General features: G+C 29.7%; 6 protein-coding genes across 6 annotated transcripts in view; 5 read left to right on the forward strand and 1 right to left on the reverse strand.

The window, feature by feature from the left end:
• The first annotated feature begins 3,838 nt into the window (after nt 1-3,838).
• Nucleotides 3,839-5,286, forward strand: EMB3135 (harpin-induced protein). The gene has a single exon (XM_020357000.3). It carries the CDS (start codon nt 4,123-4,125, stop codon nt 4,888-4,890), a length of 768 nt encoding a protein of 255 aa, XP_020212589.1. The 5' UTR covers nt 3,839-4,122; the 3' UTR covers nt 4,891-5,286.
• A 6,168-nt stretch (nt 5,287-11,454) lies between these two features.
• LOC145958737 (putative F-box protein At1g67623) lies at nt 11,455-13,379 on the forward strand. The gene is made up of 2 exons (XM_083076259.1): nt 11,455-12,138; nt 13,374-13,379. Exons 1-2 carry the CDS (start codon nt 11,455-11,457, stop codon nt 13,377-13,379), a joined length of 690 nt encoding a protein of 229 aa, XP_082932385.1.
• Nucleotides 13,380-13,731: 352 nt separating this feature from the next.
• On the forward strand, nt 13,732-18,733 carry PM-ANT (Mitochondrial substrate carrier family protein). The gene is made up of 2 exons (XM_020357662.3): nt 13,732-14,272; nt 17,908-18,733. The coding sequence occupies exons 1-2, from the start codon at nt 13,946-13,948 to the stop codon at nt 18,541-18,543; spliced, it is 963 nt and encodes a 320-aa protein (XP_020213251.1). The 5' UTR covers nt 13,732-13,945; the 3' UTR covers nt 18,544-18,733.
• Nucleotides 18,734-25,870: 7,137 nt separating this feature from the next.
• On the reverse strand, nt 25,871-26,558 carry LOC109797878 (glutaredoxin-C6). Its single transcript, XM_020358032.3, has one exon. The coding sequence runs from the start codon at nt 26,451-26,453 to the stop codon at nt 26,067-26,069; it is 387 nt and encodes a 128-aa protein (XP_020213621.1). The 5' UTR covers nt 26,454-26,558; the 3' UTR covers nt 25,871-26,066.
• A 17,594-nt stretch (nt 26,559-44,152) lies between these two features.
• Nucleotides 44,153-46,264, forward strand: HSFA2 (heat shock transcription factor A2). Its single transcript, XM_020357970.3, has 3 exons — nt 44,153-44,557; nt 44,741-45,606; nt 45,698-46,264. The coding sequence occupies exons 1-2, from the start codon at nt 44,255-44,257 to the stop codon at nt 45,536-45,538; spliced, it is 1,101 nt and encodes a 366-aa protein (XP_020213559.1). The 5' UTR covers nt 44,153-44,254; the 3' UTR covers nt 45,539-45,606; nt 45,698-46,264.
• Nucleotides 46,265-68,762: 22,498 nt separating this feature from the next.
• The window catches only part of LOC109795834 (cytochrome P450 711A1), a 9,669-nt gene continuing 6,342 nt past the window's right edge, over nt 68,763-72,089 (forward strand). Inside the window, exon 1 of the mRNA XM_083077465.1 lies at nt 68,763-69,155. Coding sequence (XP_082933591.1) covers nt 68,938-69,155 — 218 coding nt within the window. The 5' untranslated portion in view covers nt 68,763-68,937. The remainder of the gene's footprint in view (nt 69,156-72,089) is intronic.

A 72,089-nucleotide genomic window follows, 5' to 3' on the forward strand; every position in this document is an offset into this window, starting at 1 on the left:
CACTAAGGTTTGGGTCTTCTAAATTCTAACCTTAAGGTGCTATTCACACCAAGGTTTGGATCGTCTAAATGCCGATCATAAAGTGCTCTTCACACCAAGGTCTTGATCGTCTAAATTCCGACCTTAAAGTGCTCTTCACACTAATGTTTGGGCCTTCTAAATTCTAACCTTAAGGTGCTATTCACACCAAGGTTTGGATCGTCTAAATGCCGATCTTAAAGTGCTCGTTGCACCAAGGTCTTGATCGTCTAAATCCCGACCTTAAAGTGCTCTTCACACCAAAGTTTTGATCGTCTAAATTCCGACCTTAAAGTGATAATCACACCAAGGTGTGGATCGTCAAAATTCCAACCTTAAAGTGCTATTCACACTAAGGTTTGGGCCTTCTAAATTCTAACCTTAAGGTGCTCTTTGCACCAAGGTCTTGATCGTCAAAATGCCAACCTTAAAGTCCTCTTCGCACCAAGGTTTTGATCGTCAAAATTCTAACCTTAAGGCGCTCTTCACACCAAGGTCTTGATCGTCTAAATTCCGACCTTAAAGTGTTCTTTTGCACCAAGGTCTTGATCGTTAAAATGCCGACCTTAAGGTGCTATTCACACCAAGGTGTAGATCGTCTAAATTCCGACCTTAAAGTGCTCTTCACACCATGGTTTGGGTAGTCAAAATGCCGATCTTAAAGTGCTATTCACACCAAGGTTTTGATCGTCAAAATTCTAACCTTAAGGCGCTCTTCACACCAAGGTGTAGATCGTCAAAATTCCGACCTTAAAATGCTATTCACACTAATGCTATTCTGAGCGCAGCAGATAGCTACCGCTGCCGGCCACCGACACGTGGCGAACAGCCTTTAGGCCCAAGCCGGCTCCGGTGATTTCGATGAGTTGCGGCGAGAGACAAGTTCACGCGCTCCGCTCCTCGCGGATCGGTGCCGGAGTTTGGAGGAGAAGCAGGCCAAGTCAGGGAGCAGATCTCCACCCTTGCGTTTGATCTCGTGGACGGGGCTGTGGACGTCTTCGACGTCGGGGGCGTAGGTGGAGGGGACTCGACCCGGATCTGTGAGAATGGAGGCGCGGTAGGTGAGGGCGCAGGCAGCGGCGAGGGCGATGAAGGTGGCGGCGTTCATGATGCTAGGGGAGGAGAGGAGGCCGAACCAACGGTCGATGAAGACGAAGACGGTGGAGACGTGAATGAAGGCGATGCCCAAAACGACGACGCCTACGAGGGGCGAGAGCGCGAAGGAGGGCTTCGTTTTGTCGGCGGAGGCCATGTTGGAGTGAGGAGGAGGAGGCGCCGGCCCTGGCGAAACGACGACGTCTCCGGGAATGCGGAAAAAGAGAGGACGCTGGGTCAGTGCGTGCGTTCGTTGGAAGATCCTCGTTCCTTCTTGTTGCCTTTATACTTATGCTATCCTCATGGCATCTCCTTTACGCCTTTTGGTTGACCTCGATCATACCTATGCCTCTTTTTTCTCGATAGTTTTTATTGCTCCTTAGTAACCTATGCATCGTGACGTCCCGATCACACAAGGCAACCAAGGTGTGGGATGCAGTTTTACCTGCCCCACGGTGGGCGTCAAAATATTCCGGTATTGGAGACCGCCGCCGAAGAACCCTTAGCGATATCAAGCTAAAAGAACTTGACAACAGTCTTGACCTAGAACATTTGATGAAAGTAACATACTTTCTTAGACCTAATCATTGCTATATATAATGGTGTAGCGTTACAAACATGAATCGCACACTCCTCTTTATGATCTCATAAATCACGTCCCATTGTGGACTCGTAACTCCCAGTATTTATTACCGTTCCCACGGATTGTGGGATCTTATTGATTGTCTGAGTGAGCTAGTGAATCTTCCCATATTTGGGTCCCTATTATGGGCTCGGCATTTTATCGATGTGCCTCAGGTCGGCCAATGGGAGACCACCACGGTACATAGCCCTCTATGCTCAAGCACTAAAGTGCGAAGAGCATGTTGGGTCGGTATTGCGTAAGTTCGGTTTGATTGATTTTTGGGGGACCTCCATGGTGCATTTTGTCAATGTGCCTCGGGTCGGCCAATGGGAGACCACCACGGTATAGTATTAATTAATGTTTTAGATCCTTCCATAACTCACAAATGTTTTTTTTCTTTCTAAAATCGTGACACGGCCTATGAAATTTTAGTAATAACCTTTCTCTCTCATATTAAACATATCTATTCAATTCATGTTAAATTCATTATTTGTTTTTACTATTTTATTAAATATACCCTGTGAGGAAAGAAAATAACAAGAAAAACGAAAAAAGTACATATAATAAATAGTATGAATTATATGATAAAAGTATTTTGTTAAAAAAATATAGTAGTATAAAATACTAGGTGTGAAAAAAGGGAAGAGAAAGTGTTTGTATAAGCCTCTGGATTCTTAAAATTTGAAATAGATAAAAATCAAAGTGTCGGCGCTCTACCCTGACAGAGCAGAGATTTGGTTAGGAGTGAGGAGTTAGGACTTAGGACAAAGCACACTGGCACTCACTCATCTGGGTACAAAACCTTTCAAACTTTAAATATTAATTACGATAATCATATAGTAGTAGTAATAGTATTGAGAAATAAAATATCCAAGTTTAGAAATGAAATGGGCCATGGAGTGGGTTGAGACTGGAGAGAGGTAAGGTAATTATTGACTTTGGAGTCAAGCAAATGCAACAACGAAAATGATTATGAAACTAATACTTATAGTTACGCTGTCAGGTGTCATTCAGCCATGAAAATCAAGAAAGCTCAAAATAATTACTTAATTATTGCATGTCAATCGTCTTGCAATACTATAGTCTGCCAATACCATCTGATTTTGACCAAATGCAAACTCCACATTTCTTTTGGTCACATACGTTCCCTTTTCATTCGTTTAGTTGAGTAGAGTCGGTACATACTCCATTTGTCTTACACTCTTACCATCACTTTTATAATTGGAAAATACTGAAATGCTATTACAAAAGAACATGCAAATGCGCTTGGCTGCCTAAACTTACAAAAAAAAAAAGATGGACCTTCCTCTTCCTGATATAGAGTTTGAGCCAGTTGAATTTTTGAATAAGAACGATCTTATTGCAAATGATAGTCACTTACAAGCATTTACATACATGTAGTCTTAGCTAAGAGCTAAAAACATGCAATACTTAATATTTACACTTTTGATTAAATAAAAATATTTTAAAAAATACATTCATATTTCTTTATTTATGTTTTTAACTCATAAGATAAAAAAAAAAAAAAACATTGAAAATAAAACACGGAGAAAAACGTATGGCCATAAGATCCCGGGGCTCCGTAGATCAAGTAGTCAATTCAATGCAAGTCTTTATCTTCATTCTTCAACCATATATTTGCGTTTCAAATTTTTTGTCTCTAGCGTATTATATTACACATTTGGCCAATTTAATCCAAGTCGAGTAAAATTATCACACATGACAATTTTCTTTTATTAATATAACTGTAGATATAATAATTCCAACTTAAAATTAGTATCGAAGTTAGAACAATTCTGTGTTAGTCAATTTACCCGCAGTAGTTTTGAATTTTTCTGTTTACTATAACTGACAGAAGAAGAAGAAGAAAAAAAAAAAAGGAGTGTGAATGGTTGTTATAAATAGAAAAAGATGGAAAAGGAGTGGACCCAAGATTACCGAGAGTTCACTCAACTGAATCACATGTTACGAAGGAAAGAGCGTGTGACGTGTGTAAGTAAGATAAGCAAAATTACTGGACACAACACAATACAAGACAGCACACAAATCTTGACCTGGCTTGGGTTTCAAGTCTTATAAAATTAACAAGAGGTTGTTAGATTAGGATTAGTGATAGACACTGGAGAGAGGAGAGTGGAGAGAGAGAATAAGAGTAGAAATCGAAATTAAGGAAATAAAAAGGAAAATAAAAAAAGAGAAGAGATTGGAATATTGGTGAGGTGGAAGCATCGAGTTTTGGTTCTGGGTACCTATCTCTTCTACTCACTCTTCTCTTTTCTCTCTACAAAGCTGCTTCTTCTCTCAACCCCTTCCTCTCATCTCATATTTTCAATCCCGCAATTCCCACTCACATTTTACATATTTTTTTAATTATCAAAATTAAAATGTCCGACCCAACCTCCAAACCCAACGGAAACGGCGCGCCCGCCACCAACGGCAACGCCGGCCCCGTCAAGTCCCAACTCTACAACCCCAACCGTCAAGTTTACCGCCCGCAGTCGCGCTACCACGGGCGCCGCCGCTCCCACCGCAACCTCTGCTGCTGCTGCTGCTTCTGGACCATCCTGGTGGTGCTCGGCGTGGCGCTCCTCGCCGCCATTGTCAGCGCCGCACTCTACGTACTGTACCGTCCCCACCGCCCTGAATTCTCCGTGACGAACCTCCGCATTGCGAGGATGAACCTGACGACGCCGTCGGACTCGCCCTCGCACCTCACCACGCTCTTCAACCTCACGCTCATCGCCAAGAACCCCAACAACCACCTCGTCTTCTTCTACGACGCATTCTCCGTGACGGTGTTCTCGAACTCCGTCCCCGTGGGAAACGGCTCCGTGGCGGCCTTCTCCTCCGACAAGAACAACCAGACGAGCCTCCGCGCGGTGCTCTCGGGGTCGCAGGATCTGGACACGGACTCCCTGAGCAGCGTGAGATCGGGTCTGAAGATGAAGAAGGGTTTCCCCGTTCAGATTCAGATGGACACCAAGGTGAAGATGAAGATGGACTCGCTCAAGAGCAAGAAGGTCGGAATCAGAGTCACCTGCGACGGAATCAGAGGCACCGTTCCCGCCGGCAAGACTCCCGCGGTTGCATCCGTCGTCGACTCCGAGTGTAAGGTCGATCTTCGAATCAAGATCTGGAAGTTCTCCTTTTAAAAATGCAACTCTTTTTCATTCATTATTATTGCTAAATTCGTTATTATTATCATCGATCCACATCAATCTCAATAATCAATCCCTTCTCTCTCTCTCCCTCTCTTTTTCATAATTTCCCTGGGGGATGGATTGATTATGATTATGGTTACTTTACTTATCATGCAATGTGCTCGAGTTTCTTAGAATGTGGTCAGAAGGTGAAATTTGTATTGGCGAAAAAAATGAATTTTGAGCTTGTATTCTTGTAATATGAGGAGATATAGGGCAGAAGGCCCTAAGTTTAGTTTTTTTTTTCTTTTTTTTTTAATTTGTCATTGTAGTTTGTTGCTGCAATTTGTTTCAAAGTTCTTACAGTAATGCAACTGAAAATTAATACATGTGGGTTTTGAAATCTTACTCCTCCTCTGTGTTTGTGTTAGATCTCTGTTTAGTGGATCCCTGATCTACCGAACATGATTGAATGAGATTCTGTACATTGGTTTGAGTGAATCAGAATAATACACGGTGTAAAACAATTAAGTAACCCAAAAAAAATGGAAACGAGGGAATTATATATTATTTTGCTTCTTCACTTAGCAATAAATAAGTTATATATGTTTCTTTATTCTAAGTTTAAAATATAATAAAATTAGAAAAATTAATGAATGTATAAAAACTTTTTATATCATCCATAAATCGTAAATAATCTTTAATATAAAATTTAAAATAATTATTATGAAAACCAATAACAACATTGAATATATGATTCATAATTAGATGAAAATTATATTATCAATATATTTTGATTAAATTTAAAATTTAAAATAATAAGAAATAACATCGTACATATATAATTTCACCTTTTATCATACGCTTATAACTCGTGTAACTTTACATATTTAATTTTATGACTCTAGGTGAAATGAGAATGTGAGATGTAATTTAATATTAGATATGAGGTTAGGCGTGTAAAAATAAATTTTGAAAATAATAAAATTTACAACGTGTGATCTAGTCTTTTGTCCCCAACAAACTTCGATGTCTAACAATCGAAGTCCTAAACCAGAGAGAGAGAGAGTAAAGGGTTGTTTTGGCTAGTACGGGCATGGGAATATATGTAAGAATATAACGAGGAAAATGACTTTACGAAGATGAGTGATTTGAAGGTGCGCTGTGTAAGATTTTCTCACAGACTGAGAAGTTTCGAGCAATACAATACATGGTACTGGAATTGATGCAAATGAAATGCGTTAGATCAGGTTCAGTTCAGGTGCTGTGCTATCTTTCTAAATTCTGAAACGTGTCCCACCCAATTGCCACTCCCACTTCTCTTCTGTCTCCACTGTTAAACGTGGTTACTCTGTTTAATCGTTATTACTGTGCACTTAACTGATAAACCAACAACTAAAAAGAGCTCATACTTTTTTGACCTTCAATTAACAACAAAGATATAGACAAGTACACAACACGAACAGTGTATTGCTAGGTTTATAAGTTAGTTAATGATTGCATCATCGCTCGCAACTTTAATTTACTCGCGTGTAGTTTGAGTGAGACTTTGAACTTTGAAGGTGATCCAAGTAAGAGAAAAGATGTAGCACAACCAAAATCTAGAATAAGTGGGGTGCTCGGTTTTTTAAAAGTTTTTTATTATTCTTATCTTTTTCTATCACAATTTTTACTTTTTTCATCTCGGGGTGTGAGAAAAATCATAACTCCAATTTTATTTGGGGCCAAAGCAGAGATCCCAAAAAAATTGTGCTAATGGATCTGAAGGCAATGGGTGGTGGGTGATGGGTTCTTTAAAAGCTTTCTATTTTCTACCCTTCCTATGGGTACCTATCTCTGCCGGGGAAATCCCAATTTCCCTCCCAAAGCACATGTGAAGATTGGGATTAGATCCTATGGACCTACCTCCAACATTGTGATCGTAAACAATTTAAGAAAACATCATAAAAATGAGCGAGACACAAGAAACATAGAAGGAGAAAACAAGTTCTCTAAATACTAAAAAAAATAAGTGATTTTCATTTATCACCATCAAGTGAAGTGCATGATAGTGATACTGGTGTCTTAATTTAGGTGCACGTGGTTATCATGGTTCTTACTCGGTCTAGTCGGCAAGACAGTTAGATCTATACATCTTCCCATTCTTTTTCTCAGTTTCTGCCCCCTTTCCCCGTACTTTTGCTTTCCTGCTACTTGCATACAATTAGTATTATATCAATTAGTATTAGTATTAAGTTTCAAAGTTCATATTTTTAAGATAATATCAAAATTTATTTTAAAAATTATTGTTAAAATTATCGGATCATCTTATTAAATTATTTATAAATACCTAATTTTACAAATTTGATATTAAAAATAAAAAGTGTCGTACACATTAACCGGTGATAAGTTCCTAACACACTTTAGAATAGATAGTGGTATAATACGATTATGATGTGTGATATGACCTAATTTCCTACCTAGAATATAATTGCGTGTCCCCGATACAATTTGTCAATGACACTAATTAATTCAACCACGTGAACCCATTCGAAGAGGAAGCGAATCCGTTTTCTCAAAGTCACAAGTAAAGGGCATATCATATGTATCCAATTTCAGAACCGAAAGTGATCTTGAGAGAGTGACATGATGTTGTAGTTCTGATTCTCGGGAAGGCTGCGTGCTCCAAAGTATCAAATTTATGTTGATGCGATGCTTGTTGTTTAGTTTGTATTTTTGTGACACGCATTTAATTTGAGCATCGTAAGAAATGATAAATGGGAAGGAGAGTGGTCGTTTTGACGATTATGACCTTAGAGCTAGAGCAAAGAATGACAAGGCTTGTGGATGAATGGTCAAGGCAAATGATTTGGTGCTACATGGTCAAATAAATGATTGAAAGCATTGTTTCTGCTGCATTATTGAACAGCTAGCTTACGAATTACGATCAAAGAAACAAATTTCTGATGTCTTTCGCTTGAATATAGGGATATTTGGCTACCCAGTGTTAGAATTGCATTTTTGGACTTCAGATAGAACTAGATGGGGGCTGTATTATAATTTCCTCAAGAATGTAACCTTAATCAGCAACATGACACTGAGGCATAAAGAAAAGTATATCAACTATAATTCACGTACCTATATATCCTCAGTAGCTGCTTTTATAATCAGTAGTGTTATTCAATTATCTGTTTTGGTCTTCTCACTCGGTTAAAAGTTTGACTGCATCATTGAATTCCATATATAAAATTGAGTTTCTTAAAATTAATTAATTAATTACGAAAATGAATAATGTTGAACAACTGAATTATTGGTGTTTTGTTTCTTCTTTCCTAATTACCAGGCTTTGCTGGCTCCAGCATAGGAAGGTGGAATTCCTAATTACGATTTAGTTTAATATACTGTTTAAACTTAATCATATAATCAATAATAAACATATATTAATTTTTGGTGAGGAAAAATAAATATATTATAATGGTATAAATTATTATTTGTTTGATTCTGATCATTTATTTAAAAAATATATTTTTCTTAATTGCATATATTTTAACTTTAGATATGTTAAAATAGGTATTTTGTTTTTTTTCAAAAACATATAATTATTAGCTTTTTTAAACATATTTTCTTAAGTTTGATTTTACTTGAGGGAATCAAATTCGGTATAAAAAGAATTTACAATAATTCACATATTAAACTTAAGTGATTCATAATGCTTTTTTTTTTCTTTTAAAGAACATAGGTGTACGTGTTGCCCAGTATATATTTGCTTTGAAATCAAAGCATGCCACACTTCTTGCAAATATTAAATGAATCAAATTGACGAGAGAAAAATAATAATGGTATACTCCATTTTGGGTGGAGTGGAGTGAAAGGAAGAGAGATCCATAAGAATAAAAAAGAGAAAAGTAAAGAGAGAAAAAAAGAGTAATATATATATATGATATGATTAAAAAATGAAAGTTTTTTTAAGAGAAAAAGATGAAGTTTTTTTAATATTACAAAATACCTTTTTAAAAACTCATGTTCTTGAAAATATAGTCTTTATTTCTTGGGGGAGAAAATCAAAATAAAGTAAGTCTACTTAAATTTTTTAAAAAATTAAATTCTTATAACCCTTGGACCGTCGCTAATAATGACTCTTATACGGATTCTTATAAATTAATGAGAACATGTTCTTATGAGTTCATACTATTGGAGTTTGCTCGTATGGTTTCCAAAGTGTATAAGCGATTTTATATAAAGGCTCTTATATAAGAATTGAGTTATTAACATAAAATTATTTTGCTTGTCTAAACAAACAAAAATATATTTAGATGTGTGGTCCATTATAATTTATAAGACCCATTTTAATTCTAATTTTTTTAACCATAATTCAAGTTCCATATATGTGGAACCACATGAGCCTCAAAAACATCGAATAAATTCCTATCTACACACTTCAATTGGACAATATATATGTATCACCAGTCAGTACTAGCTAGCACCTTGATTTGACCGCGAACTGCCCTGAGATTCATCTGTTTTCTGCTGCTTCTGTGACCTTACTTTTTGAAGCAATTCCTTAATCTGACTTCCACTAAGTGTCTCATGTTCCAGAAGAGCATTTGCAAGCGCATGAAGCTCCTTATCGTGGATTGTCAGAATGGTTTTTGCATTGTTGTAAGCCCACTCTAGCACTTTCTTCACTTCTTTCAATAAGCAACCTAGTTTCCGGGTTCATGTTTCTCCTATCATCATGGTAATTGTGCATAACATGTCCAACTTCATCACTCATACCATATAATCTTGTAACCATTGCCGTAGCCATTTTAGTTGCCTTTGAAATATCAGAGTATGCACTAGAAGTAACTTCACTTTCTCCAAAAGCTCTTTTACCAAATGACCAGATAACTTTTGTAAACTGTCATCAGTGTGTATGCAATGTTGACAGAAATATCTGCCGTTACCAAGCATCAAAGAAACAAAAATCAAAACCTTTCTTTCCACTTTAAACACACCTTATTTTCCAACTACTCAAACAAGCTTGGCCTATTTGATGAACTCTGAACGACCAAGTATCTGTTTCCAATGAAAGAAAACTCTTGTACACATTCTAATCCCTTTTCTGAATATTATCTTGAATTTCCCCCCCATGAGCCACGACAATTTCAAAAAACTCAATCAATACAATTGAATAACAGAATGTAGTTTGATTAATGAAATGACTGACCTGCATCATTAAACACCTCCAAGCCATGTTACGGTTACCAATAGAACCGACTGTCCTGTTGAATCTCCGCACAGAGGTAACGTGTGTAATTAATGGTGTAATGAAAATGAAAGATCGAAAACACAACGCAAAGCAGAGGACAAGAATTGACTATCTAAATTCACAGCCCTCAAATCAAACAACATTGTTATTTGTTAATTCTTACCCTTAACCGTATATTTCTTTCACTCTTATTTTGAGGAAATACTTCTTTCACTTCTCTGCTGCAACTTTCTTTATTTTATTTCATATATTTTATGTTGGTACTTTTTCTGGTGATATCAAACATGTTAGTATAAAAATAAAACACTTTTTTTTAAGTAATTATTGATATTGTTAGTATAAAAGAGTTTTTTTTTTCAATAATAACAAATGCATTAACATAGAAAATAATTTTTTCTAACAATTATTAGTGTTGCTCGTAGGACTATCAAAATGTGTCAAAAAATTTGTTTGATCCAATTTATCTCAATTATTTTTTAAGTGAATTGACTCACTCATTAAAATGTTTAAAATTTTACAACTTAGTCTAACTATTGGTTCATTGATCAAACTTAATTTTTTTACAAAAAAAAAATCTAATTTAAAATAACTTTCAATCAAAAAAATTATTAAACAAAATATTATGCATATAATATTAAACTTAATTAAAAAATATACAACTTTAAATAATAAAAAAAGTACAAAAAATAACTAAAAAAATTAAAAAAAAGTATGGAGCTTCAAATCACCTTAGTGCCACTAGAATTGAAAAAAAAACGCATGCAAAATAAGAAATAGCCTTTTCAGAATAAACAATTTAAAGATAAAAAATTAAATAGAGGCACACAAGTATTAACGAGGTTCGACAATATATGTATTCTTTTATCGTTAGACCTGCAACTCATATTTCTATTCTTAAAAACGTTTAACATTTGGAGGGAAGAAAAGGAGTCAATCTTCGAGATCCATCTTTTTGAATTAATTAATGACATAAAAAATATGTGGAGCCAATAAGATAAAATTGGTAAAAGATTAACGGGTAAATATATAAGATATGATATAAATCAATCATATTTATCATAAAGATTAATTGATAAAATAAGATTAAACATATATCTAATTATAATAATCTTTTGATATACTAAATAAATAAGATAAGAATATTATAGGATTTAACACCGTCTTGTAAAAGAGGAAATTGTGCCTCCTTTATATATACACACTAAATCTTTGTTTTATACTAGATACCAATACAAATAGTCTCCTATATATAAACACACCAAATCCTTCATTCTGTAACGAACAATTCTCCATTCCGAGTTTTCATATTTCAACCTCAATTTTATCCAAACACTATTTCAAGATCGATGAAGAACAAAAGTAAGAAGAGACCACGCACTCATAATAATGGGTCGTCTTCTTCTCTAAAATCACTTCCAAAAGACATGTTGGTGGAAGTGGTTGCGAGGGTAGCCTCCGATTCTGTCGATGACCTTCGCAGCATCAAAAAATGTTGCAAGGATTTTCTTGACGCTTCCGAAGATAAACATGTGTGGCAACAAGTTTCTTTGGACAAGTTTTCGTTAGTACAATGGCTTCCCAATCACAAAGCTTTGTCCTTCTTACAACGTTGCAAGGAAAGTGGAAATACTGAGATTTTGTACAGAGAAGCATTGCGAGAATTTTTTAGTTATCCAAATGGAAATATTAGTGCGTTGAAGATGGTTGCTAAAGAGGATCACATGGAAGCAAAATACGTATACGGTATGATCTTATTGTGCTCCCATGACGATAATTTGAGAAAAGAAGGACTCGAGTATATGCGATTTTTAAGGAAGTCAAAGTGTATTATAAAATGCAGGAATAATGTGAAAAAATTTGCGAATGATCTTGTTTGGAAAGGTAAAGAAATGTTGGTGCACAATGAAATCCCTCTATGCGGTTGCAAGAACACATGTAAAGGGTGGAGGTTGAAGAAAGGTGTTTGGCTGTTTTTAGATGATGATGAAGATGATATTAGTTTATGTGAAAATTGTAGATGGGATCACGAGGTAAATTTTTTTTATAGGTTATTCAATGTTTGCTAGTTCTATTCTCTTCAAATTATTGTATCAATTTCAATGCAAAATTCTGATGTTTGTACATACTTTATTTGGGAGAGTTTTTTTTTTTTAAGCAGCTTTATATTTTATTATTAGATTATCTGAAAAAATTACTTATTTATGTTTTAACTGTAATTCTTTTTTACCAACGATAATATCAACTAATACAAAATTATTCTAATTTACTCATAATACTATTCTTGATATATTTTTTTTATTTTCTACAAGATTTTTAAAAATATAAAATATAAATTTTTCTTCTTCCAAACTTCGATTGTGAAATCAATAAAAAGAAATCAAATGTTAAAAAAAGGTAAGGCGGTATACAAATAGGAAAATATAACAATTTTATTTTATTAATATAAAAATATAAAACTAAAAGAAATAAAAATAAATTAATCATAAATGATTATTTTTTGTAGAAATAATTTTTTTTGGATATTATTCGATTAAAACGTGTTTAGAGATTATTTTAACTCCTTAAATAATTTAATTTCTTTTTATTTTTCATATTCATTTATGAATTAAAATTTTAATATTTTTAAAATAAATTATCAATAACTAAAAATAATTTTGTGCCATAATATAAATTATTTATCTTAAATAAAAAATATAATTAATATGTTTAAAAAATTCTATCTAAAAATTTTAAGCATAATTTATGTTTAAATATATTATTTATTTATATATATAATTTATTGTAAAATTTAGTTATATATAATAAATATTTATACTTTGAAATGCATATGAAAAAATATTAGCATATATTAAATATAAGTGATTATTTTCTGTAAGAACTTTTTAGATATTATTTTTTATGTGAATATTTTTAGGATTTTTTGAACCTTTTATATTTAACTTGACATCATGTTATATATTTATTATATTTAACTAAAATTTATAATAAATTATATATAAAAAGAAATTTTATATTTAAATATATAAATCATATTAAAAATTTATATAAATAAATATTTTTAGACATATACCTTATACTTTATATTCATGATAAACAATTTATGCCGTAACACATTATTCTAGACATTTTTTTTATTTATTATATTTTTTATGAATTAAATTTAATATTTTTTAAATATTATCAATAATTAAAACAGTATTATATTGTAATATAAATTATTTATCAATGTTTAACTTTCCGTTTCCTCTGTTTAAATACTTAACAGATCTGATATGTATTATGAAACGTGACATGATGATGTTATGTTACGTGATATGATAACATAACACGTATCACTTTTATTAAGTATTTAAACAGAAGAAATAGGAAGTCAAATATTAACATACATTTTAAAAATATGAGATTAAATTAATTTAATTAATTAAAGTGAAACTAAATTAATACTAATAAATAATATAAAGAAAAAAAATTATATTTTTACCTTTATATTATTGATGTATTATGAATAAACCTAAAATATTTAACATGTGAATCGTGAAATATAATGTTTGTGGAATTCACGCGACTTGGGATGTAGATTACACGTGGATAAATAGTATAGAACAAAAGTATCTGTTGTCGATGAAAGGCCCGACCAGAGAGTCAAAATGGAATAACCAACCTTACCAGGTTTAGCAACTTTCATCGTTCCGTGTTTTTTATTTTCCCCCTTTCTTTTCTCTCTCCCACCACAAAGGGATAAGCCATGAAAGCGAAATAAATTACTCTTAAAGCATGATGGTTGTGTTCACCGTGGAGCAAAGTTTGTGACTTGGAAGCACCGTAGCAGCCAAAAGGATGAGCGCAGAGGATGATGACCCAGAAAGGAAAAAATTGAAAGCGTGGAATTATGGGGTGAAGACCTTCCAGCGCGATCTGATGGCAGGGGCGGTGATGGGTGGAGTGGTGCACACGATTGTGGCCCCAATTGAGAGGGCGAAGCTATTGCTGCAGACTCAGGAGAGCAATTTGGCGATTGTCGCGAGTGGGCGTCGCAGATTCAAGGGCATGTTTGATTGCATACTCCGTACGGTCAGAGAAGAAGGCATTCTCTCTTTGTGGCGTGGCAATGGCAGCAGTGTTCTTCGTTACTATCCTTCTGTGGCGCTCAATTTCTCTCTCAAGGTTACATTCCCTCTTCATTTCTATTCTCTGACTCTTTCGTTGTTATGCATCAGAATCAGATTCCTCACTTAGTTGCGTCCGCAGATTATTAATTTATTCGTTTCACCCCCGGTTGAGAGTTGAACTGGTATTGTTGAGTTAGGAGGAATCGTCAGCCTTTTTGTTGCTATAGTTTATCCTGTTGTTATCTTCTGTCTGTTTATGTGTCATATGGTTATTGTGAGGATTTGCATTCAAAGAGATTAGGAAAATACACGTTAGTCGGACATTGCTAGTACCCCACAGTTTAAAATTGCAAGGATATTATTTTAATTCATGAAATGACCAAACATTCATCATTTTAGTCCTTTTATTTTTTCTGCAATTTCAAGGATTAAAATGGTATTTTCTGTAATTTCAGAGATTAGATTGATTGGTGTCTGTTACTTTCATGGAATGAGTTGGTGTATTACTCAAAGAATATTGCAGCTATCCTAGTATTTTTACCTTCTATGTGTTGTGTCGGAAACAAAAACGGAGAACCCTGAAGGATGTCATATTGCAAATACCCTGCTACTTTTTGTGTTTCATGGAAATGGAGAATCCCTAACAATGCACATTATGCAATAGTTTGGAACTTATATTAATTGATGGTATGTTAGGATTCATTTGCTACATATAGGCCTTGAATCCCAAATTAAAAGCATGGGATTCATGTGTGGGGTTGACAAGGCCTTGGGTTCTCCAGCTATTATTGTCTAGCTTTTGTGGTGTGGTTCTCCTTAGGTTCCCATCAATTGGTCATAGAGCTTTTCACAATGTCTCTCAGATGTCAACAAATGGCATTGTTGGTGACACCGACATTGCAATGTTCACCCAAAACTATTTAAAGGGCTAGTGCACAGCCAGTTTGTTGGGTGCAAGGGTTATGTGGCATAGTGGAATGTTAGGACCCAATTGCAATGTTTGGGACTTGAGTCTCGCATTGGAAGTATAAGATTATAGAGTGGGGTTTATAAGGCCTTGGGCTTCTCAACTACACAACTAGCTTTTGTTTTATGGTTCTCCAAAGATTCTTATCATGGTTTTTCTTCCTCCCTTTCATATGGTATCAAGTCTGTATGGTTTTGTATGCTAGCTCCTACATCATCACATATGGCCTGATACGCTGAATGGAAAATGTCATGTCACATTTAGTTTATAAGATACTATCGTGACTTAAGCAGAAGGACAAAGAGAGATAAATCTGACAATTATGTATTGAAACACTGTTGTTTGGATCCTATTGGGTTTGGTTATTCCTGAAAAAATGGTTTTACATACTATTTGTATTAATAGGTCAGCTAGTTTCTCACTTCTCAACAGTAACCACATAATTACAATTGAATCAAATCAGTTTGCTTAAGTCTTGAATTCATAGAAACAATTTACCCAGAGCCTTTAAATTGGTGTGCAGGTATGTTATATCTTTCTGCAGACTCAATTTACCCGTCCATTTTGTTGGGTGTATACATTTTAATATTTGCCCTATTTAAACATTACAATATTATTTAAAGCAATGACAAAATTATATAGAGCAATTCTAAGCTATGATTCATTTAAAACTGTAATCTACCTCCATAGTTCATAACAATAAATAAACAAGCACAGTAATTTACTTCCACTGCATACTTCGCTCACTGTTATGTTGATTTAAGAGAACCCGTTTTTTGTTTTCTTCTATTGTTAACAGATTTCTCTCATTTATCAAGTTAACTGTTGACTGTTCCTCACTTGAACTGTTCCTTTCTTTTGGTTATTTCTGTTATCCATATATCCTCGTTGCCTACTACTGTTCTGTCCTTTATTACTCCAAGCACTTTTTACCAATATCCAGGAGCAAAATCCCTCAAATTGCAGATTCCGATTGGCAAATATTTTCCTGGCTGCAATATTCCTCTTGTATAATGTATAAGATGGATTTTGACAAATCCTGTTGACATAATGCGTAATGACTCAAGAAAGCGCTAGTATGCACATCTTTCACTCATTAAATGAAAAGGGGTCTTCCTTTTTTTCGGTTAAGTTCTTGTAATTCATTTTTCTATTTTCTTCCCACTGCAATATCAAAGCTGATTGTTGCTTTTGAATTTCCTGCCCTATCTCTATACAGAAGTCTGGCCTTACTCCGTAAAGAGAGTAAGAAGTAGAATGCAAACCTTTTAAGATGTGCCTTTTCTTACCTTTTGGATATTATCAAGGACTATCCATTGTTAATGAAAATGGTTTTTCTTTTATGTTTGCCTTTTTCTTGAAATGCATGATATTTTGATTGATGTTTCTGACTTTCTGCATTTTTAGCATTGAGACATAAATTCCTGTAGTAATTTGATTCAAGTCACTATCTCTTTTCTATCTTTTATTTTATTTAATGAAATTTCTTGTAAAAGAAAATAGAGCAAAATTTAAATACATTACCTTAGGTAATGTTGATGTTTTTCCCCAATTAAAATTAGTATTTAATCTCAATAACCACAGCTTCATCTTAACAACTAAAACCAGCTGCAATTGTTGTGATGAAATGTCAATTTTGATTGGAGAATAATATCAACATTACTTATAGTACTATATCTTAGTTTTGACCAAAAAAAAAAAAAAGCCAAACCTGTAATATATACTTAGGTCATGTCCAAAGGGAGAAAAAGGAATTGATGAATCCTGGGCTAGGCATCTGAGACTGAAACTGAAGAAATTTGCTTCTTTAGAAGCAACACAGACACTGTTCAGTCAATCAGATTTTTGTGAAAAATTCCAGAAAATTCTGTCTGAAGAAATTTCAGTTTTTTTCAGAAAATTTTCTAACCAAATGCACTGTACAGCTGCTGCTCTTGTTGAAGACCATGATAGAACTTCCTAATTAAGGCAATTATAGGGGTTCCAAACGAGGGCAGCATTTTTATGGCAAGTAGAAAAGAAAGGATTTAAGGGTGCCACTAAATAAATAATGGTCGTAGAATCTTAGTTAAAGGCAACGCATTAGTAAGGATGTGACTAACGTGATGTGGATGTGGCAAAACATGTGTCTTTATAATGTATTTTCTATGTCTAGAAGATGATCAGTCCAATTATTGACATGTGAATAAAAATGTGGGCTTTACAAGTGTGTTTTTGGTGTCCTAACCTAGGGTTGAGATGAATACGTGGAGTGCAATTAAGTGCTAAAAATATCTACCCCCAGCTATTACACTCTAGAATCAAGGTTAGTAATTAAATTTCCAAAGAACAGTTCTAACAATTTTTGTTAGCTTCGCTATTTTCTCCTTCCTTTCCCCCGTGATCCTTTATGTCTATCCTTTCATGACCATGTGTTGTGTGGTTCAAAGGTACTGGCAGAATATGCATTCAATGGAATATAACATGCAATATTAAAATAAGTGTTTTTGGTAGATTACGCATTGTAATATGCCAACTCAGAAATAAACTTTTTTTTCTCGAGGGAAAGATGACTGGCAGAACAACAAAAAGAATTACACATTTTGATATTTTTTTTGGTAGATGACACATTGTAATATGCCATCATGGTTGCAATATAACTTATGGAAGATTATAATCGAAGCTTAACATGTAATGTTACAGTTAATGCAAACTCTTGATATATTACGTATTTTGTTCAACAGGATCTTTACAGAAGCATGTTAAGAGATGGTGGAACCTATGGTGATAATAGTCTTTTGTCAGGTGCTACTGCTAATTTCGCTGCGGGGGCTGCTGCTGGCTGTACAACTCTTGTGCTGGTATACCCCCTTGATATAGCACACACACGCCTTGCTGCCGATATTGGAAAGACAGAAGTGCGCCAATTTCGAGGTATTTACCACTTCTTGGCTACCATATTTCACAAGGACGGCATTCGGGGGATCTATAGGGGCCTTCCTGCATCTCTACAAGGGATGGTGGTACACAGAGGCCTGTATTTTGGAGGCTTTGATACCATGAAAGAAATCTTGTCACAAGAACCAAAACCTGAGTTGGCACTGTGGAAGCGTTGGATGGTAGCTCAGGCAGTCACAACCTCTGCCGGGTTGATATCTTATCCCTTAGACACAGTTCGTAGGAGGATGATGATGCAGTCTGGCATGGAAAAGCCAGTGTACAATAGCACCCTGGACTGTTGGAGGAAGATTTATATGACAGAGGGGTTGGCTTCATTTTACCGTGGTGCAGTTTCAAATATGTTTAGGAGCACAGGAGCAGCAGCTATCTTAGTCTTGTATGATGAGGTCAAGAAATTTATGAACTGGGGGGCATTTTAACAGCACCAACGTTCATTGATTTCATTTTGACACCCGGGACTCAACTTAATACATCAACATCTTACATATTTTGAGGCATAGGATAATTTTGTAAAGCACAGATGAGCTCCATTACAGTTCATTCGCAAATGCGTCTTGAATGGCATTCCAACGACGCGATGGCCACGTTACTTTTGTGGCTTTTATACTAGTTTTCCTTTGCATTTTTTAAGACAGTGGAAGATCAGAAATTAGATACGAATTAATGATGAGAGGAGATTGGTAACAAAAGAAAAATTCCGGGTTTTTATTCTGCTTAAACACCTTACTATTCTTTGTCTAATTTTCAAATGCAAGGTGTAAAGCGCGAGGACCCTCTGGCAAAAGGTTATCTGAAATCGTTAGTGTGACAAGTGTGTGCATAACGTAACCAGATTTAGACTAGCCTGAAATCTGAAATTGTTGAAATGACAAGAAGCCACTAAATAGTGAGAATAACATAAAGCTATCAAAGGCAACACAAAGCCACCTTTGCGAAAAGGATAACAAAAGATTATTAATGAAACAGTAAGCCATTAATTGGTGGAATGATAACGAAAAAACCTTGTAAGTGGCGTAAAGTATCAAACTACAACGTGAGAACAGCGACATGCATGTGACTCGAAAATTGCTGGGCGGAAGGTGATTGAATTGGATAGGATAGTTAAGTTGTAAATTTAAGGGGAAATACCAAAATCTTCCTTATGGCTAGCTTAATATTTAAATTAACTCTAATTTAGAAATTTACGTTTCAATTTCTTGAAATTTTCAGTAAATTGCAACTCAAAATTTTCAAGCCAAGTGACTCAATCACGTCTATTTTGTTCATTCTTTTAACCCTGTGTGGCTAAGTTAAGATTTGTGCGTATGGTTAAGAAATGGACAATCTGTTTTACTAATTAACTTCTGTAAAAGTTAATTTCTTTTCTTATAATACTTTATTGATTAACCAGTCTTTCTTTGTTTTTCACTCTTATTTGTTTGAATACAGTAGCAACTAAATGGAAAAGCCTATAGACATAACAGCAAAGATGATTTTGTCTTTTCGCTTGAAAATGTTAATTTAAGCACTTTCTGTTTTAGTTGTAATTTAGTCAAAACTACAACGAGATGGAATATAAGTTTCTAAAGTACAAATAGTTAATTTGAATATTAAAAAATAATGAGTAGTTTTAGGTATTTAATCTTCTTTTATCACGTAGCGAAATAAAAATATATATGGGTAGAGGGATACGGCATTAAAACTCTTCAATCCAACAATTCGCAAGATTCCAAACAAGCCCAAGAAGCAACAAAGTTAAAATGATGTAAACAGAGTGAGATTACATAAAGGTGTTAAAGGCATTTGATATATCTAGCGTGCACAGGTTGTACACCTAAGTGACGCATTAAGCAAAACGACGAACATGCAGCCAAGAATTGCTTTGGAAGCAGAGTTAAGAAAATCCTCTAAACTTTTGAGAATTGGGGATATTTTTATGAAGCACAAAATTCCGATAGGCACAAAAAATCCATAAGCTGAGATATGCGTTTTGAGGGGAGCTTTAAAAAAAATATTAACAAGCAAATCAATATTAAATATTAATGATGATCCATTTGTATTTTATTTTAATATTATTATTTTATTCGTAATTATTTATATCTATAATTAGACTATTTTATTATTGAAAATAATATAAGAAGTTTTTCATACTCTCTCTTATGTTGTTCTCTCCATACTTTCTCCTTTTTATATATTGTTTTTATATTACAATTTATAGTTTAATGTTGATTTTCATAATACGTTATTAACATTATAATCTTTTTTTCATTGGTGTTGCAACTTGTAAATAGTAAGATAAAATTGTGAAGAATTTTCTTAAAGAAAATCATATTCCTCAAATTCATATTTCAAGATTAGCTATTTTGTTAAAATCATATACTATCTCTAATCATATTATTCACATCATGTATTTGATAGAATATTTGCATTGTTTATATGATTGTGAAATTTATTTAAATACAATTGGTCTTGAAGACAAAATCAAATAAAATAAATTAAAAGAATATTTTTACAATGGTCTAGATGTTATCAAATAATCACATTTTAAAAGAAAAGGTTGACTTATTTTTTTTAAAATAAAAGAAGGACGTAAATACTAAAGAGGTATGATTTTTTAAGAGAATATATGATTCCATTGCATGATTGTTAGTAGTTGATTTTAATTTTTTAGTTTATTTTTCTTGTGTCATTCAATTTTTAAAATCATAAAGTAAAGTATTATCAAGGTATGTTTTCTAAATATTTGTTTGTTTGTATAAAATATTTATTTTAAGATTATATACATTATTATTTTATAAAAATTAGTGTAGATTTTGATATTAAATTAGTGTCTAAAGATAGATTAAGGTAAATGTCACTTTTATAATAATTTTTTAATTTAAAAAATGTTTAAAAAATATACTATATTTTTCATACATCTATTGTACTCATCAAGAAGCAATTAAGAAATATCATAAATTGATTTATTGGCTATTGAAGACTAAACTAAATAATGATATTTTTTTATGCATATAACCATTTCAACTAACATCGTTTCATTCGTTGAAATAAATGTAACAATGTATTAATTTTTTTGTCTTATATTCAATAATGTGATAAGTTAATGTTAAGTAGTATATACGGTACTACAAAATAAAGGCTCCAAAAGACTTGATATATTGTTACCTAGAGAAACAAAATTATATATAAGTTTGATAGAAACTTATTAAGTTTCAAAGAAATTCGCTTAATTGTACCATATTAAAACATCAATCAAGGAAATGTAAAGTATCTTAAAATCAAAAGGCTTTACTTGAATAAGAAATATGTATTGGAAGAATTATTATTTTTCCTATGGTCTGTACTACACATTAGTACATCTAAAACACTTATTCTTGTATATTATAAGTGATGGAATCATGTCAAGGATGGCAAGAGATGACAAATTGAAGGACCCAAGAGGAATGGACTAAACATGAAGATTTAGCTCGTTTAGAGCTTGGTTGGCCCAAATTGCTCTTCACTTGAGTCACACATTGAGATGCCCAATTTGTACGTATTATAGTAGTATAAGTTTCATATATTGTGGTCTTGTATTTTAGGCCATATAGATTAGGATTTTTGTCCTTAGGCTTAGTGGGCCTATTTTCGAACTTAATGGACCTTGGATTTTTTGGTATCCAATATTGGACTCATTTTGCTTATTTTATTATTTCTTAGTATTTGTGATAGGTTGGCCATTAGCATAAGATTAAGGCTTAATTAGAGTAGTTAGTTAATTAAGTCAAATTTAGGTTCATTTAGGTTGTATTTGGAGCACATGTGCATTAGCCAAGGGAGCTACACATGGATGCCACCAAATGACACTCAAATGAACCCTATATTAGGCCTAATTAACCAACAAATGTGATTGCACATGGCTAGAGTGCATTTGGATGAAAATTGAATTCACTTGTAGTGGATGTAAATATTTCTCTATACTAAATCAGTCAGATTATACATAAAGAACTCAATTTAATTCTAATGTATGTTACAACCATTTTCATGGCTCACTTGATAATGAAGTTTATGTGAAAATCCTTGAAATATTTAATTAATATATCCAAGACATTGGTACAAGTTTTTGAGAAGATTATATCACCACTCCTTCAAAAATCATAAATAAAAAAGAACTTAGGAAAAATATATTTTTTTTCCATCTTTGTTATTGCATTCTTCTTTCAACTAAGTTGCTCTTGTGTATGACCACCACATGTAAACAAACACTTTGTTTGCTTATGTGAGAATCAAATATATCTCTTTACAAAATCATTCACAAGTACAATTTTTGAACAATTGATACATAGAATTAGTTTTCTTATTCTTAAAGATGATGGTTAGCATGAGCGGGAGACATTCTACATTATTTTCCCCTTCGTCATGGCTTTGTACCATTGGATTGTCCTGACAGTTTTTAATGAAGTAGTACATAATACCATATTAAAAAATGATGTACTATTTTTCTTTCATTAGATTTTTGTCCCATAGGATCTTTCCTAGTAAGATTTTAATGGAGTACATTCTCAAATAATAGACATTCAAGGAAGAGTGTTATGAGTATTTAATAGTAGTTATCCATTACTACCATTTATATTTCATCTTAATATTATTGTTTTATTTGTAATCATTTATGTTTATAAATAAATTATCTCATTGTTAGAATTAATATAAAAAAAAAACTTGTTATTCTCTTCCTTATGTTGTTCTCTCTATACTCTCTCATTTCTCTTTATTACTTCTATATTACAATAGTTTTATGTTGATTTTCATAACATAACATTATAGTTATTAAAGAAATAATTTAGTTGAAATATATTGTGTGTATGTGTGATATTAGGTCTAGCAAAGATATTAAATATTTTAATTCTCGACTTACTCCATTTTCACATATACAATTTAACTTATTAAATTTAAACTAAAACTAAAACTGAAAATATACATACAAACAGGTTGAAGACAAATCAATCAAACGCAATTGCTTGTATGAAGTCTTCTTATGCATGTATATATTGTTATATATATGTAACCTTCAAATTAGAGTATAATAATAATAAATGTGTTTGAAAGGTGATAATTGAGCATTGTTGAGTTTGCACGATTAATGTTAACTTTAAAATAACATTCACTTTTTATGAAATGCATTGAACCATGTATTCATGTTACCCAAAAATATACATTATATTGTGTACCCATGTAAGAAAAAGAGTTAATGTAAATATTTAAAAAACAAAAGTTAAAATACTTTTTTAGTTACTATTGTTTTACTTATTTTATTTTTTAGTCTTTATATTTTAAAATAAATCTTGTTAATTTATATATTTATTTTTTTCAATCGTTTTTAATTTTTATATTTTAAAATGGATCTTTTTAATCTTTATACTTGCATATTTTTTAATCATTTTAGTTCTTGTCGTTAATTCTTTTTATTACATTGTTTATTTTATGTTAATATGACAGAAAGTTCTTCAGGTGATCATTTTGATTATATTTACCTAGAGGACGAAATGAGATGAAAAAGTATAAGGGAGAGGTGGGAATTCCATAAAGAGTCTAAATTAACATGAATAAAGTTAAAATAAATATTACACCCCTCTTGGTGTTACGTACATAACAATAAAATAATTAAAGAGGCTTTTTGATATGTTGGAGTATGTTACTATGTTTTAAGAAGAGAGTGTAATACCTAAAAGCTAAAGCCCAAGCATTATGGAGCATTTGATTATGACTTCAGCTGCCTAAAGCAAATGTGCAATGCCTATTGCCATTTTCACGTTGGCTGCCTAATTGTGTTTATATATAACCATACTTGCATTTAAAAACCTTACATTTTGTCTTCAATAATGTGGCTTCTCCAATTCCTTACTTGTGTATGGAAATAGAATCATTATGCTTACGTGAGGCTCTAAGATTCTAATAAGATCCGTCATTTTTTTTAATCAAAAACCACGGCATGCTTGCCACGTCTGATTTTGCATTATAGAAAGCAAAAAATTTAGAAAGTGAAAGACGCACTCACTCACTCTTGGATTGTCGCTGTAGTTAGTTGTAGTTGTAGTGGTTGATGTTGTTGATGTCATCACCTTCTGTCTTTTCCCAACTCAAAGGAGAAATAATTGGGTCACATAATCACATAGTGGGGGGAAATGGGGTTTGAATTTAGGACACTTGCCCTTAATTATCACTTCTATGCCTCCCTTTCCTTAATTGGGAAAAGATCCTACCACGCTTTCTTTGTTTTTCTAAATTAGTTGCCTCTGTTTGAAACCATCCCAATATCATGTTGAGCTATTGATGTTTCTTAATATTTTTCCCTCCATGTCAATTAAAATTTCTTAAACAATTCGTTTTCATAGTACTTTTTTCTGCCGAATATTTGTATGTCTAAATAACTAGTTTGAACCGGATGTTGTGCTTATCAAATAATAAACCTGTACCAATGTGGAATATGTTTATATATGTAGTAGTATTTCGAAAACAAGAAGAAAGGTGGTTGCTAGGAATTTATCTCTTTTGTTTTAGTGTCTCTTTGAGTTGTACTTTGTAGTTGAGTGCAATGGTGATTCTTGTTAAATGGAAAGTTGTGTTTTAAACATGAAACTTAAGATCGAAGCTTATTAGTTAGGTTTATGGTGGTAAAAACGAAGGATGCCAATCTGGTATGACGCATTGGCTTGCCTATTGGTATGATGTCAATGATTTGATACAATCATCCTCACCATTGTTTTAGCTTTGAATCTATTTATGCCTTTTACTTTTGTACAAATTGAAACAATGTTTTGTATAATGTAATGGTTATTTTGCATAGCTCATTAGATTAGTTTTTAACTAAGGTTCTGGCAAAAAAAAAAAAATGAGAAGAAAGATTCTACCATTCAAAAAAAGAAAGTTAATTGTTTTTAAAGAAAAGGTCATTTAAACGATGCAGTCAAAAAAGACTAAGGGTTACAAGAGAATATTTTACCAAAACAAAGATAATAAGCGCGATTCCTTTTGTTCTGAATACTAGTATCTTTTAACTTTTTTAGATATAAAAATTATTAACCATTTCATTTCATTTCTTCTTATAGTCATTGAAAACATATCAAATCCTTCTTATATATATGTAATGAATTTTGGGGCGTGGGATTAAAGTAGCCTATTGATTGATTTCGATTAGAGTGCATTAACACAGGGAATTGAAGAAGCCGAGTGTGAAGCTAGCTAGCGCAGCAGACGAGGAAAGAAAAAAAGGCGATTGAGTAGGATTGCAAGCACATAGTAGATAATTTGTTTGCAATAATTGGAGGTGCATGGCAACGTTGATTCATGATCATGTGTTTTTTTGAAAGTAGTTACTTTAGGTTTTGAGAAGTCATGTTCCTTAACGACTTAAGCCCAGATGGGACAAGCAAAGTGAAAAAGGGTACCCTGATCCCTCATGATCACTTGGCATTACTATTGTGGTTGAATGAAAGAAAATCAAAAATGAAGAAAACGATGAAAGTAGTAGTAGGGGTATATAAAACAAAAGTGGCATAATTTAAAGGCGGAAAATAACAAGAAATTTAGAGAGAAGGAATAGATAAGCTTAGGATTCCCGAAAGAAAGTGAGTGGCCTACGGTCTGGATTGCATGATAATGGTGATTGGTGAATGGGACCCCACCCCTTGAATCCACTAAGCAGCAAGCTTAAGCGCGTTATTATTAGTATCATTTATGAAGCCATGCCATTCCTCCTCACCTAAATTATCTTCTATCTGTTTATACCGGTTTCAATAACAACACAAATTGGGATTCATTCACAAAATAAAACCCTAAATTATACAATTAGTAATGTTTGTTTTGGAAACAATAATAGCTAGGTGGGGGTGGGGGTGGGGGTAGGGTAGCATATATATATATGAATTAATTAAAGGGAGGAATATATATAGATATATATATGATATGTATAGTATAGTGGTGATACTCATACCCAGAGAGCGCCGACTTGGACGAGTTTGGGGATGAGGTGGCCGGTGACGTGGAGGGCGACGAGGGACTCAAGGCCGCCGATGCAGGTGCCGCCGATGAAGGCGGCAGGGGCGGTGGTGTCGGAGAGAGGAAGGGCAGCGATCTCGTTGTCGTCTAATTCGATGACGGTGGGGTGGACGCCGATGGTGGCGAGGAGCTTCTTCATGACGTGGCACATGCAGCAGGAGGATCGGGTGAAGATGATGACGGGATGCTCCGATATGAGGCGTTGGATTCTGGTCTCCGTTGACTCGTCGAGCTCCATGGATAGGGAAGAGGAGGAGTTGGTGATAGTCATAGTGATGGCAGTCACCTCCCCTACGACGTCGTTTATGCCTTGCATCCTTCTTCCTTCTTCCTTCTTCCAAAGTGAAACTAAGAAACTCTAGTGGAGTATAGATAGGTGGAAGTGGAACCCAGGTTCAGGGACTTTTTTATTTTATTTATAAATCAAATGCTTGCTTACATCACAAACTACTCTTTCTCTTTCTCATTTTCCACAATCGCCTTACCCCACGCGCCATTCTTCTCTCCTTTTTTTCTACATCTACGTCTACATCAAATACAAATACTAATACTAATACTAATACTTCTTTTTTAGATTGAAATCATCTTAATTAAACTCCTATCAGAACAAGCTTTAAAGTATGGGAATCTTAATTTAATGTTTAGTTTTTCATATGTATGGGTTACGCAATTTGGATTCGTCAAAGAAAGAGATTCGACTTTTGTTTGTGTTAAAGTGTAGTGATCCCTCTCTATATAAAACAAGCCATGCTTTATTTATTAGTTCTAAATATCAATGTTTAAGAAGATGCAGCGCATAGCCATATTGTAGGTAGACATGTGTGTTTTTTCTTTAGCTATATATCGCCAAACATCAACTTCGATTGATACATATGTGGATACGAGATCTTTAGACTCCGATCGCAGTCGCAGTGGTTTTGTTACGCTTTATCAAGGACCAGGACCAGCTGCTACACTGGTGTGGGGGCCAGAGCCACCAGGGCGCGTGCCCACGCAATTTACCCTTGTTTAGGGACACCGGATATTTTGGGACTTAAATCCACAATAATTAATCATTTCAATCTCTTCATCATTTTTATTTTAACAATTCTTTTAATTATTAATTTATTCCTCATTCTTAGTTTTGTTTTAATAAAGTTTAGTTAATATTTAACTTAACTACATTTTTATCCTTCAAATATTGAATTCTGCCATTTTAGTTTTTAATCTTCTAATCATGGTTGTCAAACTCGCGAGTCAACTCGTAAACTCGAGTTTATGAGTCTAGGATAACAAAACGGGTTAACTCGTGAATAGATTCGTTTTTTGTTAGACTCAGGCTGACTCGGGTAGACTCGGTCAGACTCGCGAGTCTGATGCCGAGTCCACGAGTCTAGTTAGGTTTTTTTTTCACCCCTAAATGCCCCAAAACGACGTCGTTTTAGCTAAGGTTAGTAAGTGAGAATGGCATTTTTCCCTTCGCGCACGATGCCTCCACCATTCTCGCGAGTCTGATCTGATTTCTCTCCCTCCGCCGCATACAAATGCTCATCTCCACCGGGTACAAACGCGCATCTCCTCTGCGTACGAACGTCGCCGCATACAAACGTGCATCCTCTTGCTGGGAGAGGAACGAGTCCAGTTAGGAAGGAAGCTCGCGAGTCTGATTTCTCTCCCTCCGCCGCATACGAACGCGCATCTCTGCCGCATACGAACGCACTTTCCGTCATTGCAGCTTCCGGCGTCGTCGTTGCAGCTTCCAGCACCGTCATCGTAGCTTCCGGCGTCATCCCTACAGTTTCCAACGAACACCCACCAGTCACCGTCGTTGTGGTGATTGATAAATTTAGATCTTGTTTTATGTTTTTGATTTGTGGACTTATGTGTTTTCGACTTTTGGTTATTCATGTATGGTTAGGATTTGTATTATGATATTTTATTGTTGTTATTTGACTTATTTCAGACTTAGAATGTTGAAATAGTGATATTATATTGTGTGTGTTCATGTTTTTTAATATCTTTTAATATTAGGTAGACTCTTTCGAATCTACGAGTCGAGTCTACGAGAGTTCCACGAGTTTGTGTAGACTCTCGAGTTTGACAACCTTACTTCTAATTGACCAATTTTATTTTCTTTGAGTATCATCATTATGACATTTTGATTCTCTAGATTTTAATTAGAAAATTTTAATTTTTAAATATTACAATTTTATAATTTTAGTCATTCAAGTATCATAATTATATATTTTTATTTATTAAAATTATATATATTATAATTTTTTATTCATATATCAAATAATATATATATATATATATATTAATTATTACTAAATTTATATATATATATATATATATATATTTTACATAATATCTTGATAAAAATAGATAAAAGTTATATAATTATAATACTTGAACAATCAAAATCATAATATTTTGATAAATTAAATTAATTTATATTTAAAAAATATATTTCCCTTACTTAAAAAAGGCAAAATTTAAATTATTGAATGAAAAAATTCTCTCATCTAACATGTCTAGTGGTTTGCAAAACATAAATTCCAATGAAAAGTAAAAGCTAAGACTTCACATTTTCTTATCCAGACAATATTGATATGTGATCCATTTAATTTTAATTATTTAATAAAAATTACTAACGTGATACATTAATGATGATGTGACAATCTAATATGTATTTATTATATGATAATGACATGTTTAAATGATAATAAAAATCAAAATTGCATAATCATACGAGTTAAAATAGTATAATTAATTTTATCAAACTTTTCTTTTGTTTTATTTTATGTCTTTTTATCCATTTTTAAAATATTATATTAAAATTTTAAATTCAAATAGTGTTCATAAATAAATGAAAATACAAAAAAAAAAAGAAAAAAACTATTCAAAATAAAATAAAAATAAAAATAAATATAAAAAAGGAAAGAAATACAACATATTATGGTGACATCACCCATAATATGAACCATCATGTCATCGTCAACCATGCACCTAGCACAGTAAAAAGACTTTGTGTCTTATGATGATCATGGTAAATACTAAATATAATGTGTTGTTTATGAGGCCAATGGATGAAATGTTGAAACACAATGACTATGGAGCTAGGTTTGGATGATGATACGAAATAAATGTTAATGATGTGCTTTTATTTATCGATTTAAATTATGATGATGATAGGATTGATGAAAATTGATTTGTAGTTTCAGGCTTCTTCGTAGGTGAGGACGGGTCATGCATTAGCTGGGTTGTTAGTTCACTAGAATGAGATGATAAGAAGAAGATGAGTTCATGCCGCCGGTTCACCAAATATCATATTTTAGATTTTTTTTTAAATTCTATATATTACTATGACTTAAATATGTTTAGTCAATATAAAAAAAGAAATTAATAAATCTTTTTTTATTATTATTTCTTAAAATTTTGAAATATTTTATTTTAATCTTTATTATTATTTATATATTTGTCAGAAGGTTATGTGATTATTTTAACTGACATTTATAATCGTCAGTGATACTTGATCAACATATAATTCTTTTAATTTTTAAATTTTTTAAAAATAAATATTATTTATTATCTTAAAATCAATGTTAGGGTTAAAAATAATAATTTTAAATTTTAAAAAATATGTTTTATTTATCGTTATAGTTGAAAAAATGTTCTCGAGAGAAAAGAGTTATTAAAGATTGTTAATCAATTTTTTTTTATAAAAATAAATCATCAAAAATTAATAAATAATTAACATTAATAATATAATTATAAAAAATAAAAATAAAAAAATTAAAAGACAAAATTAACCATTTAATTTTGGTCATAAAAATATTATATATATATATATATATAATCTATTTTCGTGTCAACATATTCATCACTTCCATGTTACACATACATGTTAAAATGTGATGACGATTGTTATATTAACGTGTTAGCATTACATTAGTTTTTTTTTTAAATGTTAATTAAAAAATGTGGAGATCACATGAGAAATAAATTTACTTAATAATTGAATTTTAAAAAAATAGAGCGATTTCAGTTTTAAAAATAAAATAATGATTTATATTCTTTTATGGGTTCTTATTTTTCCATAGACCAAGATGACTATCAGGTTCTACATGGCGTGGTGACGTGACATTGATTTGGACGTGGAATCGTGTGATACTGAAGTGTGACGTCACTAAAAGCTAATCCTTAGAGTGTGTAGTAAAAATGTGTGTGGAACGGAGGGACTTAAATTTTTTGGTCGTCATCGTGTTATTCCAGTGCGACACGTTTATGAGTCCCTTCTGGCGTGTGGGTATACGGACCGGTCCGGCCCGTTTAAGACCCGGTCTGTAAAATCCGTATTTTATATGGGTCGGATAAGTCCGGTCCGTAAAATAAATGGACTTATTTTTTAAGTCCGTATCCGGCCCGCCAAAATCCGCGGATAACGGACCGATCCGCGGGCCTAAATAATGGTTCAAAAAAATAAATTTTTTAAAAATAAAAATACATAAAATTAGAAGAAAAAAATATTTTTTATTTATAAGCTAAATTTTATCATACTAAAATTTATCAATAGTTAAAATGGTTTAAAATACTAAATATTAAAATATTAAAATAAATAATTACAAATACTTAAATAATAGTAGCAAACTTTCAATAATAAAAGTATTAAAATGTCATAAAAATCATTCAAATGACAAATATATACCAACTAAATATAATTTTAATGTCATAATAATTATAATATTTAAAAATATTAAATGTGAAGTCTGCGGACTAGCCCGCGAGCCCGCGGATTAAATCCGCCAAGTCCACGGACTTAACGGGCCGGGCTAAAAAATTAGACATAATCATACAGATTTGATAAAAATGGGTCCGTTATCCGCAAAATTCGTGGACTTACAGACCAGTCCGCGAACCCAGGTCCATCTACCCACCCCTACTTCTGGCAGGTAGGTTAATGCCACCTCCCAAGCTCATGATATGGCCGAGGGAGGTAAAAACCGTCAACTTGCTCACTGTCGACCCTACCATTCATCAATATTAAAAAAATATCCTACAGGACTCCTCATGAGTTTTGCATTTTTACTTTTGGTTATATCTTTTATTAATTTCTTGTGTGTTAAATTTAATCTGTATTTTATTTATAATAACTAATAAGTATTAAATGTATTTTATATTTTTGTAGAGATTAAATATTTTATCTTTGTTTAATATTATTTCATATGATACTACTGTGATTTACATAAAATAAAAATGTAGTAGAAAGCTTTAACATTACTCTTTAATCTATACCATATATTTACTTTCACATGATTAACGTACAGAAATAAATACATATTTAAATATACTTTATGATATAAATATAAATTTTATTAAAAAAAATATATGTTACTGTTCTATAATAGATGATAGTTAGAAAAAAAAAACTTTAGTTATCGTTCAAATTCAAAATATTTAATAAATATATCCTAATTTTTTTCGATATTTGTCTAGGAGACCTCTTAGCCGATAAGAAATCATCACGGTACATAATTATCAATATTTGTTTAAAAGACCTCTTGGTTGATAAAAGATCACCACAATACATAACTCTTCGCATTCACTTAAGAGACCTTTCAATCAGTAAAAAAATCACCACAATATATAGTCTTCAACATTAATTTGTTGGGAGACTTTTCAATCTGTAAGAGACCACTATGATATAAATACAAACAATGACGGATGCATGTAGAAGAGAGTGGGGGCACATGCCCTCACTATCATTTTACACACATATATAAGTTTATCTAAAGAAATAATATATTTTTAAAAATAAAAGTTATATTCTAATAAAATAAACATATATATTTAAATTATTATATTATAAAAATATAAATTTAAAAGAGTTGTTTATTTATTTGATATTATCAAACTTTCGAAAGAAATTAATTCTCATATATGATAAAAAAAATACTCCTTAATAAGGAAATAATTTTTTAAAAAAGTTTAATTTTTGATAAAATAAAATTTGCAGCATATATATTTATCATTTGTATTTTTTATTTATGTATACATTAATTAAAAAAATCAAAATAGTAAAGATTGTAAGATTGTATATGTTGATTAAAAAAATTAAAATGGGAAAGATTGGAAGATTTATATTCTATTTAAAATTTATATTATAAAATATTTTTTGAAATAAATTATCATCTAAAATATTATATTAGATATTAAAAACATGTTTATATTATAAAATTAAACTTGATTTTTATACAATTTAACATATTTATTTGTATATTTTTATTAGTATTAAATTATTATAAAGTGTATTTTTAGGATTGTAGTTCTAACAAAACATTTAAAAAATGTCTATGATAGATAAATAATTAAGTTATATTTAGGACATGTATTTTAAATAAATAAAAAAGGTTCAAACTTACTAAATTATAATATAACATAATTTGACTTAACTTATTTTTCATCCTTAATTGTAAGTATAGATATACAAGTTTGTAAAAAATAATTATGATAAATATTTATACTTTTAAAAGTTATATGAAAAACTTTTAATACTATAAATATATAAATAATTATTATCCCCACTATCTAAAATTTATAGATCCGTCATTGGATACAAATATGAGTTAATTACTTATATACTGTTAGTGTAAAGTTTTTTTATACTGACAATCAATCATATTGTTTAATAGTGTCATGTCATATGTTTATTTAATTAAATAAAAATAAAATAAAATAATTTAAAAGATATGATTGGTTATTAGTGTAAAAAAGTTTACACTAACAATGTATGAATAATTAACTTTACAAATATATATATATATTTTTACACTTAAATATGTTTACAGTTTCTATAATATACTAGTTTTATGTTTTTAATTCTTTTTAAAAAATATATATTTTGATTTTTATAAAATATTATTTTATGATTTTAGTCTCTAAATTTAAAATCTTAAAAACTTAATAATTTTTTCATACAAATTCCTATAAAATCTCATGGTTTTTGTCTTTCAATTTTTCTTTTCAATTGATGATTATCACATCAATAACCAATAATAACTTACATTAAAATCATAAAATTAAATCGTATAAAGATTAAAATCAACAAAATTAATTTTATAGAGACTAAAATATATTTAGCACATACTCTTATTTAAATATGAAATAATTATTTATTTTATAATTTGAAAATAAATATAATTTTACATATTAATATATGTCTATCTATATTAAGTTTTTTTTTTATCTCTTATCATGAGAGTATTTATTAAAATACATATTCATATAAATTGCATTATCAGTATAAAAAAAAAAACCATATGACCACTGATAGTATATTTAGTTTATTGTTGAAATCCTGTAAAATCCGTTGAATGAAGAAGTAACAAATTGTTTTTTTTTTTATTTAACTTTTTTGGTGCATTAAAACGAAGGAATGTCCATTTGTACATGTACAAATGATTTTCTAAGTACGCACAAAACTTTTGGTTGTTGTGTAACATTTATTTGGTAAATAACTTAGCAGCTGAATTAATTACCACTAATTGTTAATGTATTCAGGAAAATAATTTATAAATTAGTCTATAGTAGTGACTGCTATTTTTGTTGCTAATTAATTAGTGAATTGGATCTCTTAATTAGAGACTTCACTGTTCTCACACAAAAAAAAAGGACTTCACTAGCAAATAACAACTAATACTGTAATTACTAATTTGGTCGCTTACTCGAGGCGGATCGGATTGTAATTTTAGATTTAATTTTCTCACCCTTTATTTGTGAATTATTTTGTTTAAGATTAAATATATTTGTATTTCTTTTTTTTTAAAGGAAAATATATTTGTATTTCTTAAGTATGTAATTGTATAATTTTAATATCTCAAATTTTAATTAAATAGTTTTAATTTTTAATACATTAATTGTAAGATTTTAGTTGTTCTCATTAAAACCTGATAAATTTTATTGATGAGATAGTTACATGATATATTGATATTTTTAATTAACTATTTAATATATGTATATATAATCTAATATTTTTTATTTTTGTAAAAGTATATTAATTTATATTTATTAAATTATTAATTTATCTATAAACATATGAAAAATATCATTGATATTAATTTATCAATAATATTATAATATAAATAATATATATATAATAATATATATATATATATATAATAAATATATATCATTTAATATATTAATAAAAATTATAATAAATGAAACTTGAATAAATCAAAAAATTATATATTATAATTTTAAAATTATTAATGTTTAACATATAGAAGAAATTAAAATTGTATAATTATCATATTTTAAACAACTAAAATTATTTAATAAAATTTTTATAGGTTAAAATCACACAATTAATTCTACTTATTAAAATCTTAAAAATTAAAAGAGCACAATTACATTCATTTAGATATAAAAACGGCAATTAAGTCTCTTTTTTATTGTTAAAAGAAAAATACAAACCCTACTTTCTAACAATATATCACATATACTTGTGAGATGATGAAGATTGTTGCCTCCGCACCGCAAATTTTATCTGTTAGTTGACCAGTTTACGATTGCAGATCGATAAGGTCGATTGTCCAAATTATAAACATACTTCAATAATTAAATCCCATCACGAGTTCTATTAACCAAAAGAAATATATTTTATAATTAAGAGTTCACAAAATTAAGAAAATTAATCTTTTATGAAAAGTTAAAAATCTCAAAGTTACAATATGTATTTATTTGGGTTAAAAAAAACTCACAACATCCATAGATCAATTTAATCACGTAGATAGACATCATAGACTCTTTATCACGTTATCCTTCCTTATTTATTTTTTTATTCATCGATCCTTCCATATTTAGGAATAGCAGGGCAACAAAAAAGTTGAAACATTTTGAAGGTAATTTTTTTTTTCACGTTCTATCTGTTGTATAATAAGAACAATTTTAAAACTATATCATACAAGAGTAGGAGTCTCTAAGCGAGCATTATGTGAGTAATCACCCAATCAATCACGCACTATCCCGAGCAAAAACCTAATTATAATGTTATTGATTAGTCAAGTATTATTATCATTAAATTAAATAAAACTTTTGGCACTCCTCAAAATTAAATAATTCAATTTTATTTAATATTTTATAAAATATTAAGAGGATTATATAATGAAACAAGTTGCAGAAAAACACTACTGTTCATTTATTGACATTTTGAAAAGTACACAACTTTTTTGGTGTGAACCAATGGTATTCTAAATTGAAAGTCAGATACTATTTCTAATAAAATTTTCTCCATACATGCCATTAAAAAATGGAACTCCTATTAAAAAGTTTAAGAAATCAATTGAATTTATACAACTTTGAAACGAGAAGACAATTTTTTTTAACAACCAAAAACAAATAGCATGGTACATAGGGTACCACAAACTATATACTAGTCAAAGTACAAAATTATATTTGAAATTCACACACTTAGAATCAATGGTTACAATCTATTTAAAAAACTGAAGTATAATAAATAGAATGTAACCATACATTCAAACACTCCCTAATTAAATCCTTTAATTAAATGTTGAACTCAAATGTGAAATAAACCTCATATCAATTAAAGTTGAATATGTTGAGTAATATATAAGTAAAAAAAAAAATATTTACCTAATATTTTAGAATTTTATATTATAATATGATGTTAAACTGATTTATGTGATTTATTTATTACAATTATGTGGATGCTTTCCTGTTTCCAAAACCCATTCTCCATTTGTCTCCAAGGCAGTGATATGTACTGTCATCATGAACGAGCAAAACTTAGACGACAATGCAATAGAGGTGCCTCATAAAAAAATAAACATATACCACCACGGTTCAGGGATATATACTATACCTTAGACGACAAGGGTGTAGACGTGGTTTAAATTTACACCTTGAACATGGTTTATTGCGTCTTTTTTCTACGCAAAGCTTGCTGTGGGATTGGATGAGTGGATTCTGAAATTAGTGGGAATATATGGTGTGGCTGAGTGGGTCGAATGCAATGTGCAATAGTGGACAAAAAATGCAGCAAACTGATGTATAAAAACACATACTGAGGTTCAAAATACTTGGTAGATGATTAGGTTATTTAACTTCGTTGCTAAGATTCAATTCCTGATTATATGTATAGAGAAATAAATTGTTGAAAAAATAAAACTTACTTCATTAATCTTTATGTTTTGGGAATAATTAATTTTTAGTTATTAATTGAGATATATTTTTGGTGAAAAAAAATTATGGGAACGTGCTATTAAATATTTAAAAAATAGAAATAAGAAAGAGTGCATGGATACAATAAGTAACATGAAGACTGAAGTAATAAAAAAAGTCAGAATATTAATTAAGCGTATACATTATCTAAGTGTCTATATATGATTCCCAAAATATCTTTTTTAGCCTTTTTTTTTTTCGTCCCTGGAGTATCTACCGCCGTTACAGTGACTAATCTCCTCGCTACGTTGGAGGCACCTCAAAGGGTGGGATAACTTGGTCCCAAGATTAAACTTACGTTGAAGGCACCTCAAAGGGTGGGATAGCTGATCCCAAGATTTAACACGGTTGTATACATAAGGCAGAATTCGAGCCCTTGACCTTACTTAAGCGTGGATCAACCCCTACGGCTGAACCACACGCTTGAGATTCTTTTTTAGCCTTTTAAATACCCTTCAAACAGCCTTTGTGTAAAAATAAAAAAAAAATAAAAAAGAAGAAGAAGAAAAGAGACTAGCCTTTGTATACGAAGTGGCAATCGTAGTCACCATCAGCAATTCACCATATATGCACAAGGTCAAACTTAATTAAAGAACAGCCCACTCATGTTAAAATTTAGACAAAAAAATTCCAATATTGTTACTATTGTTATTTTTTATACAAAAAACTATTATATTTATGCAATAATTATATAATATTATGTATCCCTTTATCACATCATTAATCTTATTTCATATTTCTTTATTTTTTACCAAAAAAAAACTTTTATATATATATTCGTGCCTCTATTAAAAAAAAGCAATAAAAATATTTTGATTTAATTGATATTATGATTATTTTATTAATTTTAAATTATTGAATTTAATTAAAAAATTATTTTTAATTTTTTAAAATTAAAAGATATAATAATTAATAAAATGTGAAGATCAATATAGTTACTAAAGAGAGTATTCTTTTATATATATATATATATATATATATATATATATATATATATATATATATATATATATTACATGAATATAAATTTTTTGAATATAAAAAATAGTACTTAATAATTAAACTATTATTTGTAGTAGCAATAGTGATATTATTGTTAATCATCATGATAATTTTTTTCTTCCTCTAGTTTTATCAATCAACACTGATGGCGCGTCTTTGAGGATTATAAATGGTGATATCGGAGTTTCAAATAGATAGGATAATTATAAGGTTAAATATCATTTGTTTATGAATCTTTTAAATTTTTTAATTAAAATTTAGATTAAGAATTTTTCTAATCATGTATTTTTATTTCCTTTTTATATTTTATAATATAGTTTATGTGATTAAAAATTTATTTACGGTATGTGAAATTTTATAATCTTATAATTTAAAATTTTAAAAAATTCAAGAACGAAGTGATATGTTAAATCTAATTATAATGTGTGTAAAAGAAGATAAAGGAAAGTAGTATATTCAAATAGAATTGTTTTTTAAGACATTAACATCAAAATTTATTTATTTTACAACAATCAAAAATATATTTAAGTTTAAAAAACGAATTGTGCATTGAATTAAACACTGCTTTTTTTTTACTTTAAAATTTCCTATTTTAGGTTAATAGTTTAGAAAAATTTGAAACAATTTTTTTATTGAGTAAGCTTGGTCCAGTGATAAAAAATTAAGTTTAGATTTAAATTTTATTATTGTAATTGTAATCTTTATAAAATTAAAAAAAAATCCCTTCTTTGTGTAGTATTACCTAAAACAAAAACATTAGGGTTTGAAAAATGTTATTTTAAAAACTGGGTCATTACCACCAAATGAATGCATTGCACTAAGCTTTAATGGATTTGACATTGGGTGGGTTCAATGCCAGGACTTTCGATTAGTGGTTGATTTTATAACTTCTATAAATCAACACACCTCATGACTGATACTCTTCCATTTTAATTCCATCGTGACTCCCTATGTCTCAATCTCTAAATTTATGGAATAAACAAATCTTGTGGATCTAACTTAATTACTTAGCATATGTCCCATAAAGTGGAAGTCACATGTCATGGTTCCAAAGTTTGATTCCTTCCTATTATTGCTTCCAATGGCCCAAATTTATTTATATACGCATTAATGACCGGTTAAACTTCACGTATGCTTCTTCCATCAATTTCACGCATTACTTCCATCGCGGATAATAACCCTGAAGACAATTGTATATTTAGGTTCAGTTTCTTACAACAATTGATTTTGTTTTGAGAATGTTACTTTCTGCAATCTGGAGGGAAAAAAATGAAAAGAAAAAAATAATAATATATATATATATATATATGAGGAGGGTTCAAACGACACCAGTGTAACATTTACTAAGTGTTACACTGCTCAATAACTTTATATTAAATGTGAATTTTAAAAATTCAACCGTTAGATTGAAAGTTCATATCTCTTAGATCATATATATCAAATTTTGTTAAAATTGAACAACAAATTGAAGGTAATCAAAGTGTTCATATTTTAGTATATTTTGAAATGTATATATTACGTCAATTTTGTTTTATGAGAATGAAGTATCAAATCATCTTAGATTAATATAAAATTTGATATATATGATCTAAGAGATATGAACTTTCAATCTAACGGTTGAATTTTTAAAATTCACATTAAATATAAAGTTATTGAGCGGTGTAACACTTAGTAAAAGTTACACCGATGTCGTTTGAACCCTCCTATATATATATATTTTGTGTTGGCCATTTTAATGCCGACTTTATTAGGTTAGAATAATATGTTCACATGTATAAAAATAATTTGGATAGATTAGCTAAATCATCAATAAACGATTATGGAAATTAACAACGGAATGGAACAGTTAAAAAATAAGAAAAGATATATGATTAAATATTTATTGTACTGACTTAGTCGAGTTGTGAACTTGTCCCTTACCAAGTTGTCAGACTCGGTCATAGGTTTATCAACCTGACCAAGTAGTGAACTCATTATTGCCGAGCTACTACATTCGGCCACGAAACATAGACATCGGAAAATCACATGGCCCAAAGAGGCCATGTCATCAGAAAGAAAAAAAATACAATCTCGTCACCACGTCACAATCACAAGGTAAAACCCTGAGATTGTCAATGTGTAGGTAGACAGTAAAAATTATAAAATCATCAAGGTACGTTTGTGTTTGTGGTAGAATTCGTTTGTGAGTTCTTTTTATTTAAACTAGCACGAAATAGTTTTAATTTAGGTATTTTATAATTAAACTTTCTTAAGAATGGAGATAGACGAGACAGAGTGACTAATAAACGTTTGTTTCCAGATTTTCATTAATGATTATCAAGCAATAATTATCATGCATGTAAACACTTAAATAAACAGAATGAACAATACATATATTGGTAATACAAATCATTGTCCACTTCGCGTACTTATCAGGTTACACTATCAGAATTAAACGAACTACAAACTACGAAATTTAAACGAAACTACACTAATCCTAGGAAAAGAAAGAGAATGTGGCCAAGAAGTTGTCATATTCAGCAATTCCATGCACGAAAGCCATATGCGCAGGCCGTGAGTGCTTGAAAGTGCAAGTATGATTTTTCCGACCCCTATGAAGTAACATGCTTCTCATATTTATAGAACCAATCGAGAGCGGTTAACGCTGCACGGGTTCGTAATGGGCGCATAACCGCTGTCCACTATGCTAATTGCTTGACTTGAATGTAACTTCTCATAACCGCTCATTCCACGTATTCTTTATTGCTTCGATTTGCTGGTTTTGTAACTGCCTTGGTGTAACTGCCCCCAAACTGTTTAGGTGACCCCTTAACTATCTTTCATGTTAAACTCCTCGACCTATCCTCGAACACTTAAATTTCTTTTGGATTAGCTTGTTCTGTCCAGATAGTACTTGCACATTTGATTCCCTTTTTCGAGTAAGTATCGAGAAGATTTGTTCGATTAGGCCTAACAATTTGTTATATATACGAGACATCTACACTATCAAGTACTAACTTAAGCATTAGAGTCTCTTTTGCAAGTATCACCCTCATCTTGGAGCGACCAACCTGCGAACCAGTGGAAGCTCACCAATCTCATCAGAAAGATCGTCACCAATCCAATATCAGGTGAGAACATTTATAAAATATGTATACAGGAGACTCACTTAATCTATGAAGTCCCTTTTGTAAATACGCAATCTCTCCTTATAAAACTTTAAAGGATAAATAAATTCATACATATATTAAAAGATTGGAGATCCGAACGTGAAAATAGGAGATCAACAACAGGTCGGAGTAATTCTAATTTTTGATAATAACATTTAAAAGATTGGAGATCCGAACGTGAAAATAGGAGATCAACAATAGGTCGGAGTAATTCTAATTTTTGATAATAACATTTTGCCAAAATGTTCCTAGCAAAAGTTAGAGATGCTCCTTCAAGGCTATTACGACCACTTGGTTCCACACTCTAACATGTCCACCATACCCTACCATGTCCATTGTACCTAGGTCTTTTCTTCCCTTTATTCCCTTCTAATGATGGAGTTTTCTTCTTCCTCTTTTTGGGAGAATGAGGTGGAACAGGCATAGCAAATACGAAAGCAATTACCTTATGAGGAAGTTCTAAATGAGGGACAGGAAAAATAGAATGAACATGGGGTTCATTAAGTGGAAGAGAATAATTAATTACCATATTCTTTTTTATCACTTGATTTTCATTATAATCCATAACTTTTCAAAAGAATCCAAAGAATATGATGAAAATGATTTATTAGAAATGGTTTCAGAAGAAGATTCATCCTCCTCACCTACTTCAACAGTCTAACGTAAAACTAAAGGTTGGGGATTTGATTCATGAGAATTAGAGGCCTCATGATAATTAAAATTGGAAGCTAACTAACACAAAGAATATGAAAATGAGAGGCACCTAAAAATGATGAAATTTATGAAAATATTCCCCAATCTTTTAGAGAGCTTAAACAAAAAGGAATAAAAACATCTTAGAAATATGATACAAATAATGATAAAGGAAAAAAGAAACAGTAATAGATTATATAGCAAATGGAGAGAAGTAAAAGAAAATGAAAAGTTATGGCATGCAAGAACAGTAATATTCCTTGAATGTGAAAAGACAAGATATCAGCGTGAAGTCCTATTATCAGTGTAAAGTGTAAACCTAAAATAAGATATAGTGTGAAGTCGAAATATCTCTAACTTTTGGTAAAAACATATATAAGTTGAATTACTTAAAAGGTAAAGCGGGAGATTTTACTGTCATTTACTAATTTAGAAAAGAGTAAACGATAAAAAAAAATTATTGTTTAAAGTATAAAAAACAAAAGATGCAACGACTTTTGTATATAGTTTATAAAAAATGTTTAACTAAGTTAGTTAACCTTTGTGCGAGAATTGCTCTATCTCTTTAATAGTATTGAATTTAATTCCTACTGCAAACCGTGTTAAAAGAGAGGATTGTCTGCGAAAATGTGAACATAGATAATGCATTATTGTCGTTAACTAGTTTGATTCTTATTGCAGATCCTCTTAAAGAGAAGGGTGCCTTTGAAAATGTAAACATAAAAGGTGCATGACATGATTATCGTCAACTAGTGCGGTAAGGTGTATGGATAAAAAAGAAAAAAACTGTTATGTTGTTTTAATTTTTTTCATCAACTTAATTAATTTTCAAAAAATATTTTTTGTTGAAACAGAAATATCAACAAAGTGAACTTTACATGTTATAGTAAAACTAAAAGCTAATAATATAGTTAAAGAATTTAACAATTTACCGATCATAACCAACATTTTTTTTTATTGTGTTGATTACTGTTTTAACCAGCTGTCACACAATTGCAGCCCTTAATTATGCATTAAATATTAAATCCTTAAAAGTTTACAGTGACAGTGAATGGTTGGAAATTACAGTTGAGCACAAGAACTGGCTGTCTTGCATAATCACAATCTGTATTGGACAGTGTCTATAATGGATATGTCACGCTAATCCTTGCTGAAAGACATAGGACAACAGATTTATAGATGCATATATTACTGGAAGATTGTGGGGGAGTATTCTCAATTGTATTTTGTTACCTCGAAAAATATATGCAAGATTTTAAGTTTTAACTCTCTGAAACTCCCTCTATTTTTTTTTTTTTAATAGTAGTTTTGATACTATTTTTTTTTATTATCATTTTTTTTAAATTGATGAGTTATTAATTTTTTTTATCTTTTTTATTTTTATCTTTAATAATTAATGTATGTTTATTGAATAATGTGTTTATTTATTTTTAATATATTTATTTTTTCTTAACCATCTAAAAGATATAATAATAAAATAGATAATAAATACTTTAAAAAATTAAAATATTAATCATTTTCTTAATTCTTGTACATAATCTTATAAAAAAAATAGAGGGAGTACAAGTTTTCTAGTTCTATATTAGAAAACTTTTCAATGTGGCTCGCACATACCTGTTCCTGTCCACCTTGTTTTTTCATTGAGCCACCAAAGCGAATCATAAAGGGCCAAGCCCAATGATATTTGTCAAACCTAGAGGCTATGTGGGCTTATGATATATACACCTCCTTTCTTTTATAAGTACACTTCCTTTATTTTTTTTTAAAATTATTAAATATTGTAAACATTTTTTTAATTTTTTAATTTTACACCTCCAACTTTTAATTTGTTATTTTTTTCTTCTTTTTCACATACTTTTTTTCTCTTTTTTAGTTTTTACATGCTACCAAAATAAGTGTAGTGAAAGAAAGGTAAGGGAGTGCATGTAAAAATTGAAAAAAGGAGGAAAGATATATGAAAAAAAATACTAAATTAAATATTGTGGATGTAAAATTAAAAAATAAAAAATAAAAAATAAAAAATAAAAAATATTTTAAAATTTTAATTATTTTTTTAAAAAAGGAGGTGTACTTATAAAAAAAAAAAAAAAAAAAAGGAGGTGCATATATATGAACCGGCTATGTATGTGATGATCCATTCAAGTTAGACCAGCCCATTTACTGCTGCTGGTTGAGTTTGATGTGTGGGCCAACTCGTAGCTCATCAAATATTATTTGGGTTTGTTATTTGTTAATCTATTTTTTATCAATAGAAAATAATTAAAACTTCAAATCTTGTACATCTCTTATAAAAACCTTATGTTAATGGCTAATATAATTTGCCTAACGCGCAAGTTCTTGCAAACTATTTGAAACGTCTTTATTGTTTACTTAATTTTGTGTATACTTATTATGACATATAATATCATACACTGAATTTATAAATATTCATCTTTAGAGTGATTTGTACTTTATTTTGATTAGGAATGAAATGGAGAGGAAGGAAATAAAAAGAAAAGGTAGAAAAAAAATAGAATAATAAATATATTTTTGGATGAATAAAAATAATAAAAATTGTGTGAAAATTTTATTTTCACTTGTCTATAATCTATAATCTATAATCTATAATAATAAATTTATCTTAAATTAAAAAAAATAAAAAAATATTTAATTATGTAGTGATTATTTGGAAGGGTATAGTTGATGGTGAAGAAAAGCGCGGTGTTAGTTTTGGTTTTGCGTTCATGGAAAGTGGTTTTTGATTGAAGTGACATTGGCAAAGGTGGGGTTTAAAGAGATTACACGCGTCCGTTCCATTTTGAAAAAGAGATTTGGTGGAAGGAGCGGATAAGTCGAGAAGTTTCGAGAAGTTTTAGAAAATATCTGGGCCACAGGCGAGTGCCATATGTCAGAACCTTCTCCCTTAAAAAAATCTTGAACCCTCTCTCTAGAGTCTAGAACCTTCCCCTCCCCCTTCCTTAAATTGCTTATTATTTCCCTAACCCTCAAGTAATCACTACACACTACACACCATTTTTAGAACTACACAGCTCAACCCAACTTCAAAAGAGAAATGAAGGGAGTCACGGTGAAAGAAGAAGAAACAATGGCCTACGCACCTTCTGCTTCCTCTTCATCCACACCTTCAAACCTCTCTCCGCAACCCATGGAAGGCTTGCACGAGGTTGGTCCCCCTCCGTTTCTCACCAAAACCTTCGACGTCGTTGAAGACCCATCCACCGACGACGTCGTTTCATGGAGCAGAGCGCGCAACAGTTTCGTCGTTTGGGACTCTCACAGGTTCTCCACCACCATCCTCCCTCGCTACTTCAAGCACAACAATTTCTCCAGCTTCGTCCGACAACTCAACACCTACGTAAGCATTTACCCTAACCTAACCTCCTTTAGATTATTCTAGGTTTAGTTATTTTACCTACTAGAACGAATTGTTTTTTTTTAAATGATGTCATGCAACTAAAATGATGTTTTTTTTAATTATAAGGATTAATAAGATAAAACCATTATTCTAATTTGGGAAATGGTACTAACATTGGTGCAGGGTTTTAGGAAAGTTGATCCGGATAAATGGGAATTTGCGAACGAAGGGTTTCTGGCGGGGCAGAGGCACTTGTTGAAGACGATCAAGAGGAGGAGGCACGTGACACAGACGCAGTCACGTGAGGGAGGGGGTGGGGCTTGTGTTGAATTGGGGGAGTTTGGGTTGGAAGGTGAGATTGATAGGTTGAGGAGAGACAGGACAGTGTTGATGGCTGAAATTGTGAGGTTGAGACAGCTACAGCATAACTCAAGGGAGCAATTGTTGGGCATGGAGACTAGGTTGCAAGCCACTGAGAAGAAGCATCAACAGATGATGACTTTTCTAGCTAAAGCACTCAACAATCAGGCTTTCATTCAGCAGTTTCTTCACAGGAATGCACAGAGCATTGAGTTGCAGGGTGCGAGAAGGAAGAGGAGACTAACTAATTCCCCCAGTGTGGAGAATTTGCAGGAAGATCCTGTAATAATTGAAGAAGGGTCGGCTACTATTGAGTCGCAGATGGAGTCTTTTTTCTCTGCTGCTTGTGATGATGAATCCAGCACTGAAATAAAGGATTCAATGTTGAGTACAGTTCCAACTGCAGGTGGGAGCAATTTCGGGGAGGTGAGTGATGCTATTTGGGAGGACTTGCTGAACCAGGATTTGGTTGCCGGGGATCCCGAGGATGAAGTTGTGATGGATGACTTTTCACAAATTGATGTGCCTGTGGAGGATTTGGTAACCAAGACTGATGATGAATGGAATGAGGATTTGCAGAACCTTGTGGATCATATGGGTTATCTTGGGTCCAAACCCTAGTGGACGTGAGGAATTCTTGTTATTATTATCTGGGGGCTCAGATGAACTTCCCCCTTTGCACTATTGTGGTATGACTTCATTGTTTTAGTTGTTGATATTTGTGGTTTGATAATTTGTATAATTGTAATTGATGTAGAATATGAATGATTTTATATGCAGCTGGGAAGGTGGTGGTTGTTGCAGAAGAGGCCAGCTGATATTGCTCTTTATCTGTATCCTTTGTAAAAAGACATGTTTTGTGAATAGCTGAGTATTCTTGTGCCAATGATGATAATGCTATTTTTACTCTGTTGCCTTGTTAATAACTACATTATACGTTTTTGCAGGCCAGATTAAAAGGCGATGATCAAGGGGGTGAATGGGTGATTGACTGAGAAAAGAATTAGTATTATTCTATCGATGATCTGCTAGATTGTCAAATTTTCAGTGTTGAGGGTGAAGTGATAAGAATAATATCATTTGGCTCCTGTACAGTGCCCGTTTCCTTAGTAATACGTCATTGACAATTCTTTGCGTATCTGTCATCACATCTGGTTCATTATAAATTTAATACAAGAGATAAGCATTTGTCTTCATGTTTAGACTTTTGTTCTGATAAATTCCTTTTGTAACAATGATCTGTTGCTCTGCATATGTAATTTAAAATCACTCATCTGCTGTATTTGGCTGAGATTATGTAAGTTTTAGTTCTTCATATTTATGTTGAGCTTGTATTTTTGTGGTTAAGATTTTGTTAATGTTGTGTGGTTGATATGTTGCAATTATCCCGTTAAGATTAATGGTTTAATTAATTATTCGGTTATTATAAGTCTTATATTAATTTATAAATTGGTCTTCATAAAAAGATGCTAGTTTTAATTTATGAATCGGTCTTATATTTATAATAAAGGATTAATTAGCTTTTGGTCTCCATCTTTATTAGCTTATAATACTTTTTAACATTTTTCTAAATATTTATTATTGTTTTTCTTGTTATTTTCTGAATTGTCTATTTTACTTTTTATTTTATTTTAAAAAAATGAACCGAGACATAGAGCGTCTCTTCCCACTAATTAATACAGAATGGGTTTTGTGGTTGGATGTCCTCTAAGCAATTAGTAGGGACACATCAACCCTTAGTGTTGTATGTTTTACCAAGCGCTGTGATAAGTAGGTTGTGTTTTCCTACACCTTTATTTCGGAGCATCCAATTCTTTTAATTTCTAAGTCTGTCCTAAGCCCCTATAAATAGAATACACATTTTACGATTCTACATTTCAGGAAGTTTCTTCTAATTTTGCTAAATAAATATATGATAATTTTAATTGAATTTTGGTTTTAGTAGTTACTACTCCTTTCTTGTTACTAGCAAGGACACCGAGCCATTGTCAGGCTTGATTTTGTGTAATTTAGTGCGCTAACAATTTAAATTGTTTGATCTTGTTCAGATGAATAAACAAGCTAAAGATTTATTGAATGTCAATTTAAGAAATTAAAAGAACAGATAATTAGTATTGTTAGAGATATATTTGGGAGGTTATACAATTCATGTGTCCTTACAATTTTTTAAAATTACCCTTTTAACTTACACAAGTAACTATTATTCAATTATTATTGTGATCACAACAATTATTGTTATAATCTTAGATTGTGAGCGGTAAGATGCTTAACATAGCATAAGATACATTAAACTTAAAGGAAAAGAATTGCTGGACCAAATGCTAGTAACTAAAAGAAATAAAGAAAGAATATAATGATTATAATAATACTACTAATAATAATAAGTGGTATAATATTATAGAAAAATAGTGATTTATTTAATATATAGTGATGTCTATATGTCATTACTGAAAACTAGACCAACAAATTGTTCCTTCTTATACATCATTCTTGAATGGATACTATATAAACTTACCCTTAGGATGTCACGTTACATTAACGGTTTGACTACGAAACATGATTTAAAGCAAGATTTGGAACACTAAATTAATGAATTTTCAACTTAGCTTTTTTGGTATGAGGATTTATACCTCAGTAGGTTCTGTGTGCAGAGGTATTGGAGTCGTCTTCAATCTAAATTCTGCAGTACAATATATGTTGGTTTTAATTTTTCTAAAAAAAACCCTATAGTAGGTTCTTTTAAGTTTATTACAAAGATGAAAAACATATTAAATAAGAAATTAATTTTATATGTAGTCTTCTGTATGTTTCTTTCTCCGTCCCTTTATTTATAGTTTTTTTTAATTGGGATGTTTAATTTAACAATAAAGCCTCTACTTGATTTCAATCCCTACCTTTCTTATATGTTAACCCCAAAACGAGTTTGTGAACTCGACCACGGTGGGCTTCATCAAAACCAAATTATAAGCTGAAATGTAATTTTATTATTTTTTGTTTATTCGATTGGATTGGAAAGATTTTTACAGATAAGGTAATTAAAATAAAATAAATATAACTTGAAAGTTAACTCCCAAGTGTACTTGAATTTGATATGAAAAAACTAGTTGGGCTTAAGCATGACAAAACCATAGTTGTGGATTTTGGGTTATGTGGCTTAGCATTTGCCCATGGAGGAGCGGCTCATCCAAAACAAAACTCCCCTACCCAGCCCAGCCCGCCCGCTTACTTTCGGATAATGTTAAATACTTTTCTGTATTTTTTACTATTATAATAATTGTGATAAAAAGAACACGTCCATTATTAATCACTATGAATTATATACACCAAAAAAAAAAACTATGAATTATGATAATAATTCATTTCACCCTGTTCTATTTTCCTTCTTTTTAGTTTTTAAGGACGATGGAATATATTTATTTTTATTGATGCTTAACCTTTATTTATAAAATTATATAAAAAATAATATCATATGATAAACTAATTATCTAAAAAAATGTTTAATAAAAATATGTGAATAATTTTAAACTCAAGATTTACATATTTGCGATATATTTTTTTGTTAAATGTGAAGTTTGTCATTCTTAGTTATGTAAAGTTAGTTTGGATAATTTTTTTTAAGCAAATACTCAGAAAAAAAATGCAAATAAATCTTTTTTTTTTGTACAAGTTAAAATTAACTTACTTTATTATTTGACGAATCATAAGCCGCGAATTATACAGGATGTTTTTTAAATCATAACATATATAATATAACTCAACTTGCAAAAATACCAAGTTGACCTAGGTTTTTTTTTTTTTTTTTTCATATGAAGGGGTCATGCCCCAACTAAAACCCACAGTGAGTCAGTTGACCTATTTATAATTGAATATATTTTGTGACATCTGCCTAAAAATATGATAAATATGAATCAGCTAGCTATTAAATAAGAGTATAGGCAAATGGATTTTATAGGTTAAATTTGAATTTTTTATAATTTATCGTGGCCATATTTAATTAAAAATAAGTACTTGATTTTTAACTTACAAGAAGTTTTTATAAGGGCGTATTTTTTTTTTATCCGTATAAGTGTGTATTAGAAGCATATCAGGTGGAAGATGATGAGAGTGGGAAAGAAATTAATCTAAATTATATAATTTAAATAAATAGTTAAAATTTACATCCGAAAATCGATCATTCAATTTAAATTTGGTTTCATTTTATAGGAATCAATTTTCATTGAAATCGATTCTTAACTTAAGCCTTAATTAGCTTGAGAATGAGTTTTATTTTATCAAAAATATATTTCTTATCTTAAAAAATATCTTTTAACTTTCTGATGTTATATTTTTAAGTTAGACTTAACTAGATTTTGACTTGATATTTTAACTTTCTCATGTTAGCCTTAATTAGTAAGTCTTACAAGATTGTCTAAGAGTTGATATTTAATTTTCACAAACACAATTTTGACTTTATTCTTTTTTATTATTGTTCCGGTCTCTATGAATTCTTCTGTTTGACTTTGCATTTTTTTTTCTTCGACTTTTGGTTTATTTTCCATAATATTAAGTCGACATTTAACTTTGCCGTGATTGAAATTATGTGTAAATCACATAGTCATATCTGATAACATGAAATTTGAAATGCAATGTGAAAATATCATACATAATAAAAGCATGCAAAAACTCAATACTATATAGTTTCATTATGTATCTTAAATAATATACATAGTTTATAATATTATGTATGGGTACGTTTATATTTGATTCGTTCGATGGAATAATAAAAGAATAGATGCTATATGTTTGTTTTTTCTATCAGAAAAAAAAAAAAAAAAAAATATATATATATATATATATATATATGAAAAATGATTCAAACGATATCGGTATAATTTTTATTAAGTATTATATTATTGGCTAAAACACTAATTTGGTCCCTTATATTAATTGTTTGTTTCAATTTAGTCCCATTTTAATTTTTGGTTTCAATTTGGTCCCAAATTAATTAATTGGTTTCAATTTGGTCCCTTAAAAATTAATTGGTTTCAATTTAGGACTTCCGTCCAAATTATTTAAACGGAGTTAACTTTTGCCCACGTGGATGCCACGTAGATACATACGTGGATACCACGTAGATGCCACGTGGATGCCACGTGGATAAATTTTTTTTTTTAAAATACCTGGACCCAGAACGGCCCATTCTGAAACCGGAACGGGCCGTTCTGGTTTCTTTTTTGGTGTATTAATTTTGCATTCAGAACGTCTTGTTCCGAATGCAAAATTAACACACAAAAAGTGAAACTAAAACGGCCCGTTCCGGTTTCAGAACGGGCCGTTCCGGTTTTAACTTTTTTTTTAAAAATAAAAAATATTAATAATTTTACAAAATATATATTATTAATTATATTTTAATTATGTTGTTATATCTAATAAAATAAATATTTTAATAAAAATAAGTAATTTTAAAATTTTTACCATAAAAAAATATTTTTCAAAATTATTATATTTTTTAATAAAATTAATAAAGAATATCATAACAATACGATTTTAGTTTCTCCCATTAAAAATTAATAATTTTAATATATATATATATATATATATATATATATATATTGCGGAAAAATACAATGTATATTTCTCTGATTTGGGAAAAATACAAAAGTGGTATAAATAGAATACAAGGGAATAAATCTGCACACTAATCTATCCCTAAAAATCTGGGAAATAATTCTCCCTATAAATGCTGTATCTAAATAATTAAAGGAGGGGAAATAAAATTTAACTTATTATTAAATCTTTACAAATCAGAATTGAATATTCTGATTGATATATGCTGATTTCCAACAGATTCTGATTGATATGTGCTGATATCCAACATATATATATAATGTTTTAAAATTAAACAATTATTTATCTATTCAAATTAACATATGTTATAATTTTTGATATTATATCAATAATATTATTAATATATTTATAGATAAACTAATATACTTTTACAAAAATATAAGTATATTAATTAGAAAAATATATATGATCTTATATATTTATATTTTTGTAAAAATATATTAATATATATTTATCAAATTATTAGTTTATTTATAAATATAGGAAAAATATTATTGATATTAATTTATTAGTAATATTAAAATATTAATAATATATAAATTTCATTTATTTAGTAATAATAAATATATATCATTTGATACATTACAAAAAATTATAATATATGTTAATTTGAATAGATAAATAATTATTTAATTTTAAAACATTATATATATATTAAAATTATTAATTTTTAATGGGAGAAACAAAATTCATACTATTATGATATTCGAGGGACTAAAATTGTTCAATTAAAAATTGAAGGACCAAAATCGCGCAATTGTAATTCTTTAAGCACTAAAATTATGCAATTAAAATCTTGTAGATCACAAAACTGCACAATTGTTTGAGAGATATAAAATGCAATTAAACCAATATTCTTGATTAATTTTATTAAAAAATATAATAATTTTGAAAAATATTTTTTTATGGTAAAAATTTTAAAATTACTTATTTTTATAAAATATAATTATCTTATAAATAGAGTAATAATTTTTTCTTTCTCTTTCTGTTTGAAGAAATATTTAAATATCACTTTATAATTTTTTGCAACTTATTTAAGATTAAAAGAATAAAATGATAAAAATTAATAAAATAAACATAATAAAATAAAATATAAAAAAATATTAATATATTTATTTTATTAGATATAATAACATAATTAAAATATAATTAATAATATATATTTTATAAAATTATTAATATTTTATATATAAAAAAAATAAAATAAAACCGGAACGGCCCGTTCTGAAACTGGAACGGCCGTTCTGGTTGCATTTTCGTTGTGTTAATTTTGCACCTGGAACGGGCCGTTCCGGATGCAAAATTAACACACCAAAAGTGCACCCAGAACGGCCCGTTCCGGTTTCAGAACTGGACGTTCTGGGTCCAGGTGTTTTAAAAAAAAATTTGATCCACGTGGCACCCACGTATGCATCTACGTGGCGTCCACGTGGCCAAAAGTTAACACCGTTAAAGCAATTTGGACGGAAAGTCCCACATTGAAACCAATTAATTAATATGGGACTAAATTGAAACCAATTAATTAGTTTTGGACCAAATTGAGACAAAAAATTAATGAGGGACTAAATTGAAACAAAAAAAGATTATAAGGGACCAAATTAGGTTTTTAGCCTATATTATTTAATATCAATGTAACTTTTATTAAGTATTATATTACTCAATAATTTTATATTAAATGTAAATTTATATATATATATATATATATATATAAATAATATTATAATCATTTTTTTAATCTTATTTTAATTAAAATAAAATTTAATTAATTAAATAATATTACAAATACGTAAGTAAATTTTGTGAATCGTCCCTCTCCCTAGTTTTTGGTTATTCTTTAATTTGGTATTTGTCCACCGAAATGCAATCACATCATGGTGGTGGTGGGTTCGTACGAAAATTTGATGTTTGCTCAAACGAAAACGCTTGCAATTTTGGCTTCATAATTCAACCCCTTCCCCCACCTTAAAAATATTAACATATAAAATAAATGAATGCGAAAGAGATCAATATTAGTACCAAAATTATTAAATAAAAAGCATGCGCATTTTTTTAAACTGAGAATGAGACTTATTCAATAAAGAATGAAATTCAAAATATATTCAATAAATGTTAGATTTAAATATTATTTTGATCTTTCAAATTTAGGTAAGGTTTATTTTTTGTTCCTCAGATTTAAATATAATTTGTTTTTTATTCTTCTTAATTTGAAAAGTAATTCACTTTTTAAGTACTTAATGTGTGATTTCTTCTGATCCTTTATAAGGATCAAAACTGAGCTATTTTTTAAATTAAAGACATTAAAATATCACTTTTAAATTTGTAAACGATATTACTTTATAAGTGATATTTGTACTATCAATTTTGCAATGATTGTCATGGTGCCACTTTTCAATCTTTTACTAAATGTAATAATTAATATTAAAAAATAGTTATTTATTTTTTTATTCGATCTATCTCACTTTTCGAGGTGTTTTCAACGTAGCGAGGAGATTAATCATTATTATCGACGATGGATGTTCTAAAGACGAAAAAAAAAATTAAAGTGTTTGAATTCTATCTTTGACAAAAAAAAAAATCTTTGATCAAATTTTATTTACTTCTTAGTTAAACTAAATTAATTGACAAAACTTTAAAATATTAATAAAAAAAATATAGGTTGGGCGAAGTAATCCGTTTTGTTACACCTATTACTAATCATTGATTGCTCTATAAACTAAAGAGGGAAACAAGAGAGAAAGAAAACAATGGAAAATGATAACGAGCAAGATTTATTTTCTTTCTACGGTGCAGTAGAACGCAAGAAAGAATAACACAAGAAAAATATAAGCAATAATTAAGAGAATTTAAGATTGTGTGAGAGAATGTATCACTGTGGGATTTCTAAATTATACATGTACTCTTATATTCTATTGTGTTTGAGGATCAAGTGTTAATACAACGTTTAGATTTGTGTTGAGGAAAAATGAATCCAGGTCTCTCCCAAAGATACTTTCAGTGTAGCTTCCGCGTCCCTGTGTTATCTGATATGACTTCTTTAAAATAAGTGACTTTTCAAAGCTTAGCTAAACATGAACCAACTATGTACACTATTTTGATCAGTAGTAAAATAGATACTTCCGTGCTCTTAATTCTTTTTTTTTTATAAATAGAAATAAAAAAATAATAATAAGGTGGGTAATTATTGAAAGTGTATGTAAAAGTTTATAATCAGTTAGTTTTTAAACATTAAGGGGGGTGTATTGGTTTAGGATTTCGTAGGATTTTAAAAGACTTTTTTTGAGTAAAAAAGTCCATTGGTATTCAATCAGGATTTTATGTCACTTAAAAACAATCCAGTGGTATTCAATCTGGATTTTTAGGATTTTTTAAAGAGTCCATTAAAATCCACTGGTATTCATTTGAGATTTTTTACAACTTAAAAACAATCCATTGGTATTCAAAAATTTAAGGATTTTAAAGGATTGTTGTGTGAGAGGGATTTTGAAAGACTTTCTAGTGTTATCTATAAATACCAGATTCATAAAACAATCCCATCCAAACCCATCGGATTTTGAAGGATTGTTTGAAATGATTTTTCAAGTGTTTTAAAAATTTTCAAGTGAGTTTTTCATCTTTTTTTTCTATGCTCCTGTCTTCTCCATTTTTTCTCTACTAATAATACTACACTATTGTTCATTGCTCATATATAATACTATTCTCATACCATTCTCCTATTTTGTGAAACTCTAATATGTAAATGATAGTGTCATTGACTTGTTTTATTTTTCTGTTCGTTCTCTTTAATTGACTTACTTTATTTTATTCTATGTAGTTGAATTTGTTCCTTTATATAACACAAAAAAATACTTGAAATTTTAACTTTTAAGTGGTAATTTTTTTTATGACACACGTTAAGAAAAGAAAAAAGGTGAAAGATGAAATTGATATCATAATCTCAACAATATATATATATATATATATATATATATATATATATATATATATATATATATAAAAGATGAATTTGTTAGGGTTTTTGTAAGTAGAATGAGATAAAAATGGATCTTAGTAGGGGGAAGAACCCTCTTAGCATAAAAATTGCGAATTCTCTCTTTCCCTTGAATTTGTTACTCTTATCCCTCCTCCTTTTATGACTCAACAATTATTTTATTTTTTTTACTATGAATTTTTATTTTTTATTTTTATATTATGAAATTAAGATTTTTTATATTTTAAAAAAAGAAAATTAACATAAGACATTGCAATATCTAATTTTTTAGGGTTTAGGATTTATGCCTTCATTAACTTATTTTTTAAAAAAGAAAATATTGTTAAAATATTTGTTAGAATAATTTATATTTATAAATATCGTTAAAAATTATCATATATATATATATATATATTCTATATATCTAAATACTTCTGTTTATATAAAAAAAATTATATATCTAAATATTTTTTCAGTATCGAATATACTAATTTTTTTATATAAAAAATTATCTTATGTTTCTATATTTTCGTTTTTACATTTTTTTTTATAATAACTGAGGTATTTGATCCATTTGGATAGCAAAAATATATTCGATCTTGTATGATGGTGTGCTTCTAAAAATAATAATATAATTTTATTGATTTTGTCTATTATCCGTAATTATTTATATAACTATTTTTTAACATATATTGTTTTAGTAATTCAAATGGGAGATTCACAAGAAAATAATAAAGAAAAATGAAAAGAGAAAGAAAACTATGAAGCTTGGATTAAGGATGATTCCGATGAATTGTTACAATTGATAGTGGATGCTATAAAAAGAGGATAGAATATTATAGAGAATTATTATTATTATTTATCTAGACATTATTTTTTTATTTATTATTTTTATCTTTGACTCTTTTTAAATTTGAATGTATAATTTTTTTTAAATCTTATCAAATGTCAAAACTCCACAAAATCCCACAGAATCCATTAAAATCCTAATTTAAAAGTCTTGCAGAATCCATTAAAATCCTGATTTTAAGTCTTGTAGAATCTTGCAAAATCTTAAAAATCATGAAAATCCTGCAAAGTCTTTTAAAATCCGCAGGATTTTTTTTAACTAAAAAAGTCCTTTAAAATCCTAATCCAATACACCCCCCTAAAAATAAAATATAGGAGAATAAATAATAAAATTGGTAATTATTGAATGATCGTTGAGAAATTATTAATAATCTGAAAAAGGACATTTAAAAAACTTGATTTTTTTTAAATTTTTAAACAACTAAAAGATATAATAGTTCAACTAAGTGTAGACAGAAATAATTATAAAAAAAAATATTTCTTTTATATATTGGTATAAATTATACATGCATCTTATTTGGCTGTTAACTACACAAATTACATTTTGCGGAAGAATCGCACAGAATAGAACATCAATAATGCAGTTTTTTTAAGCATATATACTACTGAAATGGTAGACATAAAATTTGGCATCCATTAATTTAAAAAATGTGTGTTTGTGTAAAATGTGTTTTGGTGGATCTAAATTACTGTCATACATAGACAGTTTTACGTTAGTGTCTCCATATAATTTTGACACTCAAGCCTTATTGGCATCAGTACCCTAGGTCCCTAGCTTTATAGTAGAAGAGGTTTGGATAATTTCACTAAATTAATTGAATTTAAAACATAATGTCGTTGTCATAAAAAAAGGAAATTATCTTAGAATCAGCACAAAAAAATGGGGAGGGGAGGAACTTTTGGTCACTTCATATCACTTTCTTAATGTGTTTGGTTAACACTGATGTTAACAAGGTGAGAGGTATAAGTGTCTTTATATTCATCTTTCGACTTTGTCTTTTGTATTTTGTATCTAGTTTTGTCCTTATATTTACATCCTCATTTATGAATTCCTCGGATATTAGTTATATTTGTATTTATTTAAAAATTAATTAAATATTATTTTTTAAAAATAAGAACTTTAATATAAAATAATTACTATAAACTATATTAATTAAAATTTATTTAATATAAATTAAAAATAAAATAAAAAATTAAATATTTATAAATTTTAAGCGGGTACGGTATGAGTATGTATATATCCATCTCTATCCTCGATTTAATAAATCAAGTATTACATATATCCATACTTGTGTTCGATCAAATTAGATATTCTTCGCCAAAGTCAAAATAGTTTGGGTATAACTCACAAGTATATATTTACTTATCATTCCTACTAATTAGAGATCATTTAATTTAAAAAAAATTACAATGTATCTCCTTAATTCTCCCTTCTCATTTTTCATCTTTCTACTAATATTTAAGGGTGTTTTGGTGAAGGATAGAAATAGGTGGAAAGAGAGTGGAGAAAAAATAAAAAGAGATAAATAGATGAGTTGATATAAATTAGAAATAAAATGAAAATTTGGTTGTTTGGCTCACAAGAAATAAGGGAAAAATAATATTATATATGCTTAGTAAGATAAAAAGAAAGCTTAAATATGTTTTTAGTCTATCAAATTTAAGATGAATTTATTTTTAGTCTCTTAAATTTAAAATTGGTCTTTTTAGCCCTTATAATTTCAAAAAATCTTGTTTTAGTACTTATATTCAAATTTTATTAGATAATCTGTTAAATATTGTCGTATAAAATTTGGTTACTGTGTTCGTTAGTAAAAATTTCATATTAAACTTAGTTGATATTATATAATTATTTCAACCTATTACTTTCAGATATATTATTAGTAACCTGATAGATTAAAAATTAAGAGACCAAAGGTTTTAAAAATTATATAAATTAAAAACAAAAGCTTTAAATTTAAGAGACTAAAAATAAATATAAATAGTATAGAAATAAGGTATATAAAAAAAAGAATAAATAAGGTATATAAAAATTAAAAAAAACATAGAAATAAGGTATATAAAAAAGAGAATAAATAAATAAATAATAAACAAAAATAAAAAATAGAGTAAGAACTAAGAAAAAAGAAAGAAATAAAAAATAAAATAACTATATTTAAAAATGAATTTTTATTAGTTTTTTTATTTTAATCAAATAAATAAAAATGTATAACTAAATAAATAATATTTTGAAATAAAATAAATAACTAATTAAAAGTAGGTAAATAATTCTAAAATAAAATTAGTAAGATTAAAATTTAATTAAAATAATATATTTGAATTAAGTAAATATAAACAATTATAAAATCATATAAAATTTATTTAAGCTTTCAATCAAATAATTTTTTTTATACTCGATTGAAAGTTTTGAAAATAAACGTAATTAAATAAAATTTTTGTTTAATCAATTAAATAAATAATTTTTAAGGATGTAAGTATAGATAAACGATTTAAATGATTATTAGTGAAATAAAAAGGTGTGCGCAACTTTTTATTTTCTCGTTATCAAAATTTTTCTTTAATTATCAAATCGATAAACCTTTTTTTATTTCTTGCTTATTTCGCTACTCTCACTTATTTCTTTACTATTTTACATAAACCAAGCACAGATAAAAGATTTGGAAAGAAGAGAGATATGATTATTTACAACTTTAGATTATTTTGATTAATTGACCGTAAAATTTTATTTTAATCCTCATCTTTATTGTTATTATTTATTAAAATAGGTTAAATTAATTTTTTCAACTTTTTTTTTCATCGACATGTAATTTTGATCTCCTAATTTAAAATAGAGAAATTTAATATTCTAATTTTACAAATACAAAAATTTAGTCTTATTACTAATTTGTCACTTACTAATTTCCAAAATTATTCCTACAGGCAAGGTATGAAAATTTAATGAGATAAAAATTTAATGTTAATGCAGTAAAAGTTTTAAATTTCCAAGTAACATTTATAAACATTTTTAAAAATATTTATGACAATCAAACATATTTTCATGATTTCTAGGAATTATAAAGAATTAAAATTTTCAAGATTTATAATTCCTATAAATTATGATTCTTATACATAAGAAAAATTATTGCGTACCCATCGGTTGATATGGCTAAATTTTTTAAAAATACGTACAAATAAAATTTAATAATAATATAAATAAAAATTATCCATTAAAATAAATACAAATGAATTTTTTTTTCATTTTATTCCATTTTTGTTCTCTAAATGTCTCGTTACTTGAGAATGTTTATTTTACAAAATAAAAGTTTGATAAATGTTAACAACATATTGTTTGTCATACTTTTTAAAAACACACTTTCTATAATTGATTAAAATTTATTAGAAAACACTAAATTTGATTGGTCTTCACTCTATTTAATAACTATATTTTTTATTTTATAAGTTTTAATAAATTTTAATTACTAGCGCTCCTCTAAAAGTTTATTATTTAGAAATTTGAACTATGAGAATGTAATATTCTCATGTTTATTATGCATTTTGAAAAAAATTTCTTGAATATTCTGGAATCAAGAAAAAGTTGTTGGTTTCATGTTTTAGGATTTAGGGTTTAAGAAATCTTATATTCTTAGGGGGTGTATTAGATTGAGATCTTATAAAAAAAAATTTAACACAAAAAAATCTTGTGAATTTTAAAATTTAAAAAATTTTGAAAAAATTTATTTACTTTTAAGATTTTCGCAAAAGATCTTGTAGGAATATAATGACTTTTAAGAATTTTTTAAAAGACTTTTTTAGTCAAGATTTTATAATACAAATTTGTATCTTTAAGAATTTATAAAATTTGAAAGGATTTTATTAGATTTCAAAGAACAATATATGTTTCTTGAAAAATAATAAAATTAAAAAAAAATAACATAAATGACAAATTTTGAATAAAGAAAAGAAAATCAATAAAATTTTCAATTTTTTAATTTCTCTACATATAATCCAATATGCATTTATATTTTTTCATTCATACTATTGAATTTGAATAATATATTCAAATTTATGATATTTATTAATTGATAAAATTGTCAAAATATATTTTAATATATTTTTAAATTTTTGATATTTTAATATTAATAAATAAGCATTTATTAAATTTTAATAATTTAAAAATTGAACTATATATAATATTTAATAATTCAAAAATAGTTTTAAATATTTTATTATTAAATACAGATATTAATGAATCATACATCAATGTTGATAGATAAAAATGTAACAAAAAAAATATTAATAGATAAAAAAATGGCAAAAAAATAAGAAATAAATAAGAGACTATGAAATATAGAATACATGAAAAGAGAAAGGGGGAGGGAGAGAGAAAGAAAGAGAATGAGAGAAAAAAATGATAGAGGAGCAAAAAAGACAAAGGAGAAAAAAGAAAAAAACATAAATGAGAAAAAAAAATGTGAAATATTGATAATTTTGGTGATATTACTTAATGAGTAAATTATATGTAAATTTTATTAAAAAATTTCATAAAATTCATCTATCAAATTAATTCATTAAAATATTTATGTTTTTCAATATCAATAGACTTTTTTAAGTAAAATAAAAATCTTAATTAAATATATTTCTAAAAAAATCTTGATTGTTTTAATTAAATATTATTAGATTTTAACGTATTATTAAAAAAATTAATCATCAAAAATTCAGTATCACGTAACTTTTTGTATTAAAAAGTGTTAATTGAATGCATAAGATTTTTTTTATGATAAAAAACTTTTAAAACTCTTTAAACTCTCGATGCAGGAAACTCTCTTTATTCTGATAATAAGGTGAAAAAATTATATTCGCAGAAAAATAAAACACTTTTTACTTCCGTGATGATGGGATAGGGAAGTGATAAAAAAAAAAAAGTAAAATACAATTTACCCGATAACCATTAAAATAAAAGGGTGTACGATTTTGATATGTTCCTTTTCCTTTTTTCCTCTTGTGAGCTGAATGAACCTTCCTTTTCTTCACTTAAGCAACTAAACAAGACAACTTGGATCATCTTATTCTCCCTTCTCCACCACTAAGAAACCTCCTCATCCTTCTTATCTTCGAAACAGATCATGTTAAGCATTATTGACTTACAAATTCAATGGACCAAGGACATAAAATACCACATATATAAATGGCGCACATTATCGAGTGACGACAGCCATCGCTAATAGAATCATGAATCCAATACCAATGTGAAATTCAGACTCAAGCGATCGAGGAGGCTACAACAACATCTTCTGTCCATCAGAGATCCTTCCATACGGCGCCAATTTCTGACAAAAAATCTACGACAACAATTCATCACAATATCTAAAGTAACTAAATGTATTTCTTTAAGGAAAATTAACAGCCACAAGACAATATAAGTAATAAAGAAATATCTTAAAAAACAAGTTAATATAAACACGAAACCATGCATTAAAAGAGAATAATTCCTTGATCCATTCTATTAGAATCATCTGTTTATATACACATTATACAGAGTATAATTTTGCTAAAATTGATAAATAAATTAGCTATAAATAAAGAACTAAATATATGCCTAACAGATATTATAATAAATCAGAATATATTATCATATATTCTAACATACCCCGCAGTCGAAGCAGGAGGTCGTCGAATGCTAAGACTGTCTCGAAAATCCTCAAATAACACGAGCGGAAGACCCTTGGTGAAAATATCTGCAATTTGATAATGTGAGGGGACATGAAGCACTCGAACCTGGCCGCGAGCAACCTTTTCTTAAACAAAATGTATATCCATTTCAATATGCTTAGTGCGTTGATGCTGAACCGGCTTTCCAGCAAGGTATATGGCACTAACATTATCACAATATACCAATGTAGCCTTTTGAATTGGACAATGAAGCTCCAAAAGTAAGTTTCTCAATCAACATGACTCAAAAATCACATTGGCAATCCCTCGGTATTTCGCCTCTGCGCTAGATCATGATAAGGTAGACTGTCGTTTGGCGGACCAAGAGATTAAGTTATCTCCTAGAAAAATACAATAACTAGACGTAGAACGTCGTGTATCTAGGCACCCACCCTAATCAGCATCTGTATAAGAAAGAAGGGTGGATGTAAAAGATGGATATAGATGAAGACCAAAATCCATAGTACCTTGAAGGTAACGCAAAATGCGTTTGAGAGCGTGCATGTGCTCCTCCCTTGGGTCATGCATGAATAAGCATACCCGTTGCACGACATATGTAATGTCGGGTCTTGTGAATGTAAGGTACTGAAGAGCCCCTACAAGACTTCTATAAAGAGATGGATCTTCAAAAGATGTGTTAGTAGCAGCACTGATCTTTAGTTTGGTATCAACAGGAGTAGGAGATGGCTTACACGATGACATGCCAGCTCGGTCAATGATCTCTGCAGCATATTTTTTTGAGATAAAAATAAATCACCTGCATGACGAGTGACATTGATACCCAAAAAATAGCTCAAAGGTCCCAAGTCCTTCATAGAAAATCCTGAGCTAAGAAGGGATATGATAGACTTACGAAGCTCATCAGAAGAAGCAGTCAAAATTATATCATCCACATATAACAATAAATAAGCCATAGAAGTACCTTGACGATAAATGAACAAAGAATAATCCGATGTACTATGAGAAAACCCAAGAGTACGAACATAGTTAGCAAATCTCTTATACCAAGCCTGTGGGGCTTGTTTAAGCCCATAAAGAGATTTCTTTAGCAAACACACATGATTAGGTCGATCAGGGTCCCGAAACCCCAAAGATTGATGCATGTAAACAATTTCCTTGAGTTCTCCATGTAAGAATGCATTTTTTACGTCAAGTTGATGAATAGACCAAGCTTTAGAAAGAGCCAAACTGAGAACTATGCGAATAGTTGCTGGTTTGACCACCGGACTAAACGTTTCACCACAATCCACGCCAACCTGTTGAGTTTTACCATCACCTACAAGACGGGCTTTATACCTCTCAAAAGAACCATCAGATTTGCCTTTATGAGAAAAAATTCACATAGACCGAATTACATTAACATTAGGTGGACGGGGCACCAACTCCCACGTCTTATTATTAATAAGAGCATCATATTCATCATCCATAGCCTTTTTCCAATTCGGGCCACAAAGAGCAGACACAGAGGTAAGAAGAGTGAAGGACTTTTTAGGCTTATAAATCCCATGTTAGCTTCTGGTAACAGACCTTTTTGGTGGGCTTGGATGTGAGCTTGGAGTTGGGCGAGGAAGAGAGATGGGTAAGAGAGGAGGTGGGGTGGAGGGGCTCGACCTAGTCAGCATAGGAAGGCTTTGTTGCTGGTTGGGCAAGTCGGTTGCTGGATCCGACGAAATGGGCTCTAGCAAGTTGGGTAAGGGAGTAGCTTGTGGTCTTGTTTGAGTAGAGAAATGATAGACCATGTAGGGAGACGGTCCATCGTCTAAAAACTCATAAGTGTGATTTTGAGGAGTATGTAATTGTGCAAAGGGAAATTGCGTCTCATCAAATATTACGTGACGACTAATGATGATTTTTTAAGATGATAAATCAAAGCATTTGTACCCACGATGATTCAGAGGATACCCCAAAAAAATACAAGAAGTAGACCAAGGTTGAAGTTTGTTTATGGTTGTAGAAGGAATGAGAGGATAACATAAACACCCAAACACTCGAAGATGAGAATAAGATGGGTCCTTTTGATAAAGGATTTGGAGAGGAGATTGATAGTTTAATAACTTGTGAGGAAGAATATTGAGAAGGTATGTTGCCATTTGCAAAGCGTGATGCCAAAAAGAAGGGGGAAAAGAAGCATGAGCCAATAAGGTACAGACAATGTTGTTGATTGTACGGATGTCTTTCAGATTTCCCATTTTGAGGGGATGTATGAGGACATGAAAAATGAAAAAAACACCATTAGCTTTACAAAATTCCCAAAAAGGCCCATTATCAAATTCTGTGTCATTATCACACTGTATATTTTTTATGTCTCGTTCAAATTGAGTTCGGATGAGGGATTTGAAATTTAAAAATGTGGAATAAGTTTGTGATTTTTGCGATAAAGGAAATATCCACAAAAATTTAGAATAATCATCCACAAATAAGACATAATATCTATGACCCGATGAACTCAAAACAAGTGACGTCCAAAGATCACTATGGATAATATCAAATGGCATAATAGTGCAAGAATTTGAAGCATAAAATGACAACTTAACATGTTTTCCAAGAGGACATGAATGGCAAATACGAGAAACCTTAATTTGATTATATTTAATCAATTTATTCTTCCTAAGGGAGGTCAAAACAGGGGATCCCGGGTGACCCAAACGATCATGCCAAAGAGATGGTGCTACGGTAGCAAATGTATATGAATTTGTAGGCTTGATGATGGGATAAAGCTCGCCCCGACTCTCACACCTCATTACTAGCTTCCCCATCTGAAAATCCTTCACAAAAAATCCAAAGGGATCAAATTCAACAGAAATAAAGTTAATAGTTGTAAACTTTCTAACTGACACCAAGTTTTTAACAAGTTGAGGAGCATGAAGGACATTGTTCAGTGTTAAGGGAAGACACGGGAAAGACAATTTGGTGTGACCATAGTCATGAATTGGAATTGAATGACTGTTACCAACAATTATACCATGTTTGTTGCTCATATTAAAATAATACGTGAGGTTACCTTGTGCGGATGTCATGTGAGAAGTAGCACCAATGTCCATGTACCAATTTGCATCTGGAGGATTGATGCCGAGAGTATGCATTGTGACTTCTATGTATGTTGGAGTTGGTGCTAAAGTGTAGGCTTGCGGAGGTCTGGGCCCAAGTACACTAGGCTGTTGACGCTGTTGCTGTCCAAATTTGGGCCTGGCCCATGAATTAGAAGGGTACGGACAAGGAGGTATAGCCCATGGAGCCATCCACTGCCAAGGCCACAGTTGTCCGCCAGGCCATGGGACATTGGCCGGAGCTTGCTGACTGGCTTGCTACTATCCACCACCGCGACTATTGTTGCCTCTGATTATACCCCAACGGCTGGTGCCGCCCTTTTCGCCGCCACGACCACCATTGTTGGGACGATTTTTCCCTCCATTATTGTTGCGATTTTGGCTCCTTTTCCCACCATTATTGCGGTTCGAAGAGGGATAATCAGAAATATCAGAAGAGTCACCCGAGTCACGAGCAATCATGGCAGATGACGAGTTCTATGCTACCTTTTTGGTAAGGCCGGCCTCTTCAAGAGTGAGCATCGAACGAGCTTAATAAAATTGGGGCAAGGGATCACTTTGGCGAATAAGGGTGGCCACACCGTTGTAGGGCTCAGTGAGACTAGAGACTAGTTGAAGAACAAGTATGTTGTTGTCGACGGGAAAACCGACATTCTTGAGTTGATTCGACAAAGATTTGAGATGTTGACAATATGCAGAGACATTTGGAAAATCTGCCATGTCTATGTGAGTGAAGTCATACTCAAGGGTGACGACACGAGAGTGTTTGTTATCCTGGAATATGTCACGCAATCTATTCCAAGCCTCCATTGTCGTGATGTCAAGTTCAAGAATGTATGTAAAAGAGCATGAGAAATAGTGGCGTAAATCTACTAAAGAATGGTAGCGTCAAAGGTTGACCATAGTTCTTTCTCCTCCTCTGTCTGAGGAACTTTCTCCTTGTCTTTCGCTGGAGGAATAATATGATCAATTACTTTATGAGATCGTGCATGAATTTTGAAGAGTTCCACCCATGTCATGTATTGCACGTTTTCCATCTCAAGAGTGATGGGAACGTGGTTCCTAATGTTAGATACAGCGAGAGCAGGGTGAAAGGAAGATTTTGAGTCAAACATGGAGGTTGATAGGAGGATGAATAAGACAAAGAAGCAGAGCGGGACGGCGCTAGGGCTGTGAGCGGAAGTTAGAAAAAAGGTGAAGGATCTTTCCCTAATAAATCTGATACCATAAAAGAGAATAATTCCTTGATTCATTCCATTAGAATCATATGTTTATATACGCATTATACAAAGTATAATTCAGACATTATACAAAGTATAATTTGGCTAAAATTGGGAAACAAATTAGCTATAAATAAGGAACTAAATATACGCCTAACAGATATTATAATAAATCAGAATATATTATCATATATTCTAACATGCATGTCCGACAAAATAAGATATATAATGCTTTAATCCCTTTAGAAATGCCAACATCACATAAATGGTCAGACTTGAGTTTTTTTATTTTATATATATATTCAAGTGTAAATATTGATAGAGTAGACTTATTTCACTAAAAAAAATGTTTTAAACAAGTTTAAATGATTTAACTGTTGAATTAAAAATTCTTAATGTATAGATTAAGTTTATAAATTTTCAATAAATTTAAAAATCATATATGATACTTCATTATATAAAATCAAATTACGTATAAAATGTTTTAATGATTATCTATCAATTTAAATTAATGAAACGAAGTATCAAATAATTTTTAAATTTTTTAAGAATTTGTAGATTTAATATATGTTTTAAGAATTTTTAATATAATAATAAGATCATTGAAATTTAATATAGAACATGAATTATTAAGTAAAATAAGTTGATCCTTATATATATAAAGGTAGGTATTTAGATGAATCCGGTTCACGAAACCTACATTTTATATTGCTAGACAAGTCCGGTCTAAAAAATAAATATATTTTTTAAATTCGTATTCAGCCTATAAAAACCTGCAAATAAACGAACCAATCCATGGGTATAAATAATTATTTTATTGTTAGTATTTGAACATTATATTGATCATTTTCATGAATTATATATATATATATATATATATATATATATATATATAACACTCCCATATGACATGCTATAATACTCCTAGCGGAAGGATTGTTGGACCTGCTACTTATTATATAAATACATTCCGTATGTAATCTATTGTCATTAGAGATATATCTCGTTAATTAAACTACACATTTTATAAATGATAAATCTCATCAATTTAGTCGTTCAATTAAAAGGTTTTGTTAATATATATTATATTTGTAATTTTTTATGAGTTTAATTTAAATCTCAATTCAAGTATTTTACATTATGAACACTTATTATACATAAAGTATTTTATGTACAACTTGTAAAGTAATTATTATAAAAGTTAATGAATTTAGTTAAATTATATATGATAGTTTATGGTGAGATTATTTTACAGAGGACTGTCTGTGTTAACATTTCATAGTTAGATATAATAGATAAAATTCACTCCTTCTCCTTTTACACAATAAAAGTTTGTTCACTTTATTTATATATATATATATATATATATATATATATATATATATTAAGAGTAAATTTACTTAGATTTATTTTACTTAATAATTCATGTTCTACATCAAATTTCAACAATTTAACTATTGAATTAAAAAAATTTAATACATAGATAAAATCTCAAATTTTAAGGAAATTTAAAAATTATTTGATACTTTGTTATATAAATTTAAATCAATGTATTAAATACTTTTATAATTATTCATTAATTTAAATTAATAAAATAAATTATTAAATCATTTTCAAATTTTTTTAAAACTTTGTAAATTTGATTTATGTTTTAAATTAAAAATTTTAATTTAATTATTAGATCATTAAAATTTGATGTCAAATATAAATTATTGAGTGAATTAAGTTTAGATAAATTTATTATTGAAATAAGTAGATCTTCCCCATATATATATATATATATATATATATAATTTATTTAATAATCAAATATCAACTTAAAAAGACATACGACTTCTTTTAATTTTAACATTTCATGGTTTTATACAATAGAGAAAATTCACTCCTTCCCCTTTTACACAATAATAGTCTGCTCACTTTATAGTTTATACATATACAGGGCAACTCCTAGATATAAAATTATATGTAAAATATGAAAATTACAAATCCAAATCATATGTAGTTATTATGTATAAATTAATAGTCAAGATTATAAGTTATATATTTGGTGGTCGTCATATAAATATTGATCTTAATTTACAATTTTTATTTCTGACATTAACCAAGTATTTTTAACATAGTTCTTTGTGTGATTATACTGAAGTGATAGAACATGAGATTTAATTTAGTTTTTCCCCCTTTGTATGTCTCCGATAAGATACAGAGAAAAGTATTATAACGGGGACAACACGTCTCTTGGTTTCAAACATTTTAATATTTTATAACAGTGACATTCATATATTTGTATGGTGTTTTTAATTATTTCTCATCAACTACTCATTTTTTTATCTTTCTCTTTTATCAATTCACATCACTTATGACATACTGCATTTCCTTCCTCTAGTATGCCGGATTTATGAATCTAGCGAGTGTATATTTTGTTTTAGCACCAATTCATTCGAGACTATCAGAAATATATTTGTGGCAAACTCCAGAATTTTTTAGATGATTATGTATATAACTGATGGTTAATTACATGCAACTGATGCAAGTCGGTATATAAAAATAATAATAAAATATGTCGAATTAGAGTGTGTTTAGGCTTATTGATAGGCCCCTGCGATGATATTTCCTCCGTGATGAGTCTTTCAAGTCATGAACTTGCGTTGCGTCTATATGAGTTTGTACTGTTAGGAAGGTTCTCCAGTAGTCTGAAATATATATTAATGGTTTATATTGGTTTTGATGAATGTTGGACCAGCGTGTTTGCTTAACATGATATGATTAATTGTTGCATATCCCACAACCTATATGGGACGTATATATGTACAGATACAGTATATCCATGTAATAATAAATGAAAAAAAAAAAAGAAAAGTAAATTAGGTGTCTACATCTAAACATGATTCTTCTTGCTTAAATAGGCCAAGATAGGCTAACAGTGGCTCACAACAATATCATTTTTCAATACTTTATTAATAATGGGCAGGAGATGAGGTATATGGTAGGTGATAATTTATAAACTATTGTGATAACTGTGATGACGTATATTCAGAGTGCATTCATTGAATCCATAGATAGTAGAAAGCATAAATGCTGATTAAATTAAGTAGAAGAGGGGTAAGGGTTGGGTTGGGTTGGGGGTGATTCATATAAACATTAATTATCCTTGTAGTTTTATGCTAAGGATAAATGAGCAATCAGCACGCCTCATTCTCATGCCTGGCCTGGGCATAGGAATAGGATTCATAGTGGATAGTGTGTGTGTGTGTCCTGATTCTGGTGAACGTGCACATATACCCCCACACCACACACTCACAAAGTCCACATGCACGAGCCATTAGGTATCTTTTCAACGGAAAACAATGTATGCCTCGCAATGCTAAATTATATATTTTCGTCTTCCCATGAAAATCATTATTAATTTGTTTGCATTATATAATGAAGGAAGCAAATGGATTGGGCAGAAGGGTATCTAATTCTCACATGTCATCATTCACATAAGGACAAAACCCCATCTCCTCATGTAGCCTTCTTAGTAGTTAGTACCTCCAATTCCTTAATATAAGCCTCAATCCATGACCATGAGGCACTGAGACAAAGAGTCCCCCACACAACAAAATAAAACCCTCCCTCTCTGGAAAATAAAACAAATAAATATTTATGGTGTTGATGGATTTGGAAGGGTTATATGCTTCACCAATGTTCACTCTTGTTGCTTTAATAGGAGGATTGTTGGTATATCTGTATGCACCCTATTGGGGGGTAAGGAAGGTTCCAGGCCCACCATCTCTCCCGTTTGTAGGACACCTTCCCTTGTTGGCTAGGTATGGCCCTGATGTGTTCTCAGTCCTCGCCAAGCAATACGGTCCAATTTACAGGTTAGTTTTATTTACTATATATGTGTTGGTGCAACATATATACTCAACTTTTCTTCCCCTTCATTGGATTGATAAGGAAAAGGTTGTCACTGTTGATTGGATATATATGGATCTTGTGTATATATATGTCCATTCAAGTGCCTCAAACTCAAACTCCTTTTGGAGAATGATCTTAGGCCGAATCATGATGCAGATCAATTTTGACTTGAAAGAACTAGATTTAATTTTTTTTTAAAAGTCACATAATCAATTATTTTTATTTTAATTATTATATGATCGAAACGTCCTATACTAGTTCTCGTTGATTCGGTTGCCCGCTTGCTTCCATACAAAGAACTCAAAAAGGGCCCAGAGCCAGCGTCGTACACTATGGTGTCTTTCTCAACTCAAGCAATGCTGCCAAATATTGTTTATATAGAGAGTTAATCACTTATACATTTTTAGTGTAAAATTTTTTTATATTAGTAATTAATTATATTTTTTAATAATGTTATATTAGTTGTTTATTTAATAAAAGAGTTAATTATTTATACACTATTAGGTGTAAAAAAATTTATACGGACAACTTATTATATTTTTTAAATTATTTTTATTTATTTTTATTTTATTAAATGAGCAACTGACATGATACTATTAAAAGATATGATTGATTGTCAGTATAAAAAAACTTTACACTGACAATGTATAGGTGATTAAATCTTAATAAAATAAAATAAAATAAAATAGTTTAAAAGATATGATTGGTTGCCAGTATAAAAAACTTTACACTGATAGATGATTAACTCTTATACTAATACATTTATGTCTTTTTCATGTCAAAAAAAGATTATGATAAATTAGAAATTATTTTGGATATAATTTATAAAATTAATAACCTTAATATTTGTACCATAGAATAATATAAAAACTGTTTACACAGTGAACATATTATAATTAATTAATTAATTAACTAATTTTTCTTTAATATACTTTTTATTGATTTTAAGCTATTCTTTTGGTATGAAACCACTATATTAACAGTGAAACAAGCCACATGCATAATAAGATTTCTATCACTTAATAGGTCCTACCACGATTGATAAATAACTTTTCTGTGTTATATTAGTCATATTAAGTTTGGTCCTTGGCACTCATAAATTATAAGTAATATAAGAATTTTTTTGGGAGTGACTACCGTTATCAAAATCATTTCGGAATCCGAACTAATTATTAATCTCCAATAAATAATACTTTTTTAGGAGTGACTCCATTGAAGAAAAAAAATGATGAAGGCATGGAAAAAATTCCCTTTTATCATAAATTTAAATTGGGTGTATTGTTAGTATATATAAAAATTATGTTAATATTTATGAGAATATATCATTTAATTGGATGTGTTAGTACACAACTCTATATATATATATATATATATATATATATATATTTATTTATTTATTTATTTATTTATTGTAACGGAAAACTTTTTTTTTTTATATTGACATCACAATAAAAGAAATTCCTATATTTAAGTTCTTAATTGTCTTTGTTGATATGTATTTTAAAAAGGCTTTAAGCACAGTAGTATGTTTAGTATTCTACTCTTAAGTGTCAAATACTATATAACAAGGTACTTGGCTCGAGGAATTTATTTTTAATATGATAAAATATTTAAAATAAAATTGTTGATCCACATCTTATTAAATATAATATTTATTATTGATTAAAAACTACTTTTACTTATATAAATAATATATTATTAAAAGAATGTAAATATTAATTATAATGATATACAATACATATTATTTAAATATATATTAAATAAATTTATACTTACAAATATTATATCTATAATAATACTTTTTATATATCAATATACGTAATATTTTTTGTAATAAAATTAAATTAAAAAGAGGAATATGAATTTTTGTAATTTTAAGTTCTTCTTACATATAAATTAGTTTATTCTATAATAATCACTTATATTTATGCTGCAATCTTTTTTGATTAAGGGTAAATTGTTCCAACTACCCTTTTATTTCACATTTCTTACATAAAACCCCTTCTATTTTATAAATGATACACTTAAATTCAAAACCTTTTTTTATTTTAAAATAAATTTCATAAAAGTACCCCTATTATAGATATTGGCTGATTACGTAAATTTCCTTCTATTTCTCAAATATTACAAAGTCCCTTTTATTTTATATACATTACTATTAATAAATATCTCTGCAACAATCAAAATTTTAAATTAATAATATTTAAATGATAAAAAAATCTAATATAACATTAAAATGATTGAAGAAAATAAATAAAAAATATTATTAATAACAAAATTATAAATAACAAGGAATATTCCAAAAGTATTGTAATAAAAATTCAATAAAAACTCATAATCATGTAAATTATCAATAAGTATATCAGTAAAAATATTATTTTCTTATTTAATTACTAAAAACAATTTTAAAAGATGGTTTCATCAAATCTTATTTTGAATATAAATATTAAATAGTGATTTATTGTATTCTTTATTCTTTGTGTTACTCTAATTTCATTCCCATTTCATTTAAGAATTTAATAATTTCAAATTTTTACTATAATAGAGGGATTTAATTGCAATGTATTTATAAAATAGAAAGGGTTCTTTGTAATGCTTAACTTATAGAGGAAGTTTGTATAATAAATGAGGCAAAATCGATATACTAAGGATATTTTAATTTATTTTAAACACAAAAAATTAAAGATTTTTTCCTTTAAACACGGCATAATTATGAAATACAAGTTTTGCTAGAAAGTTTAAAATAGAGGCAGTTTCGTGTAAGAAATACAAAAAAGGAGGGGCGATTACCGTATCAATTAATTCTGTGCATGTAGTAATATTCGCCAACACTCAACAATAATAAGGGTGTACCAACCCAAATAAAAAAATTCCAACTCCATCCCAAAAAAATTTGA

This window comes from Cajanus cajan, chromosome 6, assembly GCF_000230855.2.
Source record: "Cajanus cajan strain Asha chromosome 6, NIPB_CcT2T_4, whole genome shotgun sequence".
In the NCBI taxonomy this organism is placed as follows: Eukaryota; Viridiplantae; Streptophyta; class Magnoliopsida; order Fabales; family Fabaceae; genus Cajanus; species Cajanus cajan.

Coding starts and splice junctions, on each gene's coding strand:
- EMB3135 (XM_020357000.3), top strand. CDS start 4,123: ATGTCCGACCCAACCTCCAAACCCAACGGAAACGGCGCGCCCGCCACC.
- LOC145958737 (XM_083076259.1), top strand. CDS start 11,455: ATGAAGAACAAAAGTAAGAAGAGACCACGCACTCATAATAATGGGTCG.
- PM-ANT (XM_020357662.3), top strand. CDS start 13,946: ATGAGCGCAGAGGATGATGACCCAGAAAGGAAAAAATTGAAAGCGTGG. Junction 14,273..17,907: donor CGCTCAATTTCTCTCTCAAG/GTTACATTCCCT, acceptor TTTGTTCAACAG/GATCTTTACAGAAGCATGTT.
- LOC109797878 (XM_020358032.3), bottom strand. CDS start 26,453: ATGCAAGGCATAAACGACGTCGTAGGGGAGGTGACTGCCATCACTATG.
- HSFA2 (XM_020357970.3), top strand. CDS start 44,255: ATGAAGGGAGTCACGGTGAAAGAAGAAGAAACAATGGCCTACGCACCT. Junction 44,558..44,740: donor TCCGACAACTCAACACCTAC/GTAAGCATTTAC, acceptor ACATTGGTGCAG/GGTTTTAGGAAAGTTGATCC.